At 47.3% G+C, this 66,274-nt stretch overlaps 1 protein-coding gene across 1 annotated transcript; it reads right to left on the bottom strand.

Annotated features, from left to right (window-relative positions):
• Nucleotides 1–11,962: 11,962 nt before the first annotated feature.
• UBE3B (ubiquitin protein ligase E3B) lies at nt 11,963–61,726 on the bottom strand. Its single transcript, XM_065889631.1, has 26 exons — nt 61,566–61,726; nt 61,287–61,407; nt 59,909–59,968; nt 59,386–59,490; nt 57,828–57,924; nt 56,498–56,583; nt 55,532–55,614; nt 52,291–52,396; nt 51,873–51,993; nt 50,697–50,874; nt 50,102–50,265; nt 48,791–48,958; nt 34,498–34,669; nt 32,803–32,921; nt 32,054–32,168; nt 31,183–31,282; nt 26,663–26,782; nt 22,277–22,453; nt 22,041–22,151; nt 20,005–20,142; nt 19,582–19,647; nt 17,678–17,736; nt 15,136–15,318; nt 14,548–14,659; nt 13,039–13,131; nt 11,963–12,154 (listed from the first exon to the last, which is right to left on the bottom strand). The coding sequence occupies exons 1-26, from the start codon at nt 61,724–61,726 to the stop codon at nt 11,963–11,965; spliced, it is 3,207 nt and encodes a 1,068-aa protein (XP_065745703.1).
• Nucleotides 61,727–66,274: the final 4,548 nt, after the last annotated feature.

Below are 66,274 nucleotides of genomic sequence, written 5' to 3'. Positions count from 1 at the left end.
GTATATAAAGCCCGTCTGCAACCGCTGTCAACTCTTGTAAATGGTCGTCCGCATCACACAGCAACGCAGGTCAGGAGAGAAATGGCAGGCTGTTTTTATATATAATGGTGATACCTTGTCGATCATAGATTTTGTTTTTGCATAAATTTGATTTTTAAAAATATCGCGGTGAGGGACTTCCCTGGTGGTCCAGTGGTTAAGACTTCACCTTCCAGTGCAGGGGGTGTGGGTTCGATCCCTGGTCAGGGAGCTAAGGTCCCAAATACCTTGCGGCCAAAAAAACCAAAAACATAAAACAGAAGCAATATTGTAACAAATTCAATAAAGATTTTTAAAATGGTCCACATCAAAAAAAAATCCTAAAAAAAAATACTGCAGTGGAATAAATTCTGTAAAAAAAATTGCACGAAAGTTATTTCTCTCGCTTCCTGGATTTGGGGGTGTTCCCATACATTTTGCACCCAAGAAAGTGCTCCACCTGCCTCTCCCTGGTCCAGGTCTGGCTCTCAGGATCGTATTTAGGGCCACAGTCAGAGGTGGTTGGATATTCCAGTGGCGAGAAGCCCACCAGCCAGCATTGTCGAAGGGCTTGACATGCCAGGCCCCAGGCCAGGGGCTCCACAAACATCATCACATTGAAACCTCACAGCAACCCCGAGGGAGGCACTGTCTATGGCAGGAGGGGGGGAAACAGACTTGCAAACCAGCTTGTATCAGGGAGTCAGTGCCAAGATGTGGGCCAGGGACACAGCCCTGTGACTCCCGGCCCAGTGCTCCTCCCCCCACTGCCACTTGACAGTCATTTTAATCACGCCCTGGGCCGCTGAGAACAATGTCAGGCACTAATAGATTCTGCTGTCTCATTTCTCAACCTACTTTCCCTTAACTGATACTTCATGGCTATTGTTAATGAGCATTTTTCACCGAGTAATTTTCATAACCTGAACTTGTAACTCATCCCAATGACAAACGTCCCCGGTACCAAATCCCCCATCAGCTGCAGTGTCACCCTCATCTCCCCCCACCCCACCCTCACACCTTCCTCCGACAACCCATACAGTTTTATGATCCCTCTGTCCCAGTTATCATTACCGAACCTTTAAGAATCCAGACACATTTCAAGTTTAATTGAATAAAATCCTTTGTGTAATAAATTCCACATGAATGCTGCATAAATCAGTGCCTTGGGAGGATTTGTGGCTCACCCCTCCCTTCAGAACAGGCCCACTGGCGACACTGGACCCAGGCTGGTCCCACCTTGCTTAGGGAGAGGACTGAGGCGCCCTTTGCAGCCCAGCCAGGGTGCAGTATTCATTTGCCTTGACCTGTCACTTTTCTTCTCTGGAGTCCATCGTGGAAGACAGTGCTTGGGCGCAAGCAGAGGCAGGAGATGAGCTGGTTGGGGACACCAGGATTTGGAAGGTTGGGGGACACCCAGGAACTTTGGGGGTGTCCCGGTGCTCTCCCACTCCACAGATTCACAAACTTCTGATGAAGGCTCTGTGCATCCTCTCCCACCGTAGTGAAACATCTGCAAAGGACAAGAGAAGTTCTTTGAGTAGATACGGCAGTCTGCGTACAACCCGTGGAAGCCCCGGGGAAGAACCTCTGCTCTCAGTTCTCCAGTGCAGCACCCACTTCAGGAGTGAATCCGTGCACAGGGCTGCCTGCTCCAGCGGCCTCATTGCTGGCTCTGCGGAGCCCCAGGCTTGTGGTGCGAGAAGAGTCAAACGCTCGGCATGGTCGTCAGCTTCAGGCAGACTTGGGTCCAAGACCAGCTCTGTTACTTCCTAGCATCACGACTCTGGGCAAGTCGTTCCATCTTCCTTGGACTTGCTTCTTCAACTGTAAAATGGGAATGAAAATCACATCCACCCCACAGGACCCCTGGGAGAGTTTAATGAGGCAATGTTTAAAAGGCTTAGCTCCCCGGTCTCATGTTAGCTATTATTATTTTGATTATTATTTGAAATCAAGTTCCAGCTCTGTCACTTCCTAGCTGAGTCACCTTGAGGGAATCTGTAACCACTCTGAACCTCAATCTTCAGCTTTTATTTTTGGGGACAATGATACCAACTTCCAAGGGTTCAGGAAATATGTCCATGGGCCTGGCACACGGCAGCAGCTCAACAAAAATAAAATGTAGCTACTTTTGAATCAGGTTTTATCCTTTTTCAAAGCACTTTCAAATAGCTCAGGCCCAGGTGGAGCGCACAGGACCGGGAGTAGCACCTCTGGTTTGTTAAGACTTCCCGAGCCGGTGGGAGATGGGGGCCTCCAGAGGGTCCTGGGCCAGGCCAGCCCAGGGGGATGTGGCTCCAGGAGCAACAGGCCGAAGTGAAAGGGAGGGTGACCCGGTCACAGAACAGCGAGAGCCAAAAGGGATCAGTGCCCGAGGACTCCCCGCGGGCAGCAGCAGAACCTGGTCTTCGGATTCCCACAAGGGGTCCTCTTGGGACAGAGGACATGATTGACAAATAACTGGGGCAGAGGAGGAGACGAGGGGACCTAAACCCAGGAGGAGCCCCCTACAAGCTACCTCTCTGAGGAAGGGTGAGCAGCAGGCCAGCTCAGCGTGCACCAGGGCAAAGGCAGCCTGGGGAAGGGATTGAATAAATGGCAGAAAGGCGTCCAGCTGACCCAGGACCTGGGGGTCCTCCCCGCACCAGCTGCTCCCAAGGCACAAACCCTTGGCCCTAGTCTTTGGCCATCTGCAGTGCCCACATCCCTCCCCAGTGAGCAGGTGCCTTTATTTACGATCACCTTGGAAGGGTCGAGCAGACATATGTTGCTGAGGGTCGTTTATTCTTGTTTATAAAATTTATGGCTTCACCTCGATTACACACTGTCAAAACGGGAAGGATTGGCCCCAAAGTCTCTTGCCGCATGACTGCCTCAGACGTGTGTACATCTGTTAACTCCGTAGGAGCTGTAGAGGGAAATAAGGCTGCCGATAACTCAGAAGCTCGCTGTCCCGTCACGAGGTGTGGGCTACAGGCCTCAAGGAGAGACATCAGGCGCCTACGTGGAAGGGGAGGAGGTCAGGGTCTGCGGGTGGCCGCACCAGGTGGCATCGGGACCCTGGCCTTGCCTGGCAGACGGGCTCTCTCAGGCGCTTTGGGGTGGGGCATGGAAGGGGAGGAACTTGATTCCTGCAGCCCTCAGGGGTCCGGCTGCAGGACTGGCAGCTGGAGCCAGTTCTAAGCCTGTGGATCTCCACCTGCAGGTGTCAGCGGGGAGAGAGAAACGTTGACTCCACTGTGGTGGGTGGAGTTAGGTACGACCTCTCAGGAGGGCAATCTGGCAATGTCTATCCAAGTCCTGGAAATGTGCGTCCTTCTGACCCAGCAATTCCGTGTCTGAGAATTTCTCGGAAGGAAACAGATTCATCAGTGGAGTCATAGGGTTTTTTTTTTTTTCAGTGCGTGCTGCTCATTACAGAGAAAAACTGGAAACAAATGTCCAACAACAGGGAGCTTATTATTAAAGAAGAAATATTTAACAATAAGGGACTGTAGGAAATATCATAAAGCTACTGAAAATGATGGTGCCTATATATTTATTACTATGCAAAACTGTTCACAATCTATTAAGTGGGGAAAAAACCCCCAAATTATAAAATGGTAGGTATAGAATGATCCAAATCCTGTAAAAGAAACATGAGTGTAAATATACCATAGAAAAAAGATGCAAGGATTCATTCTATATGTTAATAATGCTTATCTCTAAATCGTGGGATTACTGGGTGGTTTCTACTTACATTTTTGTTTGGATTTCCTTTTTTTTTTTTTTTTTTTTACAATGTATTTGGGTTAGATTTGACAGAGGCGCACTTGTATAATAAACATGATTGAAAAAGTGTAAAGAAACTTGACAACTGCTTTCCCTGCCTATAATAAATCATCTACCTCCCTTGGGATGTTTGGATCCAAGATAACAGCCCAAGGGGAGGGCGCCCACCAGCAGCCAAAGCCAGGGGGCCCCTCCAAAAACTAGAAGCCTGGTGAGTGTGCCCTGCGTCCGTTCTATTGGAGACAGCTGGCTGTTTGGAGTGCAGCCCCTGTGCAGCCTGAATGTGGATGCTTGGCTTCCGTTCTAGGACAACAGCTGAGGGAAGAAAAATGATCGCAGCCCCACTGAAGTGCACCCGGCGGGTAATCACACCAGCTTTTCAAAGGATGTTGAGGATGCTGGCATCCTTCTTTGTCCTCCGTTGGCTGCTGCATCTTTAACTTGTACAGAATTTGAGAGTAGACAGTGGACTTTCACATTTAATTATTTTATGTGGATTTTTGTTCTGGATTATCACCCTAACTTTACCTGGACAAACTGGCGCCCCATCGGGTAGAGTAATGAATCCTATGTGCCGTAGTCAGCAAGTGGAAAAACCAGCACTCAACCCGGGCTTCCTAGATCAGAATCCAGCTTCCTTGTCCAACTCTGTTCTGCTGAGACAGGGCTTATCCCAGGGATGGGCAAGAAATGCCAATTCCAACTGATTGGTAGTGGCTGCCTAAAGGGCTGTGGTAAGGAGCCTGAAGCTGGATCCGATTCAGCAGGAAGGAGTTTGGTAATCCATTAGTGATATCTGCCATGGCTTCCTACGGAGGTAATGCAATAAATAATGTGTATTCGACGTTTCTGAATTCCTGGGCCAAATCCCTCGCAGATTTCAAAAGGGTGGGGACCTCAGAGGTAGGTATGGGTCTTCAGGCTGCCTAAGGGTTCTCCTAACCCTACAGCTCCCCAAGAGAGCAAACCAGCAGGACAGGGATTTCTCAGGGCTTTGAGACGACACACCAGGGTCAGAGATCTTTGAGACCCAAACACTTGTAAGTCCGACTAATTGATCAGTCAGCCCTGATGAGCTCACCAGCAGAATTTAGAATCTGTAATTACATTTCACATTAAAACATGCAAAGTTAAGATTAAAGCCAGTGAAAAGTGACGTGACACCTCCCGCCCCCAGCCCACCTCCAGCCTCTGCCTCCATCATCCACCCCTCCTCTCTCCAGCAAGCGGGTCTCCTAGGGGCAAGGGCTATAGTTCTGGAAGCCACTTCCTTGGGCTGTTTTCCTCTCAGTTCCCTCTAAGGCTGTTTCCTGCTGTGCTAGGGACCAGGTCCTGCTCCCCTCCCTGCAGTGCTACATTTAGTTAAGGCAAACGCTTTGTTCAGGGGGACATTTTTGGGTCTCCCAATTTACAGTGATCTCCAGCTAAAGACCTCTAAGAACACACCCACACCCGTAGTTGAGCAAAGTCGGATCGACTGTCCTGTTGCAACGAGAGAGCACACAATACAGAGAGCCACGGGGTGTTTCAGGAACAGGGTGTTAGAAAGGACCTAGAGGATTTGGGCTTGTGTCAGGTCCTTTGGGGAAGGTTCAAGGAAGCAGGGGTAGTTCTATGACGGGGTGTCTTAATAAACCTCTATTAGGAGGGAGGAACGTGTGAGGCTAAAGCTGCAATGGAATACACTGGAGGGTCAGACAGGCACAGCCCCCAACCTGTGCGAGGGGCCAGGGGGAGTGACAATAAGACAGGGCAGGGCACCCCTTATCAGGTACATTCCCAAATCCAACCCTGCCTTTTAGCTCTTTAGCTGGGGACCTGCGCGGCTGTGCAAACTGTCACTTCTCCTGGTTTTGCCAGGACTCAGGGAGACTGAGCTCTGGGGTCCTCAGCAAGTCCTTAAAAATGCTGCAGGGCCTTATTTGCAAAGTGGGCGCAATTTTGTCCGTTTCCTTCAGCCCCCAAGAGGGTAGGTGGGACAGGGGACAGCAGCAGACACAGCGGGCTCTGGACAAGGGACAGAACAGCCCCTGGGGCTTCCCTCAAGCTTGGCCCCTTGGCTAGAAGGCTCTCCCACGCCCTCTTCTGCCTGCTCAAACCAGGTAAGGGCTCTGGAGTGTGGCAGACCTGGGTTCAAACCTTGGCTCTGCCGTTTACTGATGCTGAGACATCGGACAAGGGGCTTATCATCTCTGAACCTCAGTTTTCCCAGCTGTGAAGTGAGCATCCTAGCAGCACCACACTGGAGATAAGTGATGACCGTACGTGCTCACACACGTCCTCCTTGGATTAGTTACGCCTCTTCCCCCACCCCATATAGAGCTCTGCAGGGCAGGGTGGTGCCCACATTCTTCTCTCTGTACCTCCAGCACCAAGCCCAGCCCAGAGCATAGTAGGTCCTGGCTATCTATCTGTTAGATGAATGGACATGAGCCTGAACTCCCTGGCAGTATGGCTTCCTGGGCCAGCTCCTGGCTGGGACACCTGCCAGCTGCCAGGCCCATCTGGCACCATTGTAACGGTGACCAAACCATCCACGCTGCACAGCAGACTCCATGCGGCCCTGCACTGCCCCACTTGGGTGATGGTCCCTTCCCTGGACAGCGTCCCTGGGTGGGCCACAAGCAGGGTGGGGGAGTCAGTGGGGCCAGGCCCAGAGGGAAAGCGAAAGGACCATGGAGCCTGACGTCTGGGATAGGTGTCCAGAGCAGCCCAAACTGTCAAGAAGACGAAGTGTCACTGTGTCTCTCCGACCTGTCTCTTTCTGCCTCTAACTTCAGGCTCCCCGGCCTCCCCTGGAAGCCCCTCCCCTGCAGCCCCCCTGGGTCTGTTTGCACCCAGTGACTTCTAGCCCCCTAGGCTTTGCCACCTCCAGCGCCCCTCACGGCATGGGGCGTCCTGCACAGACCATTCCCCTTGGCGGCGGTGCTAGTAGTGGTGGAAGGGGGACCTCCGTGGTCTCACAGACACAGGGCCAAATCTCGCTTCTGGCACTTCTGAGCTGTGTGGTCTCATGCAAGCGAACCCACCTCTCTGAACCTGTGTCTTCATCTGCAGAACAGACCAGTTACACTCCCAGGGCCCAGGGTCCCCGGGTGGATTGAATGTGACCACTTGTGCAGAGGGCTGAGCGCAGTGCTGGGCTTGGGCGAAGGCCTAGGGATGGCAGCTACCATCACTACACTTATGGTAGGATGCTCCCACTTCCGTCCTTGGTGATAGATGTGTTCTGATTCCCACCGTCCACCATCTTCACGCCTTCCGTCTGGCTGCTTCCTCTGCCCCAAATACCTCCCTTCCCATCTCTGAAGTGGAAACCCTCTAAGTGAAAATGAAGGAACACCTCCTTTACGGCCCCCTCCTGCCTAAACAGATGTGACCCCTCTTCTTTGACCCCCGCACACTACTTGTTACCATGACGATGCTCTTTAAGGCACGACTCACTAGGCCCAGTTCTTGGATAAGAAGAGAGAGGCTGGCGGAGGTGGTCCAAGCTCCTGCAGCCAATGAGTGGCCGGGATGGGCCTGGCACCCGTGTCTGTGACCCCACAGTCCATGTTTCCACCCCAGCTGTTCGTGAGGTCCTCAGGACAGATACTACCATCGCTGGGGTGATTTTACTGATGAGGAAAGAAGGTTCAGGGAGCTGGAAACTTACCCAGGGTCACTCAGCTTTTGATGCCAAGTCCAGGGTCTTAGCCTGATCGCTGGGGCTTAGCGGACGACACTCCAGCCCTTGCTCCTCTGCGTGGTCTGCGGCGCAGTGCCCCAGCCAGACCAGCTGAAGCAGCATCTCCCTGGGGACTCGTGTGCACGTGAGTGTCTTCGACGCTCTGCTTTGGCTTCCTCTGCGGCCCAGCTTCAGTGGGGTGTCTTCTGCTGTCGCTGGGGGATCCCTGCAGTCTGGCTTCTAGGTGTAGGGTCTGTAAACTGACAGACCCACCCCAGTCCCCCCAAATTTCCAAGAGCTGAGAAAACCACAAAGGGAATGCAGCTGTGAGTCCTGGGTTGGGGAGATGCCTGGCCTGAGTGCACGGGGAAGCGCAGAGCTCCGCCAGGGCTCGGGCAGAGGAGGACCTGCACCCCTGGGGCTGGGCTGAGCGTGGTGGAGCCCAGCTCCTTGGGGTCCTGCGGGCCGCTGACTCCGACTCCTCCGTGGCACGGTGAGTGCCGCTCACCTACTTAATGGAAGCCCAGGGAAGCGAGGGGCCTCGCCCACAGCCTCCCAGCTGGCGGGAGGCAGAGCTGGAACGCGAACCCAGTTCCAGATGCTCCGAAGCCCTTGCTCTCTCTAGCGTCCTCAGTTAGAGCTGCACTCCACCAGACTCGGGAGTCAGCTGCCACCTGTTAAGCACATGCTTGTAACAAATGTTAACCATCACGATGATTATAATGAGAGGCTGCTTCATTCTGACTCCATGCTCCAAAGGCTGGAGAAAACCGTGGCTCCCGTCTGGGCCTCAGAGCAGCCCCTTCTCAGTGTTACTCAAGTGTCACACTGTGTGGGTGTGTGGCTGTGTGCGCGTGTGGCTGTGTGCGCATGTGTTGGTTGGGGGATGGGGGGCACAAGCCTGGGAACACCTGGGCCAGGATCCTCTGGCTGACGTGCTCTTGCTTGTGTCCTTTCCTGCTCAGCCCTACGCCGCAGGCAGTGCAGAGGAGGGCGTGTGCTTCTCCCCACTCCGCAGAAGCTCCACAGAGATCACAGAAGACCCTCCTCCGTGTCATCTCTCTTCACCCTGCTGTGACTGTCGGTGGCACCAGAAGCTACTCTGGAAGCCTGGCCAGAGCCCGACGACCAGGTGCGGGGGCAGCCCGGGTTTCGCAACATGAAAGGTGAGGAAGGGCAGGAAGAGGGCTGACATCTGAGTGCTGACTCGTGCTGGGTGCACATCACGCCACTGAACTCTGGCCGCCCCCGTGGTGGCACCAGGACTCCCGGGAACGCACACAGCCAGGCCGCCCCATGACAATTAGAGCAGGAAGTGAGGGACCGGGTTTGCACACGTGCCTTTGTTTCTTGGAAAAGACACCAAATGAACACTTTCCACAGTTCTCTACCAGCTCTTATCAATTTAAGACATTTCCAGGAAATAAGACTTCAGCCTAAGGGGGGCCCTGGGTCTACACGTTAGCCAGGCTTAGAGACAACCCGCCTGTCCGTACCTCTCACAGTCAGCAGCGTGTATCGGCTACATCAGCAGCACAAACATAGGCTGATGGCTTTGCTGGAGTCAGAAACAGTGGTGACCTGTGTTCCTCAAACTGCCTTCCACCTAAATATTCTTAGGCACCTGCAAGTTCTATCAGTGTATTGAATTGTCCTCATTTTAATAGTAATGGAAAACACCCCACTTGTTTTTCCTAGTTATAAAGACAAACTTTCTGTTTGCAGTACTAACTTGTAATTAAAAGCCAAAATATCACAGGATAAGGCTTTAGTTTTTTAGGTGGGCGTGTCCCACACTGGAGGCCACTGATGGATTTGGGGGACTCTGCAGAATGTTTTTCCTTTGCAGGATATAAATGCTCTGTGGGAGGGAGCCTGGCATATGCGAATTCCTCTTGGGAGCCCAGGTGGCCCAACTGGCAGGCTTTCAAGACCTCTCTCCTGATGCTCAGATCCTCAGGTGCCCCCAGGCCAGGGGAGGCAGCAAGAACTCATGGGAGGAGGTGGAAAGACTGGCAGGGTTGAGATGGGCTTTCTGCTGGGTGTAAACCTGGTCTTGTGTAACGGGAAGAGACAGGGCTGGCGTGTCCTGCAAATGCGACCCTCAGTAATGGAGGAAAGCCGAATACACCCAGATTAGCTGGAAAATCTTACTTTGAGCACTTCTGAATTATCTGGATTTTTTTCAATAAACACCTGTCACCATTTTACGTTACCGTGGAAGGCATGTAATCCAGGGTGGTGGCTGCCTCTGGGAAATGCGTGAGAAGGATGGGGAGCACGCAGGGTGCCTAAGGGGGCTTAGCTTTACCTGAAAGGTGACACACTGTCCAGCACTGTTGACCCTGGTGAGGCAGTGAGCCTCGGCTGTCTGCTGCATCCTCCTCTGTGTCTTCTTCCCGCTGTGGAAGCCTGCACGCCCTTTAAGCCCCAGATGCCCCATCCTGAGCTCTCCAGGCACTCGGGTGCAAAGTGCTCCTTCCCGACATAAAAAGCAGAACAAAGCCACTGTGTGCTGAGTACAAATTTAATAAAGCTTTTGTTGTTTTAATCCGAAGTTTTCTATGAAAACAAGCTCCACCCCACAACTTTTTAGAGCCATCAAGAGCCATTGAGGTGTCTGTGAACACCACCTAGAGAAGTACGGACTCAGGGTTTCAGATAGTGCAATACTTCCAGCTGTTGAAGTTAAATGAAACTACAAACTACCCCTCCTCGTCAGAAGAACAAAGTCGATGCTGGTGCTTAGGAACCCACTCTCTCTGCATCCCACACTGGCAGACCCCTAGGAAGTAAGAATCAAACCTCTTAGTGCAGGTTGACAATCCTTTAGGCACCAGCATAAATGTACCCACCTGCCCAGAGCACAACACGCACGTTTAAAAGGAATTTTCCAAGGAATCGAGTGTTTAAAGATAATGGCAAGTCCACGGAATTGGAGATTACTGACAAATCTTAATAATAATGAGTCATAAATTCCTATCTGTCTTTAAATTCCTTGCCGTCTCCCCATCAAGGTAAAAAACACGTGCTCTGTTTTGTAGAAGCCTGGGGCTCTAACATGGCCAAACGTGAGCCTGGGCAGGATGCCGGCACCTGGCTGAAACCCTCTGCCGGAGGCCATGGAGACAGGTCCTGCCCGCTTTGCCACCAACATGAAGGTTCTTTCTGGAAGGTGTTTTGCTATGTGGAAGAGAGCTGCGAGTCCTCTGCCGGCTCCTGGCCTCTAGTCTGGCTTCAGTCTGGCTGGTGGGGATGCACCGGGAGTGTGGTGGCGTGGGCGAGGTGGGTGGCTGTCCACGCAGAGCAATAACATGGCTTCTGCCTCAATTCCCTGGATCTAGAGTACAGTTCTCGTGATAAAGGTGAAGAATGACGGCAGGAGAGCGCAATGGGTTGGAAGAGAAAACAAAGTGAAAAACCCCAAACCAAAAAACCCGGAGGGCCCGTGAGTCTCCTCAGCCTCATGAGCCTCCGTCAGTGCAAAGGGCTCCCGGGTTCCCAGTGCTGAGGAAGGACAAGAAACAAGACCCAAGTTTCTTGGGACTTTTACAATCTACAGAGTAAAGCCACTGCCCAGATGGGACAGGTACCTTCAGCTGGTGTTTGTTCCTCACTAGACGACAAGTGTGGCCAACAAGCAGGGGAAAGGCAGCCGCCCTCCCCAGGAATCAGCAGGCTTCGAGTAACAGCTAGCGCCTTCTGGAAACGGAGCTGCTCTTAAGGAACAACGGTTTTTTTCTCTCAAACCCGGGATGCCAACGTGAGTGCCCAAGACGGGAGCAAGCCAAAAGGGGCTCCCTGGCAGCCCGGCTGCTGAGGACCCAGAGCATCTGAGGTGAGAACGGGCAGAGGACCGCCGCCGAGTGGAACTCGTGGCTCTGAGGTGGGAGCAGCGCCCTGAGCTTCCAGTGCTCCGTGGTCTCACCGGCAGGCACCTCTGCTGCCCGGGAGCAGGTGGGCCTGGCTATCTGGAGAGAGGCTGCTGCGGAAGGGACGAAGGCTGAGACTCTGCAGGGTGCATAGAGGCTTGGCGAGGCCTTACCTGAGTAAAGAGTTTTCAGAAACGGAAGGGACGCATCTCACGTTAGGTCGGCTTCATGCATTCAGGCCCACGCCCTGAAAACCACTCCGGAGCCTTGGTGTTCCTGGGATTTGTTCATGCATGGCTCGCTCAGAAAATTAAGGAACAGAAACTCACGAAAAGACCAAATTAACAAAAAGAGAAGCCCCACTGCCATCACAGGCCTCGGCTTCAGGCCACTGTAAAGTAGGAAAGAAGGACCAATGCTGGAGGAATCTGGAGGTTTATTTTCAACACCTCCTTCCTGTTAGTGTCACCTGGAGAGTGCTGGGTAGCTTTGTCACGTGCATCCAAAGTTCTTGAGGCCACAGGGGACATCTCATGGCTACAGAGAGGGTCTGGGGGCCACCGTCCCCTGGCACGTCAGTCGTGCTCCCAGGGGAACGCCGCCTCTTGGGGCTGAGGGTGGCTGGGAGCTAGGAGAGCTCGAAGCCCGTGTTCATGCTGATGGCGTAGCGCAGCTTCTCCCGCAGGACGCTCTTCTTGCTGTAGTTGGGCAGCTTGAGCAGGTTGAAGCAGGTGGAGGAGGTGGGCAGGCGGCCACCTGGCTCCCGCTTGCGGATGGTAAAGAAGCCACGCAGGACGCTGCCCAGGGTGTCGCCGGTGTCCTGCAAGCACACCCCACAGCCTCAGGTTGGGGGGTGCCTGGGGAGAGGGCTGGACCGGCCCCCTGCGGAGGACAACCAGCCTGGAGAGGTGGGTTGCACAGAAGCAAGCCTGGCTCCTGGGGTCCTGCACGGCGGAAGCCTGCATGAAGCAGCACTTGGAAACAGGACCTCTGGTTTAACTGCTAACCATCGGTAAACCAATGTGCAAAGAGCCGGAACACTGTAAAAATCTTATGGTAACAAACTCCTTCCTGACCTTGCCAGCGCTGCGGCCTGCGACTGACCGTAACTTGGGGCAGCCTTCCTTAAGTAAGGGGGCTGAGGGTCGTCTAGTGTCACCTAAGAGGAGGGATCGGCGTGACGGCGGTGGCATCGTGGAAGGCAGCTACACTCAGAGGCCACTGGGTTTTTGTGGGGGTGAGAAACTTATAACAACGGCTACCATCTGAGCACCCACTATGGGTCAGGCTTGTGGCACACAGAACACGATAACCCCTAGGGCGTCCACTCTCCCTGTGCAGAGGGAATGAGGCCGCGTACCCAGGTGTGCACAGCCGGCAGGTGGAGGAGCTGAAGCCTGCGCTTGTCCAATTCCTGAGCCCACGTTCCAACCCCTCTCCCACACTGCCGCTCAGACCTGTACCAGCAGCTACGAAAAATGCCCCGCAGGTATTCTTCCCTGAGGGAGTAACGAGAAAGGGACCTCCAGGAGAGCTGAGGCCCCAAAGTGGCCCACCTGTGCTCCTGGCCCGAGAACCGCGACACCTCCTCACCCGGCCAAGGAGCCTGGCTGCCCGCCCTGTGGATACAACTGGGCAAGCGCCCCACCCGGTAGGTGCAGCAGACCTCACCAAGAGGGGCCAGCTCTTCCCCAGCAGCGGTACCTGATCATCCGACACTTCCACACAGCGGATGGAGAAGGGAGGCTTGAGGTAGGCAAATCCCAGGAGCGGGGGCCTGGAGCAGCTGGTCACAAACTGCAACACAAAGCAGGGCCGGGAGTCAGAGTGGGCCTGGCTGACGCCGTCCTCAGGGAGAGACCACTCGACAAGAGCACCGGAGAGGGAGGAGCCAGTGGGCCCGCTAAGCGTGTCAGGGGGAGGCCTGAGCCGAGGGCCGAGGCCAGGGGCACGCAGCACAGCACCAATCGTGAGTGCTTGCTCTGCACCTGCCTTGCCGCTCGGCTTCTTCGCCACGCAGAGGATGTGCACGCGGGCCTGCTGGGTTGCCGGGCAGCCCCTGTGAGCTTGGTTCCTAATCTCCTCTCAGCACGCTAACAAAAACCAGGCCTCAGGAGCCAGCAGGGCTGAGGGCAGACCAAGGTACTGGATGCCCCAAATGGGGCCTGTGGGCAGCCAGCCTCGCTTCCTTGCTACACTCTTGGACTTCCTTGCATTTTCCAGATGGTAGCTCCTGTGTCATTTCCCAAAATGACTAGTCCTGCCTGGACAGAGGCATCTACCCACCTGGAAATCCAAGTGCTTAACCTGCACAGGGAAATCCTCAGAAACCGTTCACTTTCTTTAGTTCAACATTAGCCCAACGCTCTCCCTTCTCTAGGGGATCTAGGGACCTGCTACTTACAACACCAAGCTGTGCTTCAAAACTCCGTGTCAGGCTGAGTGTTTAGGTCTTAAAATAAATATTACCATTTAAACAGTGTCATAAATGGTAGTGAGATTCCTGAGACGATCCAAAAAGTTTACGTGTCATGCTTCAAAAATGTATTGACAAGATATATTACTATCCTAATATCCTGTATTTTCCACCATAAAGAACGTAGCAGCAGATCCTATTTAGAAGCATTTCCACACCGTGCTGTGTCCTCTGTGAACCCGAGCTCAGCTAATCATACCACAGGTGCTGTGTGACTCGACCCGTTTGAAGGATGAGGAAACAGACGTAGGTGAGTCTATGCCCCTCCCAGTTCAGGCTGATCAGGCCTGCTGCCCGCTGCCAGCCAGAGCTGGCCCAGGGAGGGAGGGGTGGTCAGTCTCCTGGGACAGGAGGAGGATTGGAGGGCAGGGAGAGCCTTGGGGCTCTGCTATCACTATATTTAAAGAAAGTACAGTCATATTCTCTCCTGTACAACAGTTCTGTGGCTTCCCCCTGGCTCTGGGGCTGTCTGCAGCCACAGAAAAGGGCAGGCACAGGGCAAGGAACTGCAGGTGTGGTGACAGGTCACCCAGAGACATAAATATGCCTGCTCTGAGGGGCACCGACCACGTGGTTAGGAGAGACCGGCTTTCCTCTTTCTAGGAGAGGGGGGAAAGCAGCTCTACAGGTTGGCAGAGATTGTTATGCCTACAAGAGGCCCTGTTGGAAAAACTGGTTCTCTTGAGAATCAACTTCTGGAATTGGCCCCCTGCACGTATAGATAACATATGAAATACCTTCAGAAACATGGCTCTCTCGTCAGGCGTGAAGTCAGAGGCCAGGATATCCCAGAGCCAGATAATGACCCTGTGACTTCCATGGAAACCACCGTAGTACACTGTGTGCTTCCTGAAAACAATGCAGACAAGGGCTCAACCACACATTCTGATGGGCGCTTACAGACACAGGCAGGTATGGAATTTAGACAAGCGGTACAGCAAACTCTGGCCAGCCTGGGTGACGACAAACTTCTCTTAAGCCAGAAGTTCATGCCTTTGTAACCCCAGGTCTCGCAAGCTCAGTGGGTGGAGCGTTGCATTGTAGGCCCTGTTATTTCCCAGCAGAAGCTGACAGGAGACCCTGCACCACTGTTTCCTAGGACTTTGGAGAGCCTCACGGGCCTCAAGCTCTGCTTCTGCTTCTCAGTCTCCAGGCAGACAAGGGCTTGAGCCTTTCTTCCAAAGCAACTCACCCAGAGATCAGGGAAGAGGAGTCCATCTAGACACAGGACCCTGAAAACTCTCCAAAAGGAACCCAAAAAAAGGAGCAGCTTGCTTTCTTGGAGGCCTAAGAATTTCAACCTTGCCCCTGCACTCACTCCTTACTTTAAATCTTCCAGATCGATCTCAGCATTGTCCCCGGAGATGAGTCGCTGTAGCTCAGGGGTCGAGAACATCCGGGTCCACTCAGGTTTGATGATGGAACGGAATCCACTAATGAGGGCAGCTGTCTGGTTCTTGATTTGAGTGTGCATTCGAAAGTGGGCCATCAGATGGATGTAGCTAATTCTGTTGCCAACAAGGGAAAACAACGGAAATTAACAGGACAGGGTGGGCAGTTGCTGATGGGCTGAAAGATGAGTCCAGTCAGTTCTGAACCATTTTACAAAAACACAAATAGCACCAGAGCACTTCACCAGAACAACGGCGATGAGGATGACAGCCCTCCCGAACGGCCCACGGTGTGCCACTGTGAAAGCGTTAGTGTCAAGGGCGTCACCTCACGCACTCCTCGCGAAAGCCAGTGGGTCAGACGTTGGGGTGACCTCACTGTCAAGAATCAAGGTGAGGCATCTCCAGCTAAGGAGAGGGCCCTTCTTAGGACAAAGGGACTTTTATTTAACTTCATCCTTTTGGACATAAACCAATTAAGATACTGTTCAGTCCTCCAGAGAAAAATTGTTTCATGTTGAAACTTCAACCAAAACCTTGCTAGACTGGACAAGGAGTCTAGGCCATGAGAAGGTGAGGCTGCGGAAAGTTTTAACCACACGCAGCTGGCTGACGATTAGGCTTAATGAGGAAGTTGGAGCACTAACAACGGTTCCAAGCAGCCGGTCCTCCAGGTCTGCTTTCACCAACACAAGTAGTTCACCTGCAGCCGCACGGCACAGTGCAATGCTTCTGCCCAGCTGAAATCCCTTTCCACAGGCTTGCCAGCATTGCTGATTTCTTAGCAAACCATTCATTCAGATGAAAGAATGTGAGCCCAGCCCAGGTACAACTCTCAAAATTCCAAATTAGTACAGTCCAAATAAATCTGTTTTACCCCAGGATGCTCAGATCTGAGTTACTGACCTGGAAAATATGCCTGTTTAAAAAAAGCTTCCAGTGGCAAGCTTGCACACTGATATACTTAAATATGATTTTTTTCTATCACTGCTATTTCTTTCATGTACTCGTTGAAGCAGGTGACTAATACTGTTCCATTTTACCAAAAGAGGGAGGGAGCCTCGGAGACTTTCCCATCGAACACCCAGGAAGTGCAAGCTCAAGTATCTCTGCAGGAGCAGGTCCTGGTGATGTCTTTTAAGAGTCTGCAGGACTGAACATCCTTGCCCTTATACTGAGGTTTTATGCTAAGAACACATAAGAGCTTGTGAAATGACTTTCCACGTAGGTTTCCAGGCAGGACAGGAACCTCACTCCAACCCAGGCTGTATCAACCCACCTCCACCGGCTGCTGTACATACGGCTCCTACCATCATCCCCGTGCCATGCCTGGCAAAACAGGGCCCATCTGAGGGTAACATATCTGATGATGGTGAGATCACTGCTCTCATTTATTAAGGGCCTCCTCTGAGCCAGACATCCTGGAAGGTACTTTACATGCATTCTCATGTGAAACCCTCTGAAGGGATGATTACAGGCACACAGTGGGCAGGCTCAGGACCCACCCTGCTCTCTGACACCCCCAGGCAGCTTCCACCCACCCTGTGGCCCCTGTACTTTCTGTCACTCTAAGGCTCCGTGGCCAAGAGTCAAAATGGGTGTATTTCAATCATGATGAGAATTGGGTCTGCTCTCCTGATTGTTCTGACAGTCTAAATAAAAGCTCCCCGAGCGCGTGACTGACTGACCCGACCTGAGAGGGACACGAGGCTTGGGGACACTGGGCTGCGAGGTGCATCTGATCCAAATGACTCACCGGGTAGGACTAAGCTCTCACTTGTCGCTGAAGAGAGTGGTGCTCAGATTAACAGTTCAGATGCTCAGCTGAGCCTAGTGGCAGGAGACTGACAGATTGACAAAAGGGCCAATAACTACTCCTTGAGCCGGGTCCTACCGTTTAATTAGGTGAGTACAGGGCTGGGTGGAGACATGCATGGAGGGGCTTTGCTTTGAGGAACCATTTATGATAGATTCCTAAAAGCCTGTTATCTGTGACAAGAGCTGCTGGGCCTCAGGGTCTCCCCACGTCCGAGGACCTGTCTGCTGCATCTGAATTCATCACTGTGTCTTCTCAAGAACAGTGTTTTATACAACTGCCACACACCCTCATTCTAAAATGATCTGCCCCTCCAAGGAGTCTTTCCACCTCCGTGCCCTCTGGGTTCAGGACTTCGTGCCCGACCGGCTCAGAACCCATCTGTCTGCATCTAGAGCCGTCATTAAATTCCTAGGAACACCACAGCCTGGGTGCCTCTGACCTTAGAAGTGCTACTGCAAAATATAAATTGTCAATTCTTATTTTGCAAATCGAATTTAATACGATTTCGGCCTATGAACTGTAACCAGTAAATTCCATTATGATGTTTATGGCCTCTTTCTACTTCAATTTATCTTAATAAATTCTCAAAGTAAGCCCAGAGAGCCAGAATGAAGTCTTTTCAAGTGGTGACCTTAAAAATCTAATTGCCATACTCACTTATTTTCATTTGTAACAGGAATGGTCTTCCCTCCAGGAATCAGTTCATGGCAAACAAGCTGGGGGAGAGGAAGGGGAACAATTACTCAAGAGAATTCTAATGAGAAAATAAAGCTGCCTGAAGATGGAAGGGCCAGATGCCGACATCCATAATAACGACAGAGGAAGATGAGACATGTCTGGGAACAATCATTTTCACAAAAAGCCAGGGCTTAAATATCAACAAGCCGGCCCTGCATGATCAATATGACAGGTTCCTTCTCATCTGATCCTCGTACAAACGTGTATATTAAGGCTCCGGGGTGTTGTGGAGGGGAACGTGTTAGCAATGAAGAGCACAGGAGGACAGATAAATAAATGCTGGTACAACCATACCTTGGAATACAGTGGCGCTATTAAAAAATATGATGAAAAAGTATACTTCTTGAGAAGGTGGGGGGGAAAGAGCAGATTATATAACAGCAGTCAAGGTATGCAAAAAATTATATATGTGCCCAGGGAGTAAAACCCTAAAAAGGCTCAGGCCACATGCTAACAGTGGCGCTCTCCAGGCACCAGCACTATAGGTGGTTTTCACTTTCACCTTTATACTTTTATTGTAGCTGAATTTTTGGTTAGAAGTTTGCATTATTTTTATAGTCAGGACAGAAAATTAAGAATGTCAGGAAGAAGTCTCAAAATTAAAGATTAAAGTCTCTGATTAAAGATTCAAAAACGCTATAGAATCAACTGCTTTCCTCAACTTCAAGAAGTCTTGTGGGTCGCCTAAAAATCAAAGAATGCATCATTTCAAAGCTAATTTTAATAGAAATTCTACTAACATAATATACTGTAACTCTAGAGACCTGGAAAGGAGTAACGGTGCCCTCTAGTCCCACTGCTATCAACATCTCGGGGCTGACGCTGCAGGATGTTAAAGCTGGATGGCCCTTAGGAATGCCCAGCCAGGTGTTTCCCACAATAGGTTCCAGGGAACTCCTGATCTGTGCACCACCATCTGGAGAATCTCTCTGTGAGGTGGTGTGCCCTCCCTGAAAGAGGAGTTCTGTGACCAAATGAGCTGGGGAAGGTTGAGGTTAACACAACCACAGCAGGTTTCTTTCTCATGGGCTTCTTAGGGCCCTGACGTGCCAGCGTGCTCAGTGGTTCTTCAGGAGGAGGACAGGGCGTGCGGTCTAGAGGGCATCTGGTGACACTGGTCCCAGCAAGGACTAATTCGGCAAATGGTATTTGTTGAGATAAGGAAAGTGTGGCTCAGGGAGACTGAGTGACCTCGCTGAGGCCCTGGGAAGTAGGCCCTGTACTACGAGCTCCAGAGCGGCCCTAACACCACATGCACACTGGGGCTCATACAGGGGTCCGGGGATGCAAATGGAGGGGCTGGGAGCCCTGCAAGGAAAATCAGGACAGAGAAAGTCTGGGGGAAGCCCCTCTGCTGCCACGACTTCAAGGGTCTTTTTTCCCGGCTCTGCTCTCCATGCCGAGGAGGAGCAAGGACAGGGTTCTGTTAGAGGCACACCCTGTCAGGTGGTTCCTTCCCCATGTCTCAGTCATGATCCTCTGGAACAGCTAATCCTCACCATGGTAACGAAAGGCAGTGTACAAAGTAGGAGTCATAGCTTCCATCAGAAATGACCCCAAAGTGCCCTGGAAGCAGAGCAGGGTCTCGGTGGGAGCTCTCTGGGTGGCGAGCAGGCCAAGGCCAGGTCAGCTGGGAAGGGGAGGGGAGCGCCCTCCCTCCTGGCAGGGTGGCAAAGGGGCTGGGGAGGCAGAGGAGAAGGGTGGACAGACAGACAGACACAGCCCCAGTCTGTGGGTCTCCTGGGGAAAACACCCAGACTGGGGCAGGTCTTAGGAAGCCAAAGTGGGGAGGGGGAACAAGGTTCAGCCAGAGGCCCACCTACCTGACCCATGACATCCTCATCATATGACAGTGTCAGGCCCAAGTCAGCAATGTCCCCATCGTACCGCTAAAGCAACAGAGAAAGGGACAATGTAGGGGCCAAGGAGTGCTACATCCTTGAAGGTTTTAACACTCCCCGCCTATGACATCGGCTTGGGCAGCTACCACTGTTGCTGCCGTACAACTTGAAACAAAGGCAAAGGCCACTCATCACCTGGAGGAAGGAGGCTGTGAGCATCAGTCCCGGGAGGAAGTGCTCAGGAGGGGACACGAGGCCCTGCAGTGGCTAAGGAGTGTGCCACTTCACCACAGCAGGAAATCCCACTCCACCCCATGATGACGGGGTAGACCTGAACCCCACGGGGCGTCACTTGGCTGAGCTCACACCGGCACTCAGCTAAGCCATGCCGCCTTCCACACTGACCTTAATGGAAGTGAGGTTTTTATAGAACTCGGAATCCAGAGAAGGCAGTTCATCCACAGAGCTGTAGAAGACACTGTGGTGGTGCCCGAGCAGCTGGCTCAGGAAGAAGGATGCAAAGGGCACGTCCACCACAATTCCCTGCCAGAGAGGAGACAGGAGCTGCCACCTGCTGCCCAGCAGCCCGTCTCGGTGATCTCATCCTGGGCGGCTCCGGCTGCAGATGGGGCTCCGAGGGCGCCAATGACATCTCTAGACTTCCTAAATTTTCAATCTGGAGAGCGATACATCCCTACCACCTAAACACAGTCGAGCGCCTCCTGGGGACACTACCACATAGTGGTTAAGGGCCCAGGCTTTGCAGCGGCACAGCTCAGGGATCACACCTCAGCTCTGCTGCTGCTAGACCATGGGGCAATGGCTTTATCATCTGTAAGTGGGGACCAGAAGAGCCTCAGTTTTAAGGGTTAAACGAGCAAGGTGGGGGAGTTTCCAGGAGGAAGGGATAGCTGGGCAGGAGGCCTTTAGTACAAGGCTCACAGGTGCCCTCCAGGGCTGGAACACAGGTCTGTCTGGCCCCAGCACGGGGTGTGAAGGAGGGGGTGAGCGAGAAGGCCAGGGAGGCAAACAGGGCAGATCAGGAAGAGCTCATAAGCCTCCTGGAGTCTGGTTTCTATCCAGAGGGCAGCAGGGAGCCCTGGGAGGGCTCTCCGCACGGGTACTTCCTGTGGGGAATGGCCTGGAGGCAGGGACACAGCCCGGAAGCCCTTGCACAACGCCAGGAACTTCAGACAGACTGTACTGGGTGGAGAGAGGTGTGCGGGCAGGAGAGACTGAGAAGGGAGAGCCAATCAAACCCCACAACGGGCCTGTCCTGAGGACGAGTGTGAAGTGAGTTAACACAGGCCACTCCTCATCAGGACCCAGGAGGTCCTTATTGCCGGAGAGGGAGGAGACGGAGACTAGGCCCAGGAAGTGGGGAGAGGACATTTACAAAGCGAGGAAGTGGTGTTTTTCAGCTGGCCCAGCCCCTCCTGGGTCTCATCACAGCTACACGTTCAAAGGAAAAACACGGCATATGCCCAGGCAGGGCCTCATGGGTTTTTTTGTTTTGTTTTGTTTGTAAAAAAGGGGAATCAACTGAGAAATTGTCTCCATTTTGCAGATGTGGAAATAGAAGCACAGAGAATGAGCCCAGGCCACCCAACCAGTCCAGGGCAGGAGGAGGCCTGGAGGGTGCTTGGACTCACATGGGGCACCTGACATCACAGCAAGGGCTGAGGCCGTGGACCGGGGCTGTTTACACAGAGAGAATGATGGACTAGAGAGTATGTTCACCCCACATGACCTCCTCTCTCAGCCTGGCCCGCTATAGCTTCTTTGCCTCTGGAAGGCATCCTGGCCTCCCTGGGCTTTGTGATGGGTGTGACACGAGCACTACTCAGGTGGCGGCCGCTGGGGGTGAGGCAGGCTGGGGAGGGACTGGTCTCCTGTGGCTCTGGAGTCCACTGTGAGGCCACAGGGACAGGTTGCTGATGAGCTGAAGGTGGAGCGTTACTTCCTTCCTGGGGAGCAGGATCCTCAGGGCAGGGGGTAAAGCGCCACCTGGAAGCAGTCCTGCCAGTTGGTGGGCTCTCAGGGGAGAGGGATCAGGAGCTGGGAGGGCTCGCCCAGAGCCTGCGGAAGGCCACACCACCCCGGCCCCGTGACACCGGGAGCAGCAGCTCAGACACCCTTCCTCCTAATAACAGTGAGGACGGCAGCTCCGACTTCCCCCATGACCAGCTGCCAGCCACCATGGGAGATGTTTACCTGTATTACCTCATTTACCACCTGCAGCAACCCAATAACGTAGCTCTACTATCCCCGCTTCACTGACAAGAACACGGTTGGTGCTGGTTCCCGTCCCTCTCTCCTCACCTTTATCCTTGTGACAGGCAGTTGCCACTATGTACCTGATCACTTACATGTATACGAAGCCCACAGTACTTAGAACATTTTATTTTCCATTCCTGTTCACTGGTTCTTAACGTGCCTACCTCATACACAGCTTTCCCCAGCATCTTGCCCACAAACTCAAACAGCTGCAGGTAATTCTCATGAATGTAGGACGTGGGCGAAGGGTAGAGTCTCTCGTCCCCACTGGTCGTCTGCAAGGCAAAAGGACGGGTAGGGACAGGGAAGTTAGATGCCTTGCAACAAGCAAGGCCTTCACTTCTCATCTGTCACCTCGAACCCGGCTGCCGTCAACCACGCTCTCGTGCCCTTTAAATACCTTGAACAGGTTGAGCGCTGGGTCAAACACCCTCTTGATGATCTCTTCTAAGAACTCCTTGAAAACACCGTCTTGATCAATCCCTGCCTCGTCCACCCCGAGGTCATTGACAAACTTCACGCGGATGACGCCCTTCATGACGTGCTGGGAGAGCTGCCGAAGTTGCTCATAGCCATCCTGCCAAGGGCAGAATTACCGCCCATTAGGAACCCAAGGCCCCCTGCATAATTCAGGGCTCCCTCCTCAAAGCTCCCTCTCCCCTGTGGGAAGCATTCCCAGTGTAATTACTAAATGTGTCAGGACGCACGGGTGCATGAGGAGAGCCAGCAGTTTTCACCTGCTTCTAGACCAGAGCCTGTTAAAAGAAAAACTCATTCTGGGGATGTGACTTTACCACTCTTTGGCAAGGGGAGGCTGCCCTCAGGAGGATGCAGAGCAGGGAGATGGAGAGATCAGACAAGATGAGTCACAAGCTCTCGGTCATCAGACAGGACGGAAGACGCTGAGACAAGATGAAAGCTGTCAGATGAAAAATCAGAGTAGCCCCCCACCACTCAACTCCTGGTACCTTTCCCCAGATCATGAAAGGCTGTGAGTCATGCTGGAAAATTCAGGTTATATCCTGAGGGCGCTGGGGAGCCACAGAAGAGTTTAGGCAGAGAGTCACATGGCTGGCTTTCTGTCTTAGGAAGATTTTTCTGTTGGAAGCAAAGCAGAGGGATGGCAGGGGGCAGGGAGCAGGGAGATGGGTGCCAGGAGTGCCGCTGGGCCTGGAGGAGGGCAGAAGCGGTGGGAAGAGAGGCCTCAGCACCTCCGGCTTGCGGTCAGCTCCCTTGAGACATGCAGCCACTGGGCATGTCTCGCTGTCCAGAAAGCTAGGACATGACTCTGGAGCTCTCCTGCTAAATCATCGTGCACAGTCTATCTCTTGATTCTGATCTGTCGAGGCCTTCCTGGCTCCAGAGCCTATCCTCAAATGTATTCCTGGCAGGTGGGTGCTGACGGGCAAGCTGCTTAGGCTTTCATTTCAGAGCAGTGATTATAAAAAACCGTGCTTAGAACACGATAGGGCCCAGGGAGGAGTACTTTGGCCCAGCCTGAGAGGCCCCATAACCAGGGTCAAACCGTTGTCTTTAGATACTGTCACAGAATAGGTTACAAATCAGCTGCCATGTCCTATTGTGGCCACCCCACGTTCCTCCCCTCAGGCACAAGTGCAGTGCTCTCAGATGCTCTGTTGACATCAGACAGGCCATCTCCACAGCACCCACTCACCTGCCAGTCTGGTTCCTTGTCACAAAGCAAATGAGGCCAGTATGGCAAGACCCGTTTTGGGGAACGCTTGCTGCCTTCCTGCCGATCATGTTTTCCTTGTGCTCACCTACTGATGCAAAGGCCTGTGCCATGGTGGCTACCCATCTTATTTGGGAGTTAGGTTCCAAAGTTAGTGAGCAGGGAAAAAAAACTACCTCTGAAGTCCCCTAAATCACCTGAAGGAATAAGAACACGGTTTTGAATGCACAATCCTGGAAAGTACTTTTTTATGCACATGAAATATGAAAATCATTAAGTTAGACAAAAAGGAGAGAAAAACAGGGAGTCACCAGGCAGCTGCTGCAGCATTTCAATCATTCTGCCTAAATGTAAGGTAATTATCTTGGCACTGAGTGGGGACGGGGAGAGAATTCTAACATGCCCGGGCCTGCAGGACTTCCTCCATTCTGCTTTAAAATGATGCCTCCCTAACCTTAGCATGGGTTAGGAGGTGTCTCAGAGTCATGCAGATTAAACGAGATGGTCCATGTGAAAGCTCTTAGCAAGTGGTCAAACTCATGGCAGGTGCTCCAGGAATGTTTACTGGACTCAAATCTCAGTTTTGCTGGATCAGCCCCACTTTAGCCTCCCTTTGAAACACTGTAGAGAGGAATTTGCTGCCCACCTCCTCTGACATACTTCCTGTTACACCCCACTGCCCTCTCTGGAGGATTCTATATCTGTGCCCCAGGGGAAGGTGAAAGGGGGACTGGGCGTTCCTCTTCTCTTCTGCATCTCAAAGAGCGGATGCACAGAACACTGAAGGGGAACGGAGAACTGGCTTCCAGGCCCAGCTCTGTCACTGACACCTGAGTGACCTTGAATTCCTCTGGTCTCAGTCCTGCCTTTGATGGGGTGAGGGGAAAGGGATGAGCAAGGGTGTGTCCACAGCTCCTTCTAGTTCTGCAGTGCTGGTGTTCTGGCCCCCGTTCACCCCTGTGAGGAGAGGCCTTCCTGCAGGACTTTGGACCATCACCTGGAAGCCTAATACACAAGCCTCACCTTCAGTACAAACCATAAACAAGCGGACAGAATAAAAGCCCAGGATATCATGGGTCAAACATCGGCTTTTTGATGCCCCCTTGTGTCCTAATCAAGCAAAGGCCACTGGGCTCTCAAGTTCTGATACCCAAACCACTGAATCGTGAGAACTGGGGTAACTGAATCAATGACCCTCTCTCCTTCCTAATTCAGTACGAACACCAGTGATCAATTTCATGACAGGATCTATCCCAATGAAACGTAAAGAGGAAAATGGACTTTGCCTAAAATCTAAGACAGAAATCCCTCCTCTGACGTCCCTGAGGGATGTGTTTAAACAAGCTGGCCCAGGGTAAGCGGGTGTCTGGTAAATCTCCCAGTGACACTTGAGGAGGGTGTCGGGGATTCTGTCACTCTCAGGAGACATCACAGTTTCCACCACCCAGACTCCCCGTTGTGCTGGCCACATGGGAGTGGGTATGACGGACGGTGGGATGGAGGAGTTTAAGAGACAGGAAAGGTGCATCTGGGTCCAACAAAGAAAGTGCTGGAGAAGTGAGTTCCTACAACACAACTGGGCTTTTTCTTCTTTGAGTCAAAGCAGAGTTCGCAAACTGGTGGCCAGCAGGTTGAATTTGATGGGCAGACAGGTGTTATCTGACCTTCCAGGTACTTTACAAAACCTGACTGGTTCACAACACAAAGGATCTGTGGATTTCACACAAAACCCTAAATTTTGGTCTTTTCTTAACAAGCTGGAGCATTATAGAGCCCAAATCTCCACAAGGCAATACTCAGGTGGCCTCTTTTAGAGGCATGTGTTCTCCACCAGCCCCAACACTGAGGCTGGTTGTCAGTTGTCATTTATCAACTCACTTGTGAGGTCAGTCCAAGGGCTGTGCTTCAAGAAAAACTGGAGCAAGCAGTGGGAGTGGAGAATATTTCTATTCATTTAGCATGCAAACAAAACGCCCGGTGCCAAGACACTCTCAGCGAGTGCTACTCATCTCCATGGCTGGCAGGGCCCCTGGGGGCACTTACATTTCTTATCCTTAGTTTTGAGAATGTCAAAATCATCTGTTCACCACCTGCTGCCTTTCCCCGGCAGTTTTCAGTGTCAATCGCCAGTGGTCAGAGAACTTAAACAAGTTCTCCAGGAGCGACAAACACAGCACAAATGCCCCGAGGCAGAAATGAAAACGTGTGGGGAGGAAGGGCTGCTGCCAATGCCGTTTGCTGGTGGCTGGCGATGCGGCCCCGGGCTGTCCGGGATCCCCTGACTGTTCTACGCTGCAGAACATGCCGATGAGGAACTGTGGCTGGAGTGTGATGAAAGGCAAGAGAGCAAGCATGGGCATATCAACGAAGCCAGGCCGCTCCTGGGAATGCGGACATGGGACTCAATCACCATACGCGCACACACGTTGCACAATGCCGGAGGAGCGTGTGGCAGGCACGACGCAGACACTGCAGGTGCGTGCGTTTATTATGACAATGTTCAGAGTCTTGTTCCAGCAAAATCAACATATCATGACAACTTCCTGACATATGGAGGACAGTGTCCTGAGGACAGGCACCTATTTCAAAGTCACACAAAGTCGCTGCATGGGAGGAACCCTGGACGCTGGGTTTGGCATAGGTGGGCCACTTCACGTGCAGCTCCTAAGTTTATGTCCAAAAAGAACGTCTAGCTCTGTGATCGATGTATTTCCCAGGATGGCTCAGTAACTTAACACCCGCACTCCAGCCTCCACACTCACAGCTGGGCGGCTGGGCAAAGCGCCTGCCAGGACAGACAGAGTCTGCACAGGTATAAGCGTGTCTGTCCTCATTTCAGAGGCACAGAGTGTTGGCCACTCTCACCTCGTGGGGTAAAGGGAGGGAAATGCTGCGCTGGGGTCTCCAGAACTGAGGGCGTGTTTAATCAAGCAGTGCTCAGAGCAGCTGGCAGGACAAACAGGCCCTTCCTGCACCCACAGCCCTGGCTTCAGTGTCATTAGATCAAGGAGTGATAAGAACAGTTCAGAGGCAACAGGTCACCCACTAGAAACCCTACGGTTTACAGAGCGCACTTTGCAACAGGCTTCTCACCTCCAACATCCGGGACCGGCGGATGGTAATGTGAGTGACATGAGGGGAGGCAGAGCTGGTTTCCACAAGCCCCAGTCTCTCCTTCTCCTTGGTCACCATGTTTCGGAACAGGAGAACTCTCTGAAATGAGCAAAGGTGAGACCGATAAAGGGGTCAACAACTGAGGATCCCCTAAAACACACTGTACAAAATTAATGAAATGTAAGCACGTGAGAGGCTCCCAGAATGGGATGCTTTGATGTGTGCTACAGGTTAGAAGTGTTTTGTGAGGACAGTAAACTTCCCCCCAAATGCTCTTGGGAATTAGAAATATAGCTGAATACATGCCAAGGGGAAAGGTTCCAGAAAGAGTGGTCTGGCTACAGCCAGAGCCCAGCTAAGAACAGTCTGGGAGAAAAATCATTCTCCTTGTTCAGTCAATAATCCACTGTAAAAACCTTGCGGCAGCACGCATTACAGAGGGTGCTTTATATAGCCGTGCCTGCTTTAGAGGAAATCAATAGCATGAATTTAAAACACAGAAACATTTCAAAGATATATATATTTTGCTGTCAGAAATGTGTAAATGACCCTACAGTATAAAGGTCCCTGACCTTTCTACCTGCCTCCTCTGTCTCCTCAAGCACATCACAGTCCCACCAGTAATATTTCTCAAGTATCATTTAAATAGAACCCTCTTGCATTCTCAAGATTCTGACAGGCTCCTTTAGGAGAGCATTGACCTTTGGCCCCATCCTGTAATAGCACTCAAATCCCGTCAGCGGAATGAACGAATAACTCCAACCTCAGCTGTTTTTCTGAAAAACGGAAATCTCCCCAAAGTCAAGAGCATTGCTCAATACAAATAATAACAGTAATAATAATAACAGCCACTAGTAATAACAGTAGTAATAAGAGCTAACTATACACGAGGGGAGGCTACTGCATTTTCATTTGATCATTCTATTAGCTCCCTGAAGTAAATAAGGTGACAGAAAAAGCCACTGCCGACAACCTCGAGATGGGGGATGTGCTCAATGGAGGGACTAGTCAGTGAAGGGGTGCCATGTGGCTGGTTTCCAAGTCTAGAAACTAGGACTGAGGTGCCCTGAAAAACAGCAAAAGCTCTCAGGGCTCCTTGGCGACGCAGAAGGGGGAGCGCGGGCTGAGGACAGCGAGGGTGGCTGGAGATGCACATGGCGGGGACTCTCGCCTCTGCCTTCTGTGCTGGGGAGCTGGAGACAAGCACAGGTATTTAACTCACGGGGGGCCATGTGGCATGACTGCTTCCCGTGACCCCCAAGCCTTTAGCACGATCACCTGAACAAGGGCTGCTGTCTTGTGGAACTTGAGGCAGAAGATAAGCCTCCCGTCAAGGTTAATACCATATGGAGCAGAGACAGCGGACACAGAGGCAGAACTACAGAGGTGACCACAAGATTGCCGGCCTCCCATGAATTGCAGAAAGACTGGATGGGGCTCTGGATTTCCGTGGGGCAGGGAAGAAGGTTTGGGGTAACTTTCACCAGCTCTCAAGGGGCTAGGAGACCTCAGTGAGCACAGGGGACATCTAGGTAAGGATCATCATCCCACTTTGCAGATGAGGAAACTCGTGCAAGGTCACACAGCTGGTGCACGGGGGACCAGGGCCCATGCACAGACCACCACACTACCCAGCCCTACCCCCCACACGTGGCCCTAGGCCTTCTAGGCCAAAGCGAGAGAGAGAGAGAGAGAGAGAGAGAGAGAGAGAGACAGACAGACAGACAGAGAGAGAGAGAGAGAGAGAGAGAGAGGGAGGGAGGGAGGGAGGGAGGGAGGGAGGGAGGCCTTAAGTACCAGTCAGGAGATGAACTGCGTGTAAACATGTAAAAGCAACATAAGAGAGTGCAGAGGCTGAAGTACTGCGTGTGTGAACCAGGCAGAGCTGAGACTTTTAAAAACATTAAGGAAAGCAATAAAGGCACTATAAGCCACCCACTCAGGTGGCATTAAGAATGAGAGAGAGGTTCGGTGTCCAGGGCAGATGGCATAACAGTAACAGATGAGAGAGACAACGCAGGCCTGGAGAGAGGCTTTCACCCCTTGTATGCCCCAGTGAGAACGTCACCGGAAGAGAACAGCACACACGCTGTGAAGAGAGAGGGGAAGCCTGAGACACAGAAAACACGCCAAGCCTCAGACACTATCCCAGGCCTGCTGGTGCCATCACAGGAGCAGGACAGGGGCCAGAAGATGAAGAAGGGCCCTATTTTCCCAAGGGAGGCAACAGATTTACGAGCCAAGGACGAATGGCTCATAGTCTTCATGATGTAGATCTTAAGCGCCCCCCACCCCACCCCTTGGTGAGGATTACCATACAGCCTGGACTCTTATGTCAGGTCAGCTAAACCCAGAGCTTCCCAGACTTTCCTGTTCTCAGCACCCCTAACGGCTCAGTAATATTTCTTACTGCAATCTTAGGTCAAAAGAAATACGTAACAGTTCCATTTAGTAGACAGTTAAGTCCTAACAACTTAGTAAGTGTTTATGTCCTAAGAACTTAGTAGCTGTATTTAAAAAACATGCATAAATTGAAATTTAAAACATTTTAATTTCATTTTTTAAAAACCCAGCTTAGCAAATAGGACATCATCGAGAAGAATGGAGCAGAATTTAACGCTGACGCTGTGGACTCGAGCAAGCACTTCCCACGGTGCCCAACAGATTTCACTGTGTTTCCCTCAAAAAATTAAAATATCCTGTAGCAACCGGGGTGCCCCAGCACACCGTTTGTTAACTGCAGACACACGGCGTGGAGATTCTAGACCAGACGCTGTGGGGACGCTGTGGGCCAGGGCTGAAGTCAGACACCCAGGAACGGGGCGAGGAGCCGCATTTTAAGTCAGATTCCACCAACCTGGACTAGACCCACGAGGTGAAGGGCTGGAACCCACTTCAAATGAGGACTGGCTGGAGAAGGGAAGGGCACCACCCTTGGAAAACAGACCACCCAGAAAGCAAACCGCAGAAGATGACACCATCCACTTTTAGTGGCTGTTCAAGGACCAAAGGGTAGAAGTTACAGGGAAGTAGATTGTGTAAGACAAGGAAGGATGTTCCACCACTGGGAAGACAGAAGCCATACAATGGCCTGCTTTGCAAAGCTGCGCATGCTCTATCTGAGGCAGGGGCAGGGATGCCGCTGAAGGGGCTCATGCATAGAGCGCGCGCGACCAAGTCATCTCCATGAGAGGCTTAGTTCTGTCTGAGCCTTCTGAGAGGCTCTGCTGTCAGGCGCAGTAAGAATTTAAACGGCCACGTGTTTGTGAACCGCTGCTTGAGGGGAAGTAAAGAAGGGCAGCCACGAGTATGACATCAAGGTCAAGACAATACCAGAGAACAGTGAGGAGGACTAAGTAAGTCAGGAGAGAAAGGAAAGGGCACCTGTGGGTTCTAAGGAGCCTCCCCCCGAAGGAGCAGACATTTCTGGGGCGCTCACGACACACCAGGGACGCCCCTCATCTCCCGGGCGCCCCTGCCGCAGCACCTGGCCCTTCCCAAGGCTCTCACGCCCCGTAGCTCTGTATGCCACACACCCCGGTTCTCTTCCTTCCTCTGATCACTCCTCTCCCCGTGCAGGGCTCTGGCCTCCGTCCCCGGTCTGCTCACTCCCTCTGGCTCCCTGACCACCTCAGCCTCATCCATGAATGCACCGAGGAGGTCGCAAGCCGTCCGCATGTCGAGTCCACCTCCAGCCCCGTCCTCTCTCCTGCACTCCAGACCCTCGAGGAGCCACAGACACGTCACCTGCTCCCGGCTCTTCCCAGTCCCGCTCCTGCCTGTGCCCCCAACTCTGGGAATGGCCCTCTGGAGCAGCCAGGCCCCCAAGCCAGAAACCTGAGCATGCTCTGAATCCCTCCTCTCCTTCCCCCGGAGTGCCATCGTTCTTCAAGGCCTGGAGGTGCTACCTCCTTCAGAATCTCTTGATGTCATTGTCTTTCTACTCCCGTGGGCCCACCCGAGTTCAGGCCAGTTGGCCATGACACCTGCCTCTCGCCAGTCCTTCAGGCGACGGCCAGAAGGAATTTTCTAAAGCAGAGCTCTGACCAGGTGCCTCCACAGCTAAAAACTCTCCGATGGCTCTGGACAAAATCCACGCCCCCACCCTTGGGTTACGAGGCCCTTCCTGCTCCAGCTCCTACGAACCTCCTCAGTTTGATTTCTTGACCCCACCCGGCTCTCCCTTGGCACCACGTTCTCTCTCACCTTGGGCCTGCAAGCGCAGTCCGACTACCTGTGGCGTCTTCTCCTGAGCCCCTGCCCTGGGTGCCCACGGCATCCATCCCCATAGCATCCACCCCACACTAGCCAAATGGACAGTTCACACTGGCTTCAATCTCTGCACCCCCAGCACTTGGCATAACAGCTGCAACAGCGTAAGAGCCAGTCAGCATCTGTGTTTACTGAATGATCGTTTTTACTCATTTTTAATAATCGCTACAACAAAAATGGACAGTCAGGAACTTGGTGGGAGGATCCCAGCTCTGAGTGCAACTCACGTTTTTGTGGGGAACGACGTGCGGGGTGTACTGCAGGATCAGCTGAGCCCGCTTTCTGTCCTTGTCAAGTTCCTGGAAGAGCACGCTAGGTTTGAGATCCCTTAAAAACAAAGACATGGATTTGGGATAAGGAACAAGAAAACCATCCTCTAGTGCAGGGCTAGCCAGCTACAGCCTATGGGTCAAATCCAGCCTGCTGCCCATTTTTGTAAATCAAATTTGAATGGAACAGTCATACCCATTCATTAGCTACTGTCTCTAGCTGCTTTTGCACTACAGTGGCAGAGTTGAGTAGGTGCAACAGACACTGTCTGGTGTGCAAAGCCTGAAATATCTACTGTCTGGCCCTTTACAGAAAAAGTCTGCTAATCTCTATTCTACTGCCACAACTTCAATAGTTACATAAGAGTTGATCTGTCATTGATTAAAAAAAGGCAGACATGATCTTATGTTTAGTTGTTGCAAGAGGATTTCCCTACCCTACCCCACAACAAACCTAGCTGTGGTTTTTATCCCGCTAATTCTGCTGATAAAAACTGCCATTTAATGATCATAACCTGTTGCTTAGTTCAGCTGAAAGAACTTTCCTTTCCAGTTTGCGTATGAAACATCTGCTCAATGCGAGCTCTGGCTGCCAACACTGAGCTCTAATCACCTTCACCGTACTGTGTCCTAACAGAAGCAGCTGCGAGGTGACCTGTCCTGACAGGTGCTTTATAGGGACATATGCAGATGAAAGGACAAGATGAAGAAGACGGACCAAGTCCTCTCTGCCCTAAAACATAAGTGCTGAGCATCAGGCCACAATGGTCCCAGCGGCAAGACAGAGGGACTCCAGCCTCCGTAAACGCCCTTCCCACCCCGAGCTCACTTGCGCAGCCAGTGGTCCTCGGGGGCGAAGCGCCGCCGGCAGTCCCGCTCGTACAGCACCATCAGCCACCCGTGGACAGACTGGAACAGCTCCAAGGTCTCACCCTTGGCATTCTCTGTGGGGCAAACAACCAGGAGAGCCACAGTCTCGGAGCTGCTCAGAACTGGAGGAGACAGGAGGATAGCCCGTGTCTCCTCTCGTCAGCCCCGAGGCCCAGCAGTTCTTCGTCTCCCTCATGCTGAACGTTACATGGAATCAACAGAATTAAAAGGCTCCTTGGGTACATTCTAAGGGCCTGTGGGACCCGGGAATGTCTCAGACACAATCACTCGCACTGCCTCCCACTTGTATGTCATCCAAAGGACCTTTTAATCTAAGGAGTTTGGTGCTGAGCGACTGGAAACACTTCAGGAGGTAGACTCTAACTTGAAGTGGGACCAGACACGTGTTTTATCTTCATGAAAATCAACTCAAAGAATCAAAAGGAGTTTCAGGGCAAAATTAATCATGAATAATCCTTCACACACACATGTAAATCCTGAAGGATGCCTGGGAGAGTAAGACTTCCATAACCACACTACTATCTTAAGGGGTCATAAAGAGTGGAGAAATAAAACCTCTAACTATGTGAATAAATGTGCATTTTGAATTAACTTTGATGGACAACAAGGCTAGGAATCAGTTGATGTTATACTCTAGACTTCCCATGTGTAGCAGCAATTAAACAACGGCTGACATCTTTACCTTACCTACGATCCCATCCCAGATCATCTTAAACACAAAGGAATTCAGAAAAGAGGAGATGGTGACCAGTTCTTCTAGTTTGAATGAAATCTGTTCTTCATAAACTTCAATGTCATCAAGGATCCTAAGTGAGACAGAAAATTATTCATAATTTCCCACTAAAAAGAAGGGGAAAAAAAAGATCTATTCCTCATTCTAGACAAAATAATGTTAAGAAATAAGCTCTATCTGTTAGATAAAATTTACAGGTAAAAGGATATGATGGAAGGGTGGGTGGAGGTATAGATGAAGCAAGAGTGGCCATGAGTCAATAACTAACTAACGAAATTGGTGACAGGTACGTGAAGGTTCATTATACTATTCTTTCCACTTTCTATTTATTTGAAATCGTCTATAGTAAGAAGTTAAAAAATACAATTGAGAAAGGAAAGAAACAACACGTTCTGCTCTACCCTTTTCTTATTCATAAGGATCTGACTGTGACACTGCTTATGAATTCATGTCTGAATTATTAAGGAATCTTGACTGAGAGTCTGTGTCTACTGAGGGAAGTTGTGGAATCTTATTCTGCATCTGTAACAGACACCAGGGGCACTGAGTAAGTGCTTGATAAGTATTTGAGGGTGAATGAATAAATGTCTGAAAGAATATATGAATAAATGAACCGTAAGATGCAGCTCTATCTGAAAATCTCCTATAACTGCTCTATTCACTTTAGAGCCTGACTCACTCTTGGGTCACCCTTGACCAGGCAATTAAGGGGGTGTCACCAGCAGCCAAAGACCCCTGCTCTCCCCTCTAACTACTCACTGGGCCCTCCCTCCATGACTCATACCCAATCCGCCACCTACATACCCCTAATCCCCTCCTGCCAATCTCTCCCAGACCGAATATAACTTCCTGAGGTCCATTCTATCTTACAATTCTTCACCAACCTTTTGGGAAAAAGTGGAATTAATAGAATACCAATACTCAAGTAGACACGTAAGCTTAAAGAAAAGGAACTGAACGGGACTAACATTTGTTAATTTCTCACTGTGCCAGGCACTGTACTAGGTACTTGACATTCCTTTTCTCATTTACTCCCTATCAGATTGGTAATGTTGTCTCCATTCCAGTGTTGAGGAAACTGAGGCTCAGAGAGGTTAAGCAACTTGCCCAGGGTCAGCTTGACAACAGTTGTAAGAATAACAGCCAACACATACTGACTGCTTCCGGTACCTGGGACTATGCCTATCACTGATCTCTTCTGTACCTCCCCACACAGCTAAGAGGTAGGTGCTATGAATTCCTATCTATAGATGAGGAAACTGAGGCCCAGAGAGGTGGAGCCCCTTCCCCTCTGGACCAGGGTGTCTCAGTGAGTGGCTGAGCCAGGTTCTGCACACTGGCTCTGGAATTTTCCAATTAACTACCTAGCACAGTGAGTAAATAGCCGAGGTGTGATTTGAACCGAGCTCTAGAAGACCCCAAAGCCCACATAAGTGGTAATGACCCCCAGCTCTCCTGAAAGGATGGGAACTAACAACTGCTGAATCCCTACTAAGTACCACCCACTTTGTAAATGTCTTGTCTAATTCTTCTAATGACAGGTCCAAACGCTTGCAGTAATCCCATTAACAAATGCTTCCTTGCTGACACTGTAATTTGGTCTCTCCACATTCTAGGAAAGGAATTCAGCCCCACAGCAGTCAACCTACGTGATGAGGTGCCGGGAACAGTCACAGAACAGCATCAGCATGGCCAAGAGCTGCTTAGACTCTTCAGTGTCATTGTTGAGGCATTCCAAGAAGAGCTTTAACCCTCCATGGGGCCCCAGTTCACAAATAAACGCCCAAAGTTTGGGCAGCAGGTCATCAAGGTAAGTGAGACCTGGAAAAGGATAGAGAAACCCAAGCTTCAGGTGGGGCTCCACCTGGTCCCTTATGTCTCCTCTCCTTCGGGAAAACAAAACACTTAAACCTATTAGTGACCATTTAACGCATGTTTAGAGAAAGAAGGTGCAATTACGAAGAATAACATCACCATGAGAACAACAATGATAATAGCAGCTAACATTTAATGGGTGCTTACTATGTGTCAGATACCATTCTAAATACTTCACAGGCACTATTTCCTTTTCACCTTGGGAAACCCGATGTTATCACCATTTTAAGGGAGGACACTGATGCTCAGAGAGATTGAGTAACTGGCCCCAAATCACACAACCAGTAAGTGTCAGAGCCAAGAACAGAACCCAGATCTGCTGACTCAGTGTTTATGTTTTAAATCAGGGACCAGCAATTTTCTTCTGGAAAGGGCCAGAGTCAGTATTTTTAGGTTTTCAGTCTGGACCAGTCTCTGTCACAACTACTCAATGTGCTACCATCACAGCATGAAAGCAGCCATAGACAATAGGTAAATAAATGCATGTGGCTGTGTTCCCAACAAAACTTTAATTACAAAAGCAAGCGGTGAGCTGGACTTGGCCCATGGGCCATAGTTTGCCAACCCCTGCTTTAAACTATCTTGCAGGCTTATCCACATTTAGCAAAGCTTTCCTCTCATCTACTGCTATTATCCTATCTCTGTTAAAAATGGGAAAGCAAAAAAAAAAAAAAAAAAAAAAAAATGGGAAAGCAGCAAATGACAATATGAGATACTCTGAAGAGTTACACAAAAATTTGACCCCGGGAGAAGCAGAGGGCTTCTCGATGGCTAGGCCTCAGGCACACAGGCTGCATCTCTGTTATCTATGAAGGCTTTTAATATGGCTATTGACCTAGAAAGTGTGGCTCTAAAGTTCCACTTGTCACTGAATGTACAGTAAGATGTGTTCCTCAAATTATTCCTCAGAAAAGGAGGAGTCACCTTATATTTGAGTCCTTATAATGCCTCTCACTTTATAGAGCACTTTGAATGGCTTAATTTTGAACAAAGAACTGTTTGGGGAAGATATATTAGCCTGGGGGCAGACTCAATCAATGCCACTTATGGATGTTTAGAGGGTGAACTGAAGGGATTGTAATGGAGGCAAAGAAATTTAACACCCATCTCATTATTATTCCTAAAGGTCTGACCTCACCTTTTCAAGGGTAAGGGGATGTGGTTATAAAATGCAGAAACCTCACAATTTAAAAATAAGTTAAAAAAAAACAAAAAAAACAGGGTGACTGAGAGGACCTTCAAGATGGCAGAGGCGTAAGATGTGGAGATCACCTTCCTCCCCACAAATACATCAAAAATACATCTACGTGTGGAACAACTCCTACAGAACACCTACTGAATGCTGGCAGAAGACCTCAGACTTCCCAAAAGGCAAGAAACTCCCCACGTACATGGCCATGTGGCTGACAGGGTCTTGGTGCTCTGGCCGGAGGTCAGGCCTGAGCCTCTGAGGTGGGAGAGCCAAGTTCAGGACATTGGACCACCAGAGACCTCCTGGCCCCACGTGATATCAATTGGCGAGAGCTCTCCCAGAGAACTCCGTCGCAATGGTAAGACCCAGCTCCACTCAATGGCCAGCAAACTCCAGGGCTGGACACCCCATGCCAAACAACTAGCAAGATGGGAACAAAACCCCACCCATTAGCAGAGAGGCTGCCTAAAATCATACTAAGTTCACAAACACCCCAAAACACACCACCGGACACGGTTCTGCCCACCAGAAAGACAAGATCCAGCCTCATCCACCAGAACACAGGCACCAGGCCCTTCTACCAGGAAACCTACACAACCCACTGAACCAACCTCGCCCACTGGGGGCAGACACCAAAAACAACAGGAACTACAAACCTGCAGCCTGCGAAAAGGAGACCCCAAACACAGTAAGTTAAGCAAAATGACAAGACAGAGGAATACGCAGCAGATGAAGGAGCAAGGTAAAAACCCACCAGACCAAACATATGAAGAGGAAATAGGCAGTCTACCTGGAAAAGAATTCAGAGCACTGATAGTAAACATGACCCAAAATCTTGGAAATAGAATGGAGGAAATACAAGAAACGTTTAACAAGGACCCAGAAGAACTAAACAGCAAACAAACAATGATGAACAACACAATAAATGAAATTAAAAAGTCTCTAGAAGGAATCAATAGCAGAAAACCTGAGGCACAACAGGTAAGTGACCTGGAAGATAAAATAGTGGAAATAACTATCACAGAGCAGAATAAAGAAAAAAGAACGAAAAGAATTGAGGACAGTCTCAGAGACCTCAGGGACAACATTAAATGCACCAACATTCAAATTATAGGGGTCCAAGAAGAAGAAGAGAAAAAGAAAGGGACTGAGAAAATATTTGTAGAGATTAGAGTTGAAAACTTCCCTAACATGGGAAAGGAAATAGCCACCCAAGTCCAAGAAGCACAGAGAGCCCCATACAGGATAAATCCAAGGAGAAACATGCCAAGACACATATTAATCAAACTATCAAAAATTAAATACAAAGAAAAAGAAAAAAGCAGCAAGGGAAAAGCAACAAATAACATACAGGGGATCTCCATAAGGTTAACAGCTGATCTCTCAGCAGAAACTCTGCAAGCCAGAAGGGAGTGGCAGGACATATTTAAAGTGATGAAAGGGAAAACCTACAACCAAGATTACTCTACCCAGCAAGGATCTCATTCAGATTCGATGGAGAAATTAAAACCTTTACAGACAAGCAAAAAAGCTAAGAGAATTCAGCACCATCAAACCAGCTTTACAACAAATGCTAAAGGAACTTCTCTAGGCAGGAAACACAGAAAAGGAAAACACCTACAATAACAAACCCCAAACAATTAAGAAAATGGTAATAGGAACATACATATTGATAATTACCTTAAATATAAATGGATTAAATGCTCCAACCAAAAGACACAGACTAGCTGAATGGATACAAAAACAAGACCCGTATATATGCTGTCTACAAGAGACCCACTTCAGATCTAGGGACACATACAGACTGAAAGTGAGGGGATGGAAAAAGATATTCCATACAAATGGAAATCAAAAGAAAGCAGGAGTAGCAATTCTCATATCAGACAAAACAGACTTTAAAATAAAGACTATTACAAGAGACAAAGAAGGACACTATGTAATGATCAAGGGATCAATCCAAGAAGATATAACAATTATAAATATATATGCACCCAACATAGGAGCACCTCAATACATAAGGCAACTGCTAACAGCCATAAAAGGGGAAACTGACAATAACACAATAATAGTAGGGGACTTTAACACGCCACTTTCACCAATGGACAGATCAACCAAAATGAAAATAAATAAGGAGACACAAGCTTTAAATGATACATTAAGCAAGATGGACTTAATTGATATTTATAGGACATTCCATCCAAAAAGAACAGAATACACTTTCTTCTCAAGTGCTCATGGAACATTCTCCGGGATAGATTATATCCCGGGTCACAAATCAAGCCTCAGTAAATTTAAGAAAACTGAAATCGTATCAAGTATCTTTTCCAACCACAACGCTATGAGACTAGATACCAATTACAGGAAAAAAACTGTAAAAAATATAAACACATAGAGGCTGAACAATACGCTACTATTTAACCAAGAGATCACTGAAGAAATCAAAAAGGAAATAAAAAAAATACCAGAAACAAATGACAATGAAAACACGATTGCTCAAAACCTATGGGATGGAGTAAAAGCAGTTCTAAGAGGGAAATTAACAGCAATACAATCGTACCTCAAGAAACAAGAAAAATCTCAAATTAACAACCTAAACTTACACCTAAAGCAATAGAGAAAAAAGAACAAAAACCCCCCAAAGTTAGCACAAGGAAAGAAATCATAAAGATCAGATCAGAAATAAGTGAAAAAGAACTGATAGCAAAGATCATAAAACTAAAAGCTGGTTCTTTGAGAAGATAAACAAAATTGAATAACCATTAGCCAGACTCATCAAGAAAAAAATGGAGAGGACTCAAATCAACAGAATTAGAAATGAAAAAGGAGAAATAACAACTGACATTGCAGAAATACAAAGGATCATGAGATCATACAAGCAACTGTATGCCCATAAAATGGACAACCTGGAAGAAATGGACAAATTCTTAGAAAAGCACAACCTTCCGAGACTGAACCAGGAAGAAATAGAAAATATAAACAGACCAATCACAAGCACTGAAATTGAAACTGTGATTAAAAATATTCCAACAAGGGGCTTCCCTGGTGGCACAGTGGTTGACAGTCCGCCTGCTGATGCAGGGGACACGGGTTTGTGCCCTGGTCTGGGAAGATCCCACATGTCGTGAAGCGGCTGGGCCCGTGAGCCATGGCCGCTGAGCCTGCACGTCCGGAGCCTGTGCTCCGCAACGGGAGAGGCCACAACAGTGGGAGGCCCATGTACCGCAAAAAAAAAAAAAAAATTCCAACAAACAAAAGCTCAGGACCAGATGGATTCACAGGCGAATTCTATCAAATATTTAGAGAACAGCTAACACCTATCCTTCTCAAACTCTTCCAAAATATAGCAGAGGGAGGAACACTCCCAAACTCATTCTACGAGGCCACTATCACCCTGATACCAAAATCAGACAAAGATGTCACAAAAAAAGAAACCTACAGGCCAATCATTGATGAAAGATGCAAAAATCCTCAACAAAATACCAGCAAACAGAATCCAGCAGCACATTAAAAGGATCATATACCATGATCGAGTGGGGTTTATCCCCGGAACGCAAGGATTCTTCAGTATACTCAGATCAATCAATGTGATACACCATATTAACAAACTGAAGGATAAAAAAAGATATGATCATCTCAGGCTTCCCTGGTGGTGCAGTGGTTGAGAGTCCACATGCTGATGCAGGGGACACAGGTTCGTGCCCCGGTCCGGGAAGATCCCACATGCCATGGAACGGCTAGGCCCGTGAGCCATGGCCGCTGAGCCTGTGCGTCCAGAGCCTGTGCTCCACAACGGGAGAGGCCACAACGGTGAGAGGCCCGCGTACCACAAAAAAAAAAAAAAAAAAAAAGATATGATCATCTCAACAGATGCAGAAAAAGCTTCTAACAAAATTCAACACCCATTTATGATAAAAACTCTCCAGAAAGCAGGCATAGAGGGAACTTACCTCAACATAATAAAGGCCATATATGACAAACCCACAGCCAACACTGTCCTCAATGGTGAAAAACTGAAACCATTTCCACTAAGATCAGGAACAAAATAAGGTTGCCCACTCTCAGCACTATTATTTAACAAAATTTTGGAAGTTTTAGCCACAGCAATCAGAGAAGAAAAAGAAATAAGAGGAATCCAAATCAGAAAAGAAGTAAAACTGTCACTGTTTGCAGATGACATGATACTATACATAGAGAATCCTAAAGATGCTACCAGAAAACTATTAGAGCTAATCAATGAATTTGGTAAAGTAGCAGGATACAAAATCAATGCACAGAAATCACTTGCATTCCTATTCACTAATGATGAAAAATCTGAAAGAGAAATTAAGGAAACAGTCCCATTTACCACTGCAACAAAAAGAATAAAATACCTAAGAATAAAACTACCAAAGGAGACAAAAGACCTGTATGCAGAAGACTATAAGACACTGATGAAAGAAATTAAAAATGATACAAACAGATGGAGAGATATGCCATGTTCCTGGATTGGAAGAATCAACGTTGTGAAATGACTATACTACACAAAGCAACCTACAGATTCAATGCAATCCCTATCAAACCACCAATGGCATTTTTCACAGAACTAGAAGAAAAATTTCACCATTTGTATGGAAACACAAATGACCCTGAATAGCCAAAGCAATCTTGAGAAAGAAAAACAGAGCTGGAGGAATCAGGCTCCCAGACTTCAGACTATACTACAAAGCTACAGTAATCAAGACAGTATGGTACTGGTACAAAAACAGAACTATATATCAATGGAACAGGATAGAAAGGCCAGAGATAAACCCATGCACCTATGGTCACCTTATCTGTGATAAATGAGGCAAGAATATACAATGGAGAAAAGACAGCCTCTTCAATAAGTTGTGCTGGGAAAACTGGACAGCTACATGTAAAAGAATGATATTAGAACACTCCCTAACACCATACACAAAAACAAACTATAAATGGATTAAAGACCTAAATGTAAGGCCAGACACTATAAAACTCTTAGAGGAAAACATAGGCAGAACACTCCATGACATAAATCATAGCAAGATCCTTTTTGACCCACCTCCCAAAGAAATGGAAATAAAAACAAAAATAAACAAATGGGACCTAATGAAACTTAAAAGCTTTTGAACATCAAAGGAAACCATAAACAAGACGAAAAGACAACCCTCAGAATGCGAGAAAATATTTGCAAATGAAGCAACTGACAAAGGATAAATCTCCAAAATATACAAGCAGCTCACGCAGCTCAATAACAAAAAAACAAACAACCCAATTCAAAAATAGGCAGAAGACCTAAATAGACATTTCTCCAAAGAAGACATACAGATTGCCAACAAACACATGAAAGGATGCTTAACATCACTAATCATTAGAAAAGTGCAAATCAAAACTACAATGAGGTATCACCTCACACCGGTCAGAATGGCCATCGTCAAAAAATCTACAAACAATAAACGCTGGAGAGGGCGTGGAGAAAAGGGAACTCTCTTGCACTGTTGGTGGGAATGTAAATTGATACACCCATTATGGAGAACAGTATGGAAATTCCTTAAAAAACTAAAAATAGGACTACCATATGACCCAGCAATCCCACTACTGGGCATGTACCCTGAGAAAACCATAATTCAAAAGTGTCATGTACCGCAACGTTCACTGCAGCACTATTTACAATAGCCAGGACATGGAAGCAACCTAAATGTCCATCGACAGATGAATGGATAAAGAAGATATCCATTCTTTATATATGTGGCACATATGTACAATGCAATATTACTCAGCCATAAAAAGAAACGAAATTGAGTTATCTGTAGTGAGGGGGATGGACCTAGAGTCTGTCATACGGAGTGAAGTAAGTCAGAAAGAAAAAAACAAATACCGTATGCTAATACATATATATGGAATCTAAAGAAAAGAAAGTGGTTCTGAAGAACCCAGGGGCAGGACAGGAATAAAGATGCAGATGTAGAGAATGGACCTGAGGACACTGGGAGGGGGAAGGGTAAGTTGAGACAAAGTGAGAGAGTGGCATTGACATATATACACTACCAAATGTAAAGCAGATAGGTAGTGGGAAGCAGCTGCATAGCACAGGGAGATCAGCTCAGTGCTTTGTGTCCACATAGAGGGATGGGATAGAGAGGGTGGGAGGGAGACGCAAGAGGGTGGGGATATGGGGATATATGTATACATATAGCTGATTCACTTTGTTATACAGCAGCAACTAACACAACAATGTAAAGCAATTATACCCCAATAAAGATGTTTAAAAAAAAACAACAGGGTGACTAAATAGCCAATAGGTCAAGTAAGAAATCAAAAGAGAAATTAAAAAAATACCTTGAGACAAGTGAAAATGGAAATAAAACATTTCAACATTTATGGCATGCAGCAAAGTGGTTCTAAGAGGGAAGTTCATAGTGATTCATGCCTACCTCAAGAAACAACAAAAATCTCAAACAATCTAATTTTTTACCTTAAGGAACTAGAAAAAGAATAAATGAAGCCCAAAGTTAGTAGAAAGAAGTAAATAACAAAGATCAGAGGAGAAATAAATGAAATAGAGACTGAAAAGGCAACCAAAAAGATCAATGAAATTAAGAGCTGGTGCGTCTGGAGCCTGTGCTCCGCAACAAGAGAGGCCGCGATAGAGAGAGGCCCACGCACCGCGATGAAGAGTGGCCCCCGCTTGCCACAACTAGAGAAAGCCCTCGCACAGAAACGAAGACCTAACACAGCAAAAATAAATAAATAAATTACTAAACTCCTACCCCCAACATCTTCTTTAAAAAAAAAATTAAGAGCCAGTTCTTTGAAATAAAGTTGACAAATCTTTAGCTAGACTCACCAAAGAAAAAAAAAAGAGGCTCACATAAAATCAGAAATGAAAGAAGAGACAAATGATTGAAAAATTACAAAATATCGGGCTTCCCTGGTGGCACAGTGGTTGAGAGTCCGCCTGCTGATGCAGGGGATGCGGGTTCGTGCCCCGGTCCGGGAAGATCCCACATGCCACAGAGCGGCTGGGCCCGTGAGCCATGGCCTACTGGGCCTGCGTGTCTGGAGCCTGTGCTCCGCAGCGGGAGAGGCCACAACAGTGAGAGGCCCGTGTACCACAAAAAAAAAAAATACAAAATATCCTAAGAGACTATTATGAACAATTATATGCCAACAAACTGGAGAACCTAGAAGAAATGGATAAATTCCTAGAAACATACAATCTTCTAAGACTGAATCATGAAGAAACAAATTCTGAATAGACCTATTACTAGTAAGAAAACTGAATCAAAAACCTCTCAACAAATAGAAGTCCAGGACCAGATGACCTCAATGATAAATTCTACCAAACATTCAAAAAAGAATTAATACCCATCTTTCTCAAACTCTTCCAAAAAATTGAAGAGGAGGGAATGCCTCCAAACCCATTTTACAAAGCCAGAATTACCCTGATATCAAAACCAGACAGGCACAACAAAAAAAGAAAATTACAGGCTCTGATGAACATAGATGCAAAAATCCTCAACAAAATATTAGCAAACCGAATTTGACAAGATATTAAAAAGATAATACACCATGATCAAATGGGATTTATTCCAGGAATGCAAGGATGGTTCAGTATCTGCAAATCAATCAATGTGATACATAATATTAACAAAATGAAAGATAAAAATCACATGATCATCTCAATATATGCAGAAAAAACATCTGAAAAAATTCAACATCCATTTACGATAAAAATACTCTCAACAAAGTGGGTACAGAGGGGATGTACTTCAACATAATAAAGGCCATATAAGAAAAGCCCACAGCTAACATCATTGTGAAAAGCTGAAAGCTTTTCCTTTAAGGTCAGTAACAAAACAAGGAGGCCCACTCTCACCACTTTTATTCAACATGGTACTGGATGTCCTAGCCAGAACTAGGCAAGAAAAAATAAGTAAATAAAAGGCATCCCAGTTGGAAAGGAAGAAGTAAGATTCACTATTTGAGCTGATGTGATATTATATATAGAAAACCCTAAAGATTTCATTAGAAAAACTGTTAGAATAAATTAATTCAGTAGAATTGCAGGATACAAAATCAATATACAAAAATCTGCTGCTATCAGAAATGAACTATCAGAAATAGAAATTACAAAAGCAATCCCATTTACAACTGCAACAAAAAGAATAAAATATCTAGAATAAATTTAACCAAGGAGTTCTGAAAGACCTGTACACTGAAAACTATACAACACTGATAAGGGACTTCCCTGGTGGCGGAGTAGTTAAGAATCCGCCTGCCAACGCAGGGGACATGGGCTTGAGCCCTGCTCCAGGAAGATCCCACATGCTGCGGAGCAACTAAGCCCATGTGCCACGACTCCTGGGCCTGCACTCTAGGGCCCGCAAGCCACAACTACTGAGCCCACGTGCCACAACTACTGAAGCCTGTGTGCTTAGAGAAGCCACCACAATGAGAAACCCGTGCACCACAATAAAGAGTAGCCCCCACTTGCCTCAACTAGAGAAAGCCCGCACACAGCAACGAAGACCCAATGCAATGAAAAATAAATAAATAAATAAAATTAAATTAAAGACAGTGATAAAAGAAATCAAAGAAGACACAAATAAATGGAAAGTTATTTCATGCTCATGGACTGGAAGAATTAATATTATTAAAATGTCCATACTACTCTAAGTAATCTATAGATTCAATGCAATCCCTATCAAAATTCCAATGGCATTTTTCAGAGAAATAGAATCAAAATTTGTATGGAACCAAAAAAGACCCTGAATGGAAAGCAATCTGGAGACAGAAGAACAAAGCTGGAGGCATTGTGCACCCTGATTTCAAACTATATTACAAAGATACAGTAATCAAAACAGTATGGTACTGGCATAAAAACACACACACAGATGAATGGAACAGAATAGAGAGCCCAGAAATGAACCCACACATATATGGTCAATTAATTTACAACAAAGGAGGCAAGAATTTACAATGGGGAAAGAACAGTCTCTTCAATAAATGGTATTGGGAAACTGGAACAGCCACAGGCAAAAGAATGAAACTAGACTACTACCTTACACCATATATAAAAATAAACTCAAAATGGAGTAAAGAATTGAATGTAAGATCTGAAACCATGAAACTCCTAAAAGAAATCACAGGCAGTAAGCTCTTTGACAAGCGTCTTGGAAATGATTTTTTTGGACCTGACTCCAAAAGCAAAGTCAACAAAAATAAAAATCAGCAAGTGGGACTACAACAAACTAAAAAGCTTCTGCAGAGCAAAAGAAACCATCAACAAAATGAAAAGGCAACCTATGGAATGGAAGAAAATATTTGCAAATCATATACCTGATAAGGGGTTAATATCCAAAATATATAAAGAACTCAGGCAAGTCAACAAAAAAACAAGTAATCTGTTTAAAAAATGGTTAGAGGATCTGAATACATTTTTCCAGAGATGACATACAAATGACCAACAGGCACATGTAAAGGTGCTCAACATCACTAACCATCTGGGAAATGTAAATCAAAACCACAATGATAGGGTTTCCCTGGTGGCGCAATGGTTGAGAGTCTGCCTGCTGATGCAGGGGACACGGGTTCATGCCCTGGTCCGGGAAGATACCACATGCCGCGGAGCAGCTGGGCCCGTGAGCCATGGCCGCTGAGCCTGCGCGTCCGGAGCCTGTGCTCCGCAACGGGAGAGGCCACGACAGTGAGAGGCCCGCGTACCTCAAAAAAAAATAAAAATTAAAAAAAAAAACAAAAAAACCCCACAATGATGTATCACCTCACAGCTGTTAGAATGGCTATTACCAAAAAGACAAGAAATAACTAGTGTTGGTGAGGATGTGGAGAAAAGGGAACCCTTGTGCACTGTTGCTGGAAATGTAAACTGGTGCAGCCACTATGGAAAACAGTATGGAGATTCCTCAAAAAAACTGAAAATAGAACTACCATATGATTCCACAATGGCATTTCTGGGTATTCATCTGAGGAAAACAGAAACACTAATTTGTAAAGATGTATGTACCCCCTTGTTCACAGCAGCATTATTTACAATATCCAAGATAAAGGAAACAACCCAAGTGTCCACCAATGGACAAATGGATAAAAAGATGTGGTGTGCATGTGTGCGCACACGTGTGCGCACACACACACAGGAATACTATTCAGCCATAAAAGAGAATGGTATCTTGTCATTTGTGACAACACGGATGGACCTTGAGGTCATTATACTAACTGAAATAAGTCAGAGAAAGACAAATACCATATAATTTCACTTATATGCAGAAACTAAAAAACAAAGAAAAAAACCCAAGCTCATAGATACAGAGAACAGATTGGTGTACCTATGGTTGCTGGGGCAGGGGGTTGGCGGTAGGGGAAAGGTAAGCAAAATGGGTGAAGGGGATCAAAGAGGACAAACTTCAAGTTATAAAATAGATAAATCATGGGGATGTAAAGTACAGCATGGTGACTATAGTTAATAACATATACTGCATTTCTGAAAGTTGCTAAGAGGGTAGATCTTAAAAGTCTTTAACACAAGAAAAAAAAGAAAAAATTTAACAATGTATGGTGATGGATGTTAACTAGCCTTACTGTGCAATGTGTACAAATATCAAATCATGTTGTACACCTGAAACTAAGATAATGTTACATGTCAACAATACCTCAATTAAAAAAAATGGAGTAAGAAGTTACAATGCAGAGGTCACAGGTATTCTTCTACAGGACAAATATACTCATTTACAGCATGATATACCAATTCAATGAGGGCTGCATCCTGAGCGACTTAGACAGAAATGAAGATGCCATGCTCTGGAGAGCCGGGTCAGAGGAGCAGCACGTGGCTCCAGGACCAACACACGTATGTGAGGAGCACGAACAAAGACATTTTGTAAATTGTGAGAGCAGAAAAACAGCAGTATTTTTAAAACAAGTGTGTTATTTTCTCTAATCTAGTTTGTGTATAGTTTTGTGTATAGCCAAGCTAATAGAACGAATATTATACATATACTTTAGACTAGCTCATCTTCATTTTTAAAATCATGTATTTTTTTTCCGTCTTTTTTTTTTGGCCACGCAGCGCAGCTTGTGGGATCATAGTTCCCCGACCAGGGATTGAACCCGGGCCCTGGCAATGAAAGAGCTGAGTCCTAACCACTGTACCGCCAGGGAATTCCCTAAAATCATATACTTTCAAATTGGCCAAAAAACTTCTTTTTCAATTCTCTCATTGGGACAATGGGGGATGCTTAATGTGGTTATCTTATAAAGGTGGACACAGGCTATTACCTCAAAATCATCTCACTCAGTATGCTTCCCAGACCTTCCCACTGTGCTGGGGTGCCAGCTCATCTGGGCCCCTTCTCCTTCTGCACTCTCCTTAGGGAAATGGCCCTCAGGCCCAGGCCTTTCACCCCACCCCTTTGCTCAAGCCTCCACACAGTACACAGTATGCTGGCTTGGCATCTCTGCTGCAGGTCCAGCAGGTACCTTACACTCATCACAGCCAGACAGAACTCTCGATGGCCCACAATCCCCCCTCCACCTCCTGCCCCCCCATCCAAGCTGGTCATCCCTTAGCTCAGCAAATGGCCCCACCATCCACACAGTTGCTTGGGCCAGAAATCTGGCAACATCTTTGAAACTTATAGTCCTCACTCCCTCAAATCCAATCTACCAGTAAGACCTGTAAACTCCACTCCTGGAGTGGACTGTAAATCCTCCGGCTTCCATCTCCATCAGCCCAGTGGTTCTGAACCAAGGATGATTTTGCACACCGCCCCACCTCAGGGGGCATTTGACAATGTTTGGAGACATGTACGGTTGTCAAAAGTGGGAGAGAGGTGCTACTGGAATTTATGGGTAGGGGTCAGGGGCTGCTAAACATCCTACAATGGATAGGATGCCCTCCACAACAACAAATTATCTGGCCCCAAATGTCAACAGTGCTAAGGCTGAGAAACCCTGCCCTAGTCCAAGTCAACAATGTCTCTCATTATTTTCATTGTCACAGTGTCCTTCATTATATTAAATATACTTTCCTCTTACTTATCATTGGTCTCCTCACTACTGCAATGTAATCCTCTTGGGAACACAGACCTTGGCTGTCTTAGTCCCCTCTGCATCCTCAGTGCCTGGCACACATAGGTGCTCTATAAACATCTGAAGATGAGTAAGTGAGTGTGAAAGACAGAAGTAGCAGCACTTTGATTTAAAAAATGTAAAATGTAACAGAGAAGTTCTTAACCCTTTATGCAGTCAACAGCTTCAAGGTTTATAGACCTTTTGTCCTCATAACACCCATCATACTAACAACTCCTGTGCTGCTCACAGTGGGGACTTTCTTCCTTGCTCAGCTAAAAAGGAAAATGTCGGGCATATCCATGCAATGAGATCTTACACAACCAATAAAAATGAGGTTTTTAAAGAATTCTGACATGATAAAATGCTTATAATGTGATTAATGGAAAGGGAAAAATAAAACTATGTATTTCAATCTAAATATATATTTATGTAACACACTCAGGATCAGGTGGTTATCTATGGACTGTAGGATTAAGAGTGGTTTAAGTTTTCTTTTTTCTGCTTCCTTGTCTTTTCTAGTTTTCTATTCATAAAAAAATATTAACTTTTAAAAAAGCAAGTTGCACTTCATAATGAAAATAAAAGCCAGGTCACAGGAACAAGCTAGAAGTGCTAGGACTGCAGTGACCTTAAGCTTTTTAACTGAAGAGAATCAAGTTCTAAGAATAGCTCAAAAATACCCTTCTTCAGAATCTATTTTCTGAGTCAAGGAAGCCAGGAGAAAATCAACTTCTAAGAAAACTTGTCTGGCAAATGTGAGAGATGGCAGAGACCGCCTCAGGACTCCAGACCTGTGAGTATCTGCAGCCGGATCTGGGTTAGAGTCGTCAGCGAGGTCTGGTAGAGGACGCAGATGTTGCAAACCTTCTGTACCTCCGTAGAATCAACACGTTTACCCCCAACAGGCCTGAGAATATTCCGAACTGACGCCGACTTCTGAAATGCACGCTTCAGGAGAGCTGGCGTGGAGAGAAGGAGGAACGTGTGAGCAGAAGTTCAGCCATCTGCCAAACTCCACCCCATAAAGGGAAGAGCGCTTCAGTAAAGCTCCTAATTTCCAGCCAGAGCCAGACAGTGAGGCTGCAGCTTTGATTCAAATCACCTCTTTTGGGTAAATCAGAAAAGCAGTAACAAAAGGTTTTTAGACAGAACACAAAGACCTCTTTAGAACAGCACAAGATCTGTCAGAACAAGCCAAACATATTTGATTCTTACTGTGGATTCTTTTACTGTAACCACTTAACTTCAGAACCCACAAAGGTGAAACTTCCAAGGACTGAATTATGGGAAGAGGGGCAAAGGTGGGGGGCCTGGCTAATTCCCAATGTTCTGTGCTTTCAGAGGGAAGTAGGAGCATCAGCCTCCAGTACTCATTATCAGTTTGGGGTTGTACTCTCGTTTTACACCTTCGCATCTATATCCTGCTGAAGTTACACTGAGCCCATGCTCACTGACAGCTACAAGATGGAGCTTTGTGATACACTGGGTGGCAGAAGAAAAACCACACCGAACCTGGCAATCTGCCATAGGCAAGTAACTCCACTGAATTATGTGTTAACAGCATTGCCTTACTTTTATCAGAGTGCGCAATAAGAAACCTTTCCAAGGAACCCATTAGTGACCCTGCAACAGGGATGCCGCTGAGGTGGTAGCCTGGTCAGTGACCACTACCACCTGTATAAGCAGCTCCACAGGGGAGACTTATTTTATGATTAGGAACTCAGAAAAGCTCTACTTCCCCTAAGAAATAGATCTTCCTGCTTCTTCCTACTAATGAGAAGTAATAAAGGGTCCACAAATCCCTTTTCATTTTTGGCCACTGGAAATTCAGAGCCAAATGGCAGTTCAGAGATAAGCATGGCAGCCCTCATGGATCATCTGTGGATATTCTCTACACACAACCTTGATTTTGTTCACATAGTTAAATTTCCCTAGTCCTTGTTTACTATCCCTAAGGACTTCCAGTCACTGTTTTGCTAAATGTGAACTTGATGTAAGCCATCTCAAAATCTTCAGGGGAGAAGTCAGAGGTCACATGACAGAGGGGAGCAGGTACACAGGGCCAGTCAGGCGCTGCACTTTGGGGAAGGAGAGCCACTCACTCTTCACAGGAAGCACATTCTGTGGGGACGCTGGCGGCACGTGGACCGGCTCCTGGTTCTCCAGCAGCTTCTTGCTCAGGATGTCACTGAAGAAGATCCGGATCAGAGGCACCCCCCACAGGAACTGCAGCTGTCTGGTGACCAAGGGCATGGACTCGTTAAGGCTAGGAGAGAGCAGGAGAGCGGGCACGTCAGTTCCACCTGCTGGATGGCCACACGGAAGGGTAGCTGGGGACTGCCACTCAGCACGGCAAGCAAGATGCTATAAGAGAAGTGGGATCCACAAATTGCCACTGAGCCCTGGATGCAGAAGGCACCAAGCTCTTTCTTGGCTCTCTCGCTCCACACAGACTTCCTGTGCTGCCAGCAGCATTGTTGCTCCCCCCAGGCCCCACGTGTCACAGTCACATCCCAGACAGCCTCTATCTGTTCTTCATCCTAATTCCATCCTGTTTACCACCCAGTCGACAAAAGCTTCCTGATGCCTACGTAGCTGGCTTGCAGGCCTGGCCCACAGATCTCGATGAAAAGGGGGAAGTGGTGGAAGAGAGGCAGGCAGAGACAAGGAAGACGGTGATCTGCCTCCAGAACTCACCCATAGTCCACGGATTGGGAGAACCAGCCAAGGACAGGGTGCCAGTGGGTCAGGTTGGATTTCTTCTGGGACACGTACTTCTGACAGTAGCAGAGCATTTGGGTGAGCAAACTCACAAATCCATCTGTCTCCTCCTCTAACACCCTGGGGCTGAGGGAGCCCAAGTGCAGGAGGTTGCCTACAAAGAGAGAAGGCTGAGTGCGGTAGGCCCGGACAGACACGCTTCCTCACCTCCCAGCCCTGCTCTCTGCCTGGGGCTCATGCATCCATGTCTACGCGCAGGAAGAAATTCCACGTAGAGAGGAACCCATCAGTGCTGGGGCTGCAGTGCTGTGCAGGCTTAGAAACAGGCAGACCTGGCCTCAAATCCTGGCTCTGCCAGAGGCGAGCTAGGTGACCCTCAACCTACTTCTTGAGTCTGTTTGCTCATCTGTAAGACTGGAGTGGTGACCCCCACTCTTGATGTGAGGACTATATGAAGTAACGTGTAAAATGTCAGGTACACAGATTTTTAAGTTAGTATAACATTTTCTTACATCAAGATTCTAAAACCAAGGGTCAACACAAGCAATGACCTCCTGAAGAATAGCTGAAAAGTCCTGGAAAATCACTGTTATTCAGTGTTCACTGAATTTATTTAATGTTTTCTGTGAGGACTCTTACCATCAACTCCCTTAAAATGTAGCCCCAAGAACCTTTTTCTATGCAAAATAAATTTCCTCTAATTAGGCAACGAGAGTTGTGTACCTCTGCTGTTTCAAATGCTTCTCTATCCCCAAACCCTGTTCTCACCTAAATGAAAACACTGTAAAACAGACATTGTAGACCCTACTCTGATCTAAGCCCCACCAAACTGTGCTCTCTTCTCTCTTGAGATGAGAATTATCCAGGTAACTCAACACGTTTTCATTTTTCCCTTGGCTGCCAGGAAGCTAAGGGCTGAAAGTTAACATTCATTTACAGTCACTCAGCTAGTTTGCCAGGCTGATGTTTTTCCATGTGATTTTCAGTTTCATGTGTCTACTTAAACTGTTTACCTCATTACCTGTCTTTTATTGTAAGCACTTCCAACTTTTACTAAAAACAGCTTGTGGCCTCCAGAATGGTGGTAAAGCTAAACACCTGGGCTTTTCCCAACGCCCAGAACACAATAAAATTCCAGCCATAGATACCTACCCATGAGACAAAGTGTATGGCATCCTTCTAAACTTTCACATACATCACGGCATCGATCTTCGTCTCTTAAAAATGTGATGAATTTACGGAGCATGTCATGAGATTCTAAAATAGTGAGGCGCTGCGAACAATCGTAGACTGTTAAAGCGGAAGCTGGTAAAAGGAGCTTCCCTCCAGAGTGTGAACTCTATCCCCGCAGATCACCCCCTAGCTGCCAAACATGTTATCCACCACCAAGAAGAAAATGAACAAGATGAGACCCTTTTTCTCTGGGCTTCTAACACAAGTGTGTCTACGGTAGCTACTGATTTAGGAGAACCATCAGGAGACGAGGTAGAAATTAACAGAGGAAACATTTTACTTTCTATTTTAAGGACAAAGGCAAAGATGGCATTGGGGGAATTCAGAGCCCACTCACCTCGGGGGTCACTGTGCTGAGATGAGTCATGAGAGCGGGCACAGACACAATGTGGATGAGGAACGGCCGGATCAGATTGTCTGAAAATTGTGCAGCAATCACAGGGCTAGACACAGACATATCACCTCACTCAGACACGTTTAATGTGAACCTGGAACAAAAGAACAACCCTACCAACACCCCCAAATCCCCTGGAATTATGCTTCACAGGACTTCTAGGAAGACTGAAGGCTGAAAATGGGCCCATTCACTGGGGGAAGGTTGAATAAGTGATACTTTAGTCTATGACGCAGCTATGAAAAATCAATTTACTTAAGTTTTACTGACATGAGAGAATCCTCATGCTATAATCAACTTTAAAAAAAAAGCGGAATGAGAAACTATGTACACGGGAGAGGAGGATGGGGATAGTGACTGGAAAGGAGGAAAAGAGGGGCTTCTGGGGTGCTGCTACTGTTGTTCTATTTCACAGGTGGGGTGGTGCTTACATGGGTATGTTTACTGGGTGATAAGTCACCAATAACTCATACTTCAATTAAGCAATTTATTCTGAATATACAACCAGATAATAAATGGAACAAGGTGAGTTTGGGAAGGTTCCCATGGGCCATTAATTTAAGAAATATATATTGATCTTAGAATATAAAAATGTGTTGAATATATGAAGCAAGTATAAAGAGTAAGGAATAAAAAGTGTGGGCTCTGGAGTCAGATGGCCCAGGTTTAATTCCAGGCCCTGCCCCTCCCGGCTGTGTGACCAAGGGCAAGTGACCTAACCTCTCTGGGCCTTAGCTGCCTCATTTATAAAATGGAGATACGAGAATGTGGTGAGGAGTCAGTTAATGTGTGTAGAAGTCTTAAAACAACGTGCGGCCCGTGAATGTTAGCTATTTGTATTATAGAACTTGGTGATCACATCTAAACATATCAGTTATGACTTCATAGACTTTTAGTAGCAGTATCTACATATTGTATGACAAAACCATTGAATATCTTGTTTTACAAGGTCCTGGTCCTGTTCAATTACTTACAAATATTCAGAGGAGGAAAAAAAGTACACTATGCAAGAAAAAGGCTTTAGAACAGCCCGGCCTTAACAAGTGAGTCAATGGATTCTGACATATGGAAAGAAAAAACTTAAAATGATGGACGCTATTATATTCTCAAAGGAGAAGAAATGTGGTGGAATGACTAGATGACCCTCTTGGTGGATCACAGTGTGAACTGCAGCCACAGTGGGACAAGGGAAGGATGCTGGGACGGAAAAACGACTTGTGTTCTTGGGAGATGGAAGACAGGGGAGCTAGAGGATGCTGCTGCGCTCCTGGGCTCAGACGTCTGTGTGTCAATCCTCCGCTGTCTGTGACAGAGGAGAGGGTGGGCGATGCTGCTGGAATGAGCTGCTCAGGTGACTCAGGAGAGGGAGCTGCAGTAAACCTGATCTAGGAAAACATGTGTTATGACTCATTAAATACATCTCTATGTAACTCCTCTCAAAGTGTGTAACGAACGTATGACTGTTACCTAGATAATTTGTTCTACTTCTTTAATCATAGCATAACCGGTTGGATTCTGTTCCTGCTATGAAGGTCTAGCCTCTAGAGGTGTGCTGTCCAATGCAGTAGCCACTGGCCACATGTCAGGGGCTACTGAGCACATAAGATGTGGCTAGGCCAAATTCCTATGTTTTAAGTGTAAAATAGCCACCACTCTTTGAGGACTCAGCATTTGAGGACTCAGCACGGAAAGAAAAATTAATAAATTATCTAATTTCAATTAAAATAATTTAAAAGTATTGATTCCATGCAAAAATGATACATTTGGATATAGCAGTTTATATAAAATATATCGTTAAACTCAATTTCCCCTTTCTTTTGACTTATTTAATGTGGTTCTCATCATATTTCTATTGGACGGTGTACACCAGCCTTGTCCAATAGAACTTTTGGTGATGATGAAAATGTTTCACATTTGTGCTGTCAATATGGTTTTCAACTAGTCACGTGGCCCCCGAGCACCTGAAATATGGCTAATGAAACCAAGGAATTGAATTCTTAATTTTAATAAATTTCCATTTAAACAGCCCCACGTGGCTAATGGTTAGTAGAAACCACAGTCTAGATCAGGTCGGCAAACTGTGGCCCACAGGTCAAAAACTGCCCACTGCCTGTTTTTGTAAATAAAGTTTTATTGGAACACACAGCCGTTCTCATTTGTGTATGTACTGTCTATGGCTGCTTGGCGGCTATAGTGGCACAGTAGTTGTGACAGAAGCTGCGTAGCCCACAGAACTGAAAATATTTACTAGCTGGCCTTTTGCAGAAAAAGTTTGCCAACCTATAATCTAGACCATCATTTTTCAAATTGGTGTTCCATGGAAAATGATTCCACAGGATAGTAACAGACATGTTCCATCATCTAAAACTTGGGCGAGAGTACTCCATGTTCAGATATGTTTGGGTCAAATCAGGTTAAACAAGCCCAAAGAGTTTGCTACCACAGGATCTGTCAGAGCTTTCAGCAGGAAGGTGCCTGGTGAATTACCAGGAAGAGGCAGACGGGCAGCTTTACCAAGCTGGTTTGACCACAACACTCCTTCTTTCCCAAATTATTATTATCTTGGGGATTAAGATGATCTCAGATTATCAAGCTATCTTATTAACAACTCTCCAAGTTACTGCTCCTTTCAACAGTTTAAGTATGTTCTGGACCCACTAACAAGCACAGCTCTTTACACTTGGCAGTTCTCAGACTTGCTGGTATGATTTCTATCAGGAAATATTTAGCTTCTTACGTACTTTACATCTCCAAACTGACTAAGTGAAGATAAATATCACATCCTCTCTGGTCCTCCGAACTCTAGTGTCTTAAACCCGTGTTCGCAACACTATTCCCTGAATCCTTTCACCCTGCCCTTTGCTGGGCCTCTTTCAGCTCTTAGGTTTCCTTTATCAATTAAAAGCTCAAAAGGAAAAATGGTCATATCTTGGCCCCTGGCAGAATAAAAGCAATTCATTTTGAATAGCTTCCCTCAAATCATGATGCAAAAACATTCAAGGGTACAGCCGGAAGATTAAGAACAGGGCAGTCACAGATGTGTCATTTTCATCAAGAACAACACTTCCTGTAAATTCTAACAAAGTGGGCAAGCCCGTACCTAATACCAGTAACAAGAGAAGAAAAGCAGGAGGAGCAGGCCTTCAGAAGCAAGCTGGCTCCTCAGGCGCAGTTTCTTACTCACCGCATTGCTAGGGAAAAGGCTGCTGTTAAAGTGCCTTTGGACAGACAAGGCCGGGGTCTCGCCAGGCCACGGGTTAACAATACCTGCAAAGAACACTGTAATTGGTCAGGGGGCGGCGCCAACTTTATATTCATGTGCACGTAAAAAATGTACAGTAAGTGCTTCAGATAAAAAACTGTATTGGAATGTTTCTAAAAAAAATGAAAGAAAAGCAATGGGTGTGTATGGAGGTTCACTGTACCACTCTCTCTCTCTAGTTTAAATATTACACTTGAGTTTTAAAAAATAATAGTTAAAAAAATTAGCAGCCGATAAGAAGAACACCAGATTTAAAATCTCAATTATTTTAGAAGCAATTCAGAGTTATGGCATCAAGTAGACTCTTCCACTGAGATGAACTGTTGAGAATCCACCTTTGGTTGCCACGGCACCTTGCAGGGTTGTCGTGAGGAGAAAGTGAAACCCAACCAGGAAACAGCCCATCTCAGTGCCAGGCCAGAGGACAGCCTAGATCAACGTCACTTCTCAAACTCAAGAATTCCAAAGTATCAATACTTTTCAACAGTGATTAGTTACATTTCTGACAATTCCCTGGATGTACGAACTGGCATGATAACATGCAGTGTGGACAGAAGGCTGTTTGAGGACTCAGAGCTAGAAAGACGATTCCAGACACCAACCAAGGAACCTGAGGGAATACATCCTGAGACCTCCTTCCTGAGTTTAAGTCTCAAATGACTGCATTATCCTCATAGTCAAAAATGTAGCACAGTGAAGGGGTCCCAGTCACTGTCCTCCCTTCACAGAAATCGAGAGGGTCTCAAAGCCGGGGTCGGGGAGGGAGGAGAGGGCGCTTCCTGCAGAAAGCGCTTCTGTGAGGAGGGCAGCAGATAGGCCGAAACCAGAGGTAAAAACCCAAGTTCAGGTATGGAGAGTGAGTCCCACATTAGGGATGGGGTCACAGACCTGCAGCACAGAATAAAATCCATGCTGGTTGAGATGGCCCATTATATTTGCACAAATGTGGTTCATGGCTGGTCGAAGACTCTCACCTAAACAAAGAAAAAAGTCTGAGAAAAAAAATCTCTGGCCATAACGTGAACAGTTTACATGCCCTAGGTCCCAGGCCGTAAGGAAACGAGAGCTCCTCTGGCTTGTCTTCCTGCTCCCCTTGGGTCTGGCACCAGAGGACAGGGAGACGCCACATCTCCAGAATTCTCTCTCCTGCAAGGCCCGGTGGAAGCGTAACCTCTTAGGGGACGGGGCCTCTGGTTTCCCAGACGTATCATCCCCGGCCTCCAAGCTCCTGCAGCACATTTTCTACTTCCCTCCGAGGGCCTGGCACTTTCTACCCCCGGTGGCTACCTCCTCTCCCCACTGGGATACAAGCCCCCTGGCAGGGCCAGAACGCACCGAGTTCTAAATACCCCCCCAGAGTCCAGGATCATGACTTAAATGAACCCTCCTTCCTGGCCTGGAGCCTCGGCACACAGTTTCCTCTGCTTCAGAGTCCTGCCCCACCTCTGTGCTCTGCAAACTCCACCTCCCCCTGCAGCTCTCAGCTCAAATGTCACTTCTTCGGGAAAGGCCGAGCCCCACACAAGGCAAGGCCTCCCTCCCCACTGCACTCTCGTTTCTCCTGGGCTCTTCCTTCCAAGCGCCCCTTGTCACACTGTTGTCGTGACCTACACACCCACGTATACTACTCAGATATTCATATATATACGACCTCTCTTCAGTGTCTGTCTCCTCCCCACCCCACCAGACTCAGGTGCTGGGAGGAAGGGCGGGCACACAGAGTTCAGCACCTAAAGCCCCTGGAGGGCAGTGACCTCTCCCCTATCTCCAGTGCCTGCAGAGCATGTGGCACAAAGCAGGCTACTGGGTGAATGGATAAAGTGAATGTATGAAACATGTAAGGCCGAGTTCAGTGTTCAAGGAAGAAGGCAGCTTTACCATGCAATTTTATGGGCAAAATAGAATTATTTGCTGCCGCATATTCTCCAAATGAAATGATGAGGCTTAAGTGAATATTATCAATCTGAAGGCTGAAGTGCTGTGGGAGTTGTAACAAATGAGCTCAGAGGGACTGTGCCTTCAAACGTAAATTCCAAGAAGGGAGAGAGCTGAGCACGTGATACTGAACTTATCCTAGATACCATAGTGCAACGTCTCCATTTGTGTGGTTCTAGGGCCTTCCCTGAGGTTTGTGGCAGCAAAAACACTTCTTGAAAAGGTCCCCGAACTCTCCATGGAAACGCTACTTAGGAAAGATTTTGAAGCAAGTCCCACAGACCTTTTCCCCGGAGAATTTTCCATGTTGAAGTGTCTGTAAAGATGACAAGCATCGTGAGGTACAGTGTGATGAGTTTGGAGTCTTGTAAAATTTCAGGCTAAAAACAATAAAGAGAGTAAGGTTAAGACACACACCCTCCAGTCCAAGAGAGTAGAGCAACCGTTTTACAGCTTTCTGAATGCAAACCAATGAGTCAGGATTCTAAGTCTTTATTCTTTTTCTCTTGAAGAATGACCACTCTAAGAGTTAAACAACAGGGATTTCAGCACACCAGTGCTTGACCATAGAATTGAAATACTCTTGGAAATGGAGAATTGAGAATTCTTAGAAAACAAGATGACCAGGGCTGGCCTGCTACATGTATGCATTCAGTATTTAACATATGTATGCATGTACACTGGAGCAACAGAGTATAAATGCAACTGAACATAACAAGGACTCTGGGCTCAGACTTTTGGCTTCACCACTTACTAGCTGTGTGATCTTGGGCGAGTTTCTTAACCTCTCTGTACTTCAGCTTCCTCCTCTGTTGACTAGGGACAGTAACACTGCTTCCTTCGTTTAGTTGTTGTGAGAAATAAATGGATTCATGAATATAAAGCGCTAAGAACAGTGCCTCCCACACAGAGAACACTATGTATTGATACTACTGGCTATTACTATAATGATGACTATAATTCTTGCTTGATGCTGGGTCAAGGTCAAGAGAGCCATTCACAAGTGCCTTGAGAGAGATGCCTGGGAATGGATCACTGGGTTCTCTGGGGACATCTGCTCCATTGCTCAGTTACTACCAGAGTCCTTGCCAAGCCTCTGCCCCTGAAACTTCTCCCTCCCTACGTGCAAAGTGGAAACGGCTGCTGTTTGTACACACTCACACCCCTGCCCACCTTCCCATAACACAAGGGTGGGCACTGGACCAGGCAGGCCTGGTGGCAGTACCCCACCCATCTTGCCACTGTGACCAGTTCAGGGTTGAGACCAGGATCCCACCGGACCTTTATGAGTCCTCCCAGATTTCTGAATCGATGGGGGAAGCCTCCCTTTTGTCTTTGGTCAAGACAGAGTCAGGATGTGAGGCTAGAACTGCCAGCTGCCATGATTAGAGTGGGAGAAGACAAGGTGATTCCAAAAGGGAGCACACATGAAAGAAGGAAAGAGAGGGAAAATCCAGAAGCCCCCTGGCTCTAGTATGTATTACCAGCTGCACTCATGTTGGGTTTCTGCACTGTAACAAGGGGCCTGACTAGTATAATTATGCCAGCTACAAAGTATCCACTATATCAAAAGCACTGAAAGGAAGACAAGATTCCCTGCCGTCAACACTGTGGTAAGTGCAGGTCAACGTTCAAAATACCGTGCATGAAAGAAGCTCTCAAGTTGATAACAGCATCTAACTCACTCTCTCTGGGAACAGGGGCTCCAGTAATTCTTTACTAGACTCCAACTGATACATCACAAAGGTATAACCTATGAGGGAACCACGAGGACTCTGAAAATACATTCTACAGGCCTCAAGTGGGAGGGATAGATTTACAGTCTTGTTTTTATTTTTTACCTTGAGCTGCTCAAGAAACTCACAGCAATACCACATAACGTCTTTGATCTGTTTAATCCATAGGAGGGTGAGATCCTTGGAAAGAGCCAGGGACACGTACCATACCTACAAACAGGAAAAAGAGAAATGTAATGGGCAGTTACAGGGATCAAATGACACACATTCCAGCTACTGGAATGGGACCAATTAGCTAGGTCCAGAGCCAGATAAGGCAGGGGGATGAACACAAAAATAAGCAGCAAGGAGGACTTATTTTAACACTAAACCCAAAGGTAAAACTAGCCTGGTAAGTGGATTTACCATCCTGAGTATGAGGCAAGAGCAGCACACAGCTTCTTGGATAACGCAAAGACTAAGGGATTCACCTGCACTTTGTTAATGTTTTCGATCCATTACTTACTCACACACGGGTGTGAACATGCAGAGTCATACACAACAGTCAGAACATTCAACAGGAATTTTCAGAGGTAAACAGGCCAGCTTGAGTGGTCGTGGGAGACTTTCTGGCTTCCGCCCCACTTACCTTGGGTTCATTCTCAACATCCATGCTGCTCAGGATGCAGCGACACAACTTCTCAAATCTCTGCAGAGAGGCAGGATGGGGGTTATAAATTCTCACAATGAATGGAGAAATCAGAAAGCATCCGTGGACCCCTGGCATGGATGTGCCGGCCTGACGCCAGATGACTCACATCGGGATCCTATTTAATTCCGACTTGTAAACGTGGAGACCGAGGATCAGAAAGCCTAAGGAAAGGCTCTCAAACTGGTGACCCGCAGGCAGGATGAGCCCTACATGTGTTTTAGACTGGGGCTCCTTTTGAAAAACAAGATCAACCTGGCAAACTGGGCCTGGATTCCTGCAGTCTAGCAGCTGTCTCCTAAACTGTGCTCAGCCATTTGCCATTTTGTAAGCACCACGGATGCTGACTTTTGCCTCACAAACTGTCATATCATCACTTTCATCCTGAAATGCGAAAGCAAGAAAAGTGGTACACCCTGGCTGTACCAACCCTGGATCCACCCTTAAAAGAGGTGTGGCCCTGGCTGCTGCTCTACCAGACTGAGCTGTGGTTTCCTCCTCTGTAAACGGGTGTCACCTCCCTGCGCCTGCCTGTCCTCATCTGCGTGACTGCGTTTACTGCCAGCATCCTCCTCTCTCTCTCCTGCTGGGCTACAGGCTCCTCAAGGGTAGAGACCTTGCCCACTTTGTTTCCTTCTGGGGCCCCGTACCCAGAAGAGGGTCTGGCACAATGTGAAGCTTAGCAGTAATGGATGCCTAACCCCCAGGAACACAGAGGCCCTCCTCAAGGGTCTCCATTAGTACTGATACAGATGACTAGCTGCTCCCCTGGAATTTTACTTTCTAGGCTGATTTTTCTAATTCCACAGGTAAAACTAGCCTGTTTTGTTTGGTTTGCAGGATTTTAAGAGAAATTTCAAATTAGTGGCCAATTTTTACAAATTAGAAAACTGAGTGTCAAAGAGCTCTGGAGTGTCTTTAAAAAAATCAGAGTATCAGTCCCGCAATGGCTGGAGCAGAGGAGCGGCCACCCCTTTGATGGCACACCACAGCCCACCTCTTCCTCCAATGTCCTCACCACCGCCTGTCAGTTACCATTTATTATGACTTGTACCATGTTGTGTCTCATAAATCTGCTAACCTACGCATCTGAGGACAAGAGCCTGTAAGAGTCAATGTGAAAACAATCGTGATGATTCCCAGCACTGGGCATAATCCCTACGAAACAGGTTCCAAGAAAACAAAAGGGGCAGGATGTGGGGGTAACAGAACCTGTCTCACAGAGTTGCTGTCAGGACTAAATGAGTTAATATCTATCAAATACTTACAAAAAGATCTGACACATAAGCACGATGTGGGTTTGCTATTATTATTTTACCTCATCATCCTCTTTAATTCTGAACAAGAACAGCAGTTTCCTGGCAGTCTTAAAAATACACAGTGCACTTCTTTTACTGGACCCAGAGTCATCTGCTTTAAAAAACTCATCAATCTCTCTCCTAGGGAGGGAAGGGTAAAAAAAGACGTTTTAAATTAGGAGTTCATAGCAGCTGGAAGGCTGTTCAAGAACTGTTAAGAGAAAAGCAATCGGTTTGTTTTTTTTTTTGCTATGAATTGGAAACAAAAGAAAACGTGCTGAGGAGCTCCTGACACCCACCTGATTTCTCTTTGCAGTCGACGCCGACAGAGAAAACTCCGTACATGGGCCTGAATCTCCACAGCTGCCCTCTCCCGCTCCTTCTGCACCAGCCTTTCCTCTCGAGCCTGACGGGCTCTATCAATGAACCAAGCTCTCGAGGTCTGAGAAACAGTGAACATGTTTGCAAACTTGCACAAACCCTGCAAAGAAAATGGCAAGTGGCTGATGTAGGTCATTATACTAAAAACACTCACGAAAAGGGGCTCAGGAGCAAAGGGCAGGAAGGGACTTGGGCAGCAGCAGAAAGCTACTCGGGACCCCCCAGCTCCCTCCCAAATGGCTGATAGCTGTCCCCGCACAAGTCCCAGCTTCCTGTCGGCTCCTTTCATGCAACTCCTCAGACCAGCGATGCTTTTTCCTGTATTAAGTTATCACATTTTTTTTTTTTTTTTTTATCACATTTTTTTAAGAGAAACAACAGAGTGCCTGGCATAGGGTCTGGGCTCTGCAATGGTTTAATGAATAAACAAAGCATGAATCAATTCCAACCACAAAGCTCTAACTCAAACCAGGCATCCTCTAAGTCAAAGGTCTCTGGATATTTCACTGAGCAGTCAACTTTTATTTTGCCAAGTAAAGACTTGAGGGAAAAACATTAAACATAATTATTTACTGTCACCATTATTTTATTTATCCATTCACTCAACAAATATTTACTGATACCTACTTTGTGCCCAACACAAAAGAAGCCTTTCATTTTTTTTTAAAGGGCCATTTAAACACTAAAGCAGCCAAAGGTACATGATTCTAGAATGCCAGACAATCCATTAAATCGAACATGTTTGGTTTTAGGCATAACTTATTCTGTTGTCCTCACCGTTCCCATCCTGCCAAGGGCTGAGGAAGATGTTAGAGTAGAAAGGCCCCCATCCACAGACTGGTATTTTTGGACTGTATATTAGCCATTACATTTTAATCTAAATCATCAGTAACTGTGTTTTCCCAAAGGGATGGTTTTGGCTATCAGCCTAGAGCACACAGCACTGGTCCACAGAGCCTCCCACACTGAGATGATGTCTTTAGATGCTTGAAAACTTTGTCATTCTATCCAAAATATATAATCAGACCAGCTGACATGGGCACTGAAATGAAATACTCAGAAATCTAGACTTCTTGTAAACCATCTCTTTACCAGGTAAGCTCACTCAAAGCAGTGTGCACGTGAAAACATCAAGGATAAGAAGGCTCCTCCCATGTCAACACATCGGGGGACCTCTGTGGCACCTGTTCGACATTGATTCACATCTGTTAAACAGGAAGGCTTTTCCTACACGTGGGTCTCTCATCAGTAATTCTCAAGACAAACGAACATGGAGACGGTCCTTCATGGGGTGTCGGGGGTGGGGGAGGAAGCAGAAGAGAGAGCCTCTTCCCAATAGTAAAACAGGAGGTTGCACACAAACTGTGACTAAGTACCTGTAAGACCATCTTGAAACTTTTACCTGATGATGGGAGGGAGTGTGAGAAGACAGGCAATAAAAAGGTACCAGTCTTCCAAACCATTCACTCTGCCCCAGAAGTGGAAGTCTGGAGCACTCACCTGAGGACCTGCCGGTGACGCAGAAATGTCAGGTAATCAGTCATTAGTGATTTTGCACAGGGCTCACAGCTGAGGACATCTTCTCATTTCAGAGGAGCTTGTGTTTTCTGGCAGAAGCAGAAGAAAAAAAATCCAGATTTAGGATTAGTTTTCTAGGTAGGCATCATATACCTTCCTCACTGAGAAAAAGTAATAAAGACAGTGCAAAAACATCTGTGTCCTCTCTAGTTAATGTTGGATCTAAATGGTAGACCTATCTCCCCAGTCCTCACAGTTGAAAGGGAACAGGTGAGAATAAGCCCAAAGAAGTTGCTGACTTAAAGCTGTAAATGTTTTGTGATGGCAACTAAGAATAACAGAGGGGATGACATGTTTAAAAGCCATTGCAAATTATGTTTGACATTTTCAGCAAGTTGGAAAAATATTTATGTCTAAGAAATGAAAAGGAGGCTGGCTGCGAACCAACACTGTTACAGAGTCCAAGGTCATACTGCTTGCCACACGACAGGCCAATAAATCGAGAGACGAGTCGATGGGGCAAGGAACAGCGATTTTATTTGGAAAGCCAGCAAACCGAGAAGATGGTGGACTCATGCCCCAAAGAACCATCTTGCCTGAATTAGAATTCAGGCTTCTTTTATACTAAAAGGGGAGGGAGGAAAGTCAAACATCTCCTGGTTCTGGTCAGCCTCCAGAGGGGACGTGTTAATTTCTTCCTCCCTGCAGTCATTCAGAGGTGGGCCTGGTCAGGATGTTTCCTGTGAGCTAAACAAAGGTATTTTAGCTTAATGCTCATTACCTGGGAGGCAGGGTTCCCAGAGGTGGGCCATTATGTATAATTTAAGCTTACAGGCAACATCCCTTTAGTGATTAACTTGTAATAGAATACAAAGGGTTCTTCCCTATTACAACATGATCCCAATTACATAACGAAAGAGAAAAAATCACGTGCGCAGGTAGAGACAAAACTGGGGGGAAAAACACATTAGGAATGGTTGTTTTAACTAATGAATATAACAAAAGAGAAGCAGACTCACAGATACAGAGAAAAACTGGTTACCAGTAGGGCGAGGGAAGGAGGAAGGGGCAGTATAGGGGTAAGGGATTAAGAGGTACAAACGGTAAGGTATAAAATAAAGTACAAGGATCTTTTGTACAACATGGGGAATATAGCCAGTATTTTATAACTACAAATGGAGCAAAACCTTTAAAAATTGTGAATCACCATATTATACACCTGTAACATATATAATATTGTACACCTGTAACTTATATATAATATTGTACATCAACTATACTTCAATATTAAAAAAAAAAGAGTGGTTGTTTTGAGATAGGGGAACTGTGGGAAATTTTGCTTCCCTAACTAGTCTGTTTTTCGAACTCTCCATAGAAGGCATGTGGTAGCGTGACATGGCACTGTGAGTCAGAGCTGGAGCCAGCCCCTAGCTCTGCCGTGTACCGCGGGGGGAGATATCTGGGAGTCGTTCTGTCTTGTCTGTTAATCAGCTTAGAGGCCGATCATGAGCACTGAATGAGATGATGACCTCAAGCACCTATAGAGGTGGCTGACGGGGCGCACAGTCAGTAAGTCTAATTGACGTATTATTTTTATAGACACAAAGATTTTCTTTTTTAAAACTCTTCAGCAGAGGCCCTCATCTGTACAGGCACTATGGTTCTCTGGGTAGGAAATAACAGTCACCCGTTAAGAGTTTTTTCTATCCCTGGGTGTACTAAGACTCACCAGTCCTGTCACTTGGGCTATGAGCCCTGGGCCCTGTTTATATTGGGGAACAGCTTCAGGGTCCTGAGAGCTACAAACAAGCTGGCCCAAGCCATGAGCACAATGGTATACTCTTTCCTTAACGTGGAGACAGTCCCTCTTGGGGGGCAGGGGGAGGAAGGGGAGGGAGCAGAAGGAGAAGAGAGCACTTTTTCCCAACAGAAGAACAGGAGGTTGCATGCCAACTGTGACTAAGTACCTCTAAGACTATGTCAAAACTTCACTTCTCCCAGCGGGCCCTGCAGGATAAGATCCCTTCCTTGAGATCATCATCCCCTTGGCAACGCTGTATGTTGGTTTCTGTTTACACCACATAATGGTCTATACTTTGCAGTTCTTCAAATTCTTTCTTATTCACCTCCTCTACCTGCATAACATCTATTACAGTTCATTAATCAAATAAAAACACATCAGAAGTATTTATTAAGTACTTACTCTGCTAAATGCCCTGGAGAATCAAAGAAAAGGCTGTGCATAGAAAAGGCTGTGAGTAGCAGAGAAAGCCTTGGGTCAAAGTAGCCCTTAGTTCTTTCAAGTTCTGGTTCTACCTTATTTGGCCAAGTTACTTATCCTCTCTAGGCCTCAGTTTCCTTATCTGTAAATTGAGGATAATAATAGTACCTGTCCCCTAGAGTTGCTAAAAGGATTAAATGAAAATTTACCCTTCTTGTATCTCGATTTAGTCATCAGGATACTGTGATTAGATTAAATGGGAAAATGTTAATAAGGAGTATCTGAAAGCAGATAGCAGGTAAGTGAGCTTTACCGTTCTGTCCCTAAGAAGTTTACAATCCGGTTAGGGAAACAAAAATGTTATAGGTGGAAAGATAAGGAAACAAGAGATTGTTGATAACCAAGATGGTCTGAAAAGCAAAAGGAAACATGTTGATTTGAGTACCCACTGCTTGTCAAGTCCTTTCTATGTGATCTCATCTAACAAGAGCAACCCTATAAGATCATTTAATACCTCCCATAATCTCATTTAATATCTCCCATAATCCCAAAAGGGGCAGAGTCAAGATTTTAATACTGAGTCAGGACTCTTCTCTACTTCTATAGTTCCATGAGACTGTTCAAAATCAATCTTTTCTGGATCAGGCCAACTTCATGGAGCACTATTAAAGAGCCTGACAGTCTAGAGAGTGTAGTCCAAAGGTGAAGCACCATATATAACTGCTGTCTGAGCCCAAGGCAATTTTCCGTCTATGGTGGGAATAGCTGGGCACCTAGGTTGAATGACCTGGTTGAATGACCATTTGTTAGGGGTGGACCATGGATCAGACACTGTACAAATATTTAACCACCTCTGTCTTTTCAGCTCTATCAGGTCTCAACAGTCTA

Source organism: Phocoena phocoena, chromosome 13 (assembly GCF_963924675.1).
Source record: "Phocoena phocoena chromosome 13, mPhoPho1.1, whole genome shotgun sequence".
In the NCBI taxonomy this organism is placed as follows: domain Eukaryota; kingdom Metazoa; phylum Chordata; class Mammalia; order Artiodactyla; family Phocoenidae; genus Phocoena; species Phocoena phocoena.
Note: the sequence above shows the minus strand (reverse complement) of the source record. Positions and strands in the feature narration are given on the sequence as shown.

Excerpts from the sequence above, each read along its gene's own strand:
- UBE3B (XM_065889631.1), bottom strand. The coding sequence starts at position 61,726 with ATGTTCACTGTTTCTCAGACCTCGAGAGCTTGGTTCATTGATAGAGCC. Across the intron at positions 51,994-52,290 it reads TCAGCACAGTGACCCCCGAG|CGCCTCACTATTTTAGAATC; the intron begins GTGAGTGGGCTC and ends GATTGTTCGCAG. Across the intron at positions 22,454-26,662 it reads GCCGGTCCCGGATGTTGGAG|GATGGCTATGAGCAACTTCG; the intron begins GTGAGAAGCCTG and ends TGCCCTTGGCAG.